The 72089-nt window shown below is 43.7% G+C and overlaps 1 protein-coding gene across 1 annotated transcript; it reads left to right on the top strand.

Annotated features, from left to right (window-relative positions):
• The first annotated feature begins 26950 nt into the window (after window positions 1-26950).
• TMEM64 (transmembrane protein 64) lies at window positions 26951-71812 on the top strand. The gene is given in 4 exon segments (XM_056522315.1): window positions 26951-27723; window positions 65463-65618; window positions 66502-66547; window positions 66550-71812. Coding segments are annotated over 4 exon segments (975 nt in total). The 5' UTR covers window positions 26951-27087; the 3' UTR covers window positions 66687-71812.
• The last annotated feature ends 277 nt before the right edge of the window (window positions 71813-72089 follow it).

Here is a 72089-nt window from a genome sequence, read left to right as displayed (position 1 = left end):
ATGCTTTTGATGGACTGTCTATCACTTCTTGTGAGCACCACCATATTGATACCTTTAATGAATGAGTAGAACTAGCTTTTAGTTGGGGATTTCCTTTAATTTTCGGGATAGACTGGATTTTGCATTGCTGAGTCGTTGTTTGTTTTCTACTTGATGTAATTTCATTTAGAAAGCAGGGCCCTCACTCCTCGTTTGAATAATCAATGTCAGGTGATGTCTAATTTTGTCCTTATTTTTACACTCAAAACGGTAAGGTGCTATTTGTTGGTGCTATATAAATAAATATTATTATTATTGCTATTATTGTAATGTGGATTGGGGTGTCCATTTCTGTGTCTATTTCAGATATAGAGGAAAAAAGAATCAAGTATGGTAAATTGTAAAGCCTTCCTGTGATTAAAAACAACTTTTGACATGTTTATTGTATTGGTTCTCATCGCTGCACTCATGAGTTATTGAACAGAGAAGCGGGCAGCATTGCGCTCCACTCCCCAACCATACATTTTTTTTTGCATATAAGTATATGCAGAGAAATGTATGGACGCTTGACCGGCCAGGTAGCGGAGCGCAATGCCGCTCGCTTCCTTGGCTAATAGCTCACATTTGCAGTAGGTCTCAGGAGTGACATCCGATTCAATCAACAACTCTGCCTATACCTATGGGGAAAGGGGGGGTAACTCTGCCTATATCTATGGGGAAGAGGGGGGGGGGGTAACTCTGCCTATACCTATGGGAAAGAGAGGGGGGGTAACTCTGCCTTTACCTATGGGAAAGAGGGGTGGGGGTAACTCTGCCTATACCTATGGGGAAGAGGTGGGTCAACTCTGCCTATACCTATGGGGAACGGGGGGGGGGGCTAACTCTGCCTATACCTATGGGGAAAGGGGGGGGGGTAACTCTGCCTATACCTATGGGGAAAAGGGGTTTTAAATGGGCACTGTCAGATACAAAAACTTTTGATACGTTGTAAAGCATGGTAAAACAATATTTCATACTGAAAAAGCCAGTCAAACAGCTGCCCCCCTGCCTGCTTGGACGCATACTAGTCCTGCTGTGTCCATTCATCATCTCCTATGTCATGGACACACTTCCATGATTGACAGCTGTGAGCGCAGGGCTCAGAGCTGGAGGAAAATCCTTACACTGCCAGTATGTGTCCCTCTACTGTCAGTGAGGTCAAGCTGGGAGTTGTAGTTTTGCTAATGCTAGGGGAGATGTAAGCAGACAGCATACTGAGGGAGGGGGCGGAGACCTGCACATTGAGGCCACGCCCCTCCATTTGAGAGGAATTCAGACTAGTGAGCTAAATTAAAAGTGTAATAAAAAATAAATAAAGGTGCTAGACACATAAAAATTTGATGTACATGGTCAGGATTAGGTACTGAGTGATATATAAAAAAAAAAAATTTTGTTGGATCTGACAGGTACGCTTTAACTCTGCCTATACCTATGGGGAATGGGGGGGACTCTACTGCCTATACCTAAGGAGAAACAGGGATTAACTCTGTTCCTATACCTATTGGGAAGGGGGTTAACTCTGCTGCTTATACCTATGGGGAAGGGGGGGTTAAGTCTGCTGCCTATACCTTTGGGGAAGGGGGTTAACTCTGCTGCCTATACCTACAGTTAAGGGGGTTAACTCTGTTGCCTATACATGCAGGGAAAGGGGGTTAACTCTGCTGCCTATACCTACGGGGAAGGGGGGGCTACCTAACTTTATACCTGGATGCCTAACTATTTACCTACATACCAGGCTATCTAACTACTTACATACCCAGCTACTTAACTATGTACATAACTGGCCTTCATACATGGCTGCCTAACTACCTAGCTAGCCCTTTACCTACCTGGCTTGTCACCTACCTACATATCTGGCTTCCTGATCTACCTACCTAGTTACCTATTTACCTGGCTACCTACCTGCCCTTTTACTGTGCAGGACACTAAGGAGGGCATTATTGCAGTTTGAGGGCATATAGATGGAAAGATTGTGTAGAGGAGGGGATTGCACTGAAAAATGCAGAGTCTGACATGTTTGTCCTGCCGATGTTAAGAGATCCACATGGCGGTCTTATCTGGACAGAGAAGAAAAGGAAAGAGTACACAGCTGATCAGAAAAAACGTAATTGTGAGTCACAAAATGTAACTGTAATCACTTATATGGTGTACAGATCCTGTATACAGCTGTTATCTACCACCGTATGGTCCTGTATATAATCACTTATATTGTATACAGATCCTTTATAGTATACTGGTCTGTGTATAGTGGTTTTATTCAGTACAGTATGGTGGTATTATCCAGTTATTGTGTGGTGGTATATATTTGCTCCTTGGATACCAGTATTATTGGTCATTGAAATTTACCTATGTTAAAGTGTTTCTTACATATATAAATTTTAGTTTATAGTGTGTGGGATTTGGGTGGAATAGGGGCGTGGCAGAAGATTGACGAGCTGCAGAGCCTAGCAGGGGCCCTTGCCTTTTTTTGGTCCGGAGGCCCCGAGTGTTTTCAGTCCGCCCCTGCTCCCATCCACTGCTGCACCACGACCGCAATGCTTTTCCGCCCGGCACCTGCATCTATGGAGTCAGAGCAGCAGGGGGAGGAGTGTTGCGGTGGCACGCAATGTGACGTCATGACGCTGACGCCGCCTTCACGGATCTTTTAAAGGAGTGGAAGGATCCATCACCAGTGGTCGGACTGAGGCATCATTAAAATGTAAGTAAATAATTCTATGTGAAGGGAGGGGGTGTAATTAAGGGGGGGGGCAGGGGGGGCGTGTAATTAAGGTGGGGGAGGGGGTGTAATTAAGGGGGGGTAGGAGAGGGTGTAATTAAGGGGGGAGGAGGGGGTGTAATTATGGAGGGGGAGGGGTGTAATTAAGGAGGGGGAGGGAGGGGTGTAATTGGGGGAAGGGAGGGGGTGTAATTGGAAGGGGGAGGGGGTGCAGGATTTGTTCATTTTATTGATGGGGATTTGGATTTGTTTCTATTTCATGCAGATGGAAAGTGAATTTTTTTATGGGGATGCAGGGTTTTATTTTATTAAGTGGGGGGTTAAGAGGATTTATTAAGGGGTGTTAAGGTGTTTTATTAAAGTGGGTTAATAGGTTTTATTAAGGGGGTGTGCATGGGTTTTACCGTATTTATCGGCGTATAACACGCATTTTTTAGGCTAAAATTTTTAGCCTAAAGTCTATCTTCGTGTTATACGCCGATAAGCCGCTGCAGTTCAATGATTTAAAGTGGGCGCTTTAAATCAATGAACTGCAGCTGCTTTTGCAGGTGCAGAGACCTGCCGTCGCTGCCGGCTTCTCTGCCCCTGCCTGTCCTGGGGTCTAGAGCCCTGCTGCCACCACTTCTCTCCTCCTGCTATCGGCGCCGCTGCCCCTTCTCTCCCCCTGGCTATCGGTGCCGCTGCCCCATTGCCGGCGCCGCAATGGGGCAGCGGCACCGATAGACAGGGGGAGAGAAGGGGCAGCGGCACCCATTGCCGGCGCCGCTGCCCCGTTGCCTCCCCCATCCCCGGTTGTATAATTGCCTGTTGCCTGGGTCGGGTCCGCGCTGCTTCTGGCCTCCGGTGTGGTATCCCCGGCGTCATTGCTATGCGCTATAATTATACAACCAGGGATGGGGGAGGCAACGGGGCAGCGGCGCCAGCAATGGGTGCCGCTGTCCCTTCTCTCACCCTGGCTAAAGGCGCCCCTGCCCCACCGATAGCCAGGGGGAGAGAAGGGGCAGCGGCGCCGATAGCAGGGGGAGAGAAGCGGCGGCAGCAGGGCTCTAGACCCCCGGAAAGGCAGGGGGAGAGAAGCGGGAAGCGACGGCCTCTCTCCCCCTGCCTTTCCTGGGGGCTTCTGCGGGGTCAGAAACAGTGTATCGGGGTATACACATGCACACACACGCACCCTCATTTTACCAAGGATATTTGGGTAAAAAACTTTTTTTTTACCCAAATATCCTTGGTAAAATGAGGGTGCGTGTTATAGGCCGGTGCGTGGTATACCCCAATAAATACGGTATTTTATAAGGGGGGGGGGGTGCTGGGTTTTATTTTATTAAGGGGGTGTGCTGGGTTTTATTTTATTAAGGGGGTGTGAAGGGGTTTCTTTTATTAAGGTAGGTGCAGGGGATTCCAATAAATGAAGGTGTTCAGGTGTTATTTTTTATTAAGGGGGTGTGCAGGTTTTTATGTGTAGGGATGTATGAGCTTTATGTGATGGCGGTGCAGGGTTTTTATATGAAGGGGAGGGGGTATAGATCTGATGTGTAGGGTAGGAGCAGGGATTTTATGTGTGGGGGTGCCAGAGCTGAGTTTTATAAAATAGGGTTCAGGGTTTTTGTATAAGGGGAAAGAAAGGGCATGGGTTTTCTAGAAGGGGGAAGACCAGGGATTTGTAGACAGGGGCAGGGCAGGAGTTTTCTAGAAGTTTTTCACCAGCCCCTTTCTACAAAACTCCTTCATTTGTGCAATAAATATTATTGAAAACATTGAAAAAAGTTTGTGTGTTTTTTCTTACTTTCTTGGTTGGGGGGGATGGGGGCAAACACAGGGTCCGCACTTGGTGTGGTGGTGGTGGGGGGGTTCTAAACAAAGGGTCTGCCCCGGGTGCCAAATGCTCTAGGTACGCCCCTGCCCCTAACTGTTACCATGGTCTTTCCGATGTTAGCAACATCAGTGTATCAGTCAGAATACAGGAAGTGAGGGGGAGGCTTTACAAGCCTGTGTGTGCTCCTTGTATGAGGATCTCCAACACAGAGAGCAGAGGAGAGCTGGCAGTGTGTGAGCTGCTGTGATTGGCTGAGAGGAGGCCACACCCCTCACACCTCTACAGCTCTCAGCAGCATCAAGTGAGAGAAGGAGAAGGATTCAGTGCAAAGCTCAGTCCATAGCATAGAGAAGAAGGAGCAAGTGTGACAGCATGTTCTACCTCATACAGCAACATGTACCCCAGTAGTAAGGAGAGGGGGTTGGTTACAGTGTGCCAGCCCAGTATTAAGGAGATTACATGAGGAGGACAGCTGACAGCTCAGTGACACATAGTGAGGGAGGAAGTTTAGTCATGTACAGTGAGGGCAGGAGAGGGACACGCCCCCTGCCTGTGAGAAGATGAAAATTCAGTGTGATCTGATATAAGCTGATTTTAAAAGAAATACAGCAGCTAGACACATAAAAGTATATGTACATGATCAGGATGAGGTAAGGAGTAACATATAACTTATTTTTTTTCTGTGCTATGATAGGGACGCTTTAACATTCATGATACTTTGTTCTTTTAGAACATAAGCTGCTACCAGAGATACATGACAGTATTCTATTCCTCTTTTCCAAATGAGAGCACACGCACACCTGGTCAAGCTGAGCATGCATGTGTATGGTGAGATGGGCTCAGAGAAATATTCTTCTAAGTTCTATGGTCACCTGTAGATGCATCATGGCTTTGGCCAACAAGAAACCCTACAATGAAATTGCAATTCAACAAAGAAATGATGGACTTAAATATTTAACCTAGAAGATTATATATGTTAACATGAATAAATTAGAGGAGGCCCGCCGACATGTCCATTGCATCATAAACCAGCTGACATGAGCCAAGGTGTCAGGATCAATACAACTTGAATACATCATCACCTAAAAGAGGATTTTAATGTGATATATTTCATTACAGAATTGCACAACTATATTATTAATGCATTAAAGACAAGTAGAAACCAAATCACAGTGCTTTTTCATTTATCTGGAAAAGGTCCAAATTCCCAGTTTTTGTCTCATCCCTTCTTTTCTGGAAGGAAAAAACATCCAAAATGGGGTGCTCGTAGTGTTTCAAGTTTTAGACCTGTAGACCATTACTGCACCACAAACCTCTGGAAGTTTTCTCTACAAACACAAAGTTGCTGTGCTAAGAAAAAGACCTATGTTAGCACCAGGCGAACCTGGGCAAGTGCTAGTGCCCACCAAGCTCGGGAGGCCCGTAGCGGTCTATATGTACATTCTCAATACTTCCAAGCTAAAAGTTAAGTAGATGAGAGCCCATTGTGTCCCATACAACTGGAATCAGCTTTGGTAAGCACATTTTCCCTTTAAATGATGCAAGGTATGGATAACTTCAGCTCAAAGTGTGCAATCTCCTGTGTCAACATAATCATTGGGGTCCTGCTGCCTAGGACAAGGTAGTGTGCACTGTGCAGTACTCTGTAGTTAAAGGGGTACTCTGGCGCTAAGACATCTTATGGGAGGGGGCATGACAGCTGGGGGCTTGCATTGAGGGGGCGGAACGTGATGTCAGACGGGGGCGGGGCCGTGACATCACAATGCTACGGCCCCCGTGATTGCCAGTAATCAGACCCGGAGCGAACATGCTCCAGGGACTGATTATAATGGGCTGCTGCGTGCAAGATCACGGGGGTCCCCATCACGGGGGTCCCCAGCATCAGGCATCTTATTCCCTATCCTTTGGATAGGGGATAAGATGTCTTAGTGCCGGAGTACCCCTTTAAGTGGGTGGATATGGCTCTTAGTTTTAGCCTTTAAAGTGCCTACCCCCCCCCCCTAAAGTTTCAATACCCAACAGTGCTCTTAGACAATTCCTATACAAAGAACTGCAGCACCATCCCATTTCATTGTATAAGATTCTGTGAGCTTCCTGTTCAACAAATGGCTGGAAACTAAGCAGAAAAATATGAATATAAAGCATTTACCAAGCAACATAACTTCTTCATTCTTAATATCATAGGAGTCATGACAAAATACCCCTTTGGGGTACATTCACATGTACAGGATCAGCTGCATGAGGCTGGAAGTCCACTTGTTTTTTTGGGGGAAAACGCCAATTCTGCCTCATGGCGTTTTTCTGGCCAAAAAACTCTGCGGCCAGATGTTAGCTGTAAATCAATGAAAAAACGCAAAATTCTTTTTCCACTTTGCGTTTTTAAGTTTGGCGTTTTTTTTTAAATCCTTTTGGCGGTTTTTCACTCTTTTTCAGCTCCTTGGCGGTTTTACAAAATCTCAGCATGTTGAGCCTATGGTGTTTTTCCCTGAAATCATGGTGTTTTTCTCCCATAGAAGTCTATGAGAGTAAAAAAATGCCAAGAAAAATGCCATGTGGGTTTTAACTTTGGCGTTTTTGCAGGCGGTTTTTATTCTTTTTTGGACTTTAGCGATCCAAAAAAGTGATGGAGATACCTTTTTTAATAAAATTTCGTAGGGTACCATTAACAAAAAAAAATTATAAAAAAGATACGGTTAGTGATAGAAAAAATTATATTTAACTAAGTTTATCTTTTTTATAACAAACTTTTTATAATTTTTTAAACAGGGATCAATTTATGTGGGCGGGCAGGGCACTAAAAATAAAGCCGACAATAATAAAAATGTAGTGTGTGTGTGTTTTTTTCCTTTTCATTCTTTATTTTTTTAGGTAGTAGTACTACTACTCCCAGCATGGAACACACTGTTCCATGATGGGAGTAGTAGTACCTGTACTAATTGACAGATCAAAAGAGGAAATGAGGAAAAAAAGTGGAGAGAGGACAGCGCCTCGTGTGATACCGTAAAACAGATGACCCCAGATGGAAACCCCGACAGGGTGTATTCTCACCTGGTGACCCTCTTGAGGGTTAGGCGTGTCTCCCCGTTTTAAGGGGTACTGATGATATCCGTGCTGCAGCCGAGGTGCCTGGACTGGTATCCTATGCAGGAACCCGTATAATACTGGAATGTGGAAGGAAAGAAGGAGGCCCTTAGGTCCAGCGCTGCTCGGTCCACAAAGGTTCAGTGGAAGACGTAGTAGAGGTTAATTAATAAATAAAACTAATAAAAAATTAATAAAAATTAATAAATAAAACTAATTTCCAAATGCATGCAAGCAATCTGCTTGCATGCATTTGGAAATTAGTTTTATTTATTAATTTTAAATAAACTACTTTTAACCTCTACTACGTCTTCCACTGAACCTTTGCGGACCGAGCAGCGCCGGACCTAAGGGCCTCCTTCTTTCCTTCCACATTCTAATTGACAGATCGCCCTGGGTCCGTTGCAATCCTTCTGTATAATGTATAGATGTGATCGGCCGCTCTTCTATGGTCCCCTGCATTGCCGTGTATACACACCTATTCATATTTCCTGCAGAGAGCTGTTATTGTACAGATGGTTCCAGGGGACCATAGAAGAGCATCTATACATTATACAGGTGGTGTCAGGAGTGACATCCGCTGTGATCTTTCCTTAACTGCAGGTTAACTGCAGGTACTACTACTCCCAACATGGAGCACACTCTGCTCCATGCTGGGAGCTGTAGTACCTGAATTAATAGACAGATCGCAACTGGTGTCAGAAGTTATACTCACTGCGATCTGTCTATTAATGCAGGTACTACAGCTTCCAGCATGGAGCAGAGTGTGCTCCATGTTGGTAGTAGTAGTACCTGCAGTTAAGGACAAATCACAGCGGGTGTCACTCCTGACACTCAATGCGATCGTCCTATCTATTGCAGAGATGCGGAGCGGCTTTCTCCTGCACTGCGCATCTCTGATCTGTACTCCGCTGGCCAGTGATATGAATAGAACATCACTGATTCATATTTCCCCCTGAGAGCTGTGATTGGCTGCAAACATGCGGTCAATCCCCACTCTGGGCGGAAAATATGAATGATGTTCTATTCACATTAATGGCCGGCCGGAGTACAGAGCAGAGATGTGAGCGCTGTATAGAGCCGCTCCACATCTCTGCTATATTATGGACGATCACATAGGGCGATATGTCTATTAGTACAGGTACTACTACTCCCATCATTTTCCCATCCCTACTGTATCCTTTTTTTTTTTTTTTTTTTGGTACCCAACTAATTTTGAAAAAAACGCCAAAGGAGCCAAATATGCAATTTCTACTCAAATGCAAGACGCCAGAAAAAACGTCAGACTCAGGAAATTGCACTGACGTTTTTTCTGGTGTTTTTTTCTGTGAAAAAAAAATGCAGGAAAAAAAACCAAGTGAAACCTAGCCTAATAGTGCTGCATATTTTGTGCATTTCATTTTGCTACCCATTAACTTCAATTGACAGCAAAATCAGCTGTTGAAAATATGCAGCAAACATATGCAGCAGATACTGTACATGTGAACAAAGAGTAAGGGCGTAACAGCATTTTTTGTTAACCCAAAAATACACACATTTTTAAACCAATGTATATTACAATTATACATATAATGGTATTATCTACATTATTCAAAAAGTTTTTGCTAATGACAGGAACACTTTAATTAGTTATTTTGACCAATTCTTGGTTCATTTCTATTCAATTGCTTTGTGGATCTCCTACCGGAAAAATTCAGTAATGAGATTTAGGCCGGGTCTCCACTGAGTAATTTTTCGCAAAAACGCTGTTAAAAACGCCCCATTTGCCGCATGGCGTTTTTTTTTGCGAAAAAACGCTGCGGCCAGATGTTAGCTGTAAGTCTATAGGAAACTGCAGAAACCCTTATCCACTTGGTGTTTTTGAGTTTGGCATTTTTTTAATCCTTTTGGCGTTTTTTTGTGATTTTGGTCAAAAACGCTGGATTTCAAAAACGTCTGCTCGCTGAGGGGCTGGCGTTTTTTTCGCAAAAACGTTGCGTTTTAGTCTATGGGAGTGAAAAAAACGCAAAGAAAAACGCTATGTGGGTTTTAACTTTGGCGTTTTTGCAGGCGGTTTTTAATCGTTTTTGGACTTTAGCGATCCAAAAAAGTGAGGGAGATACCTTTTTTATTTAAATTTCATAGGGTAACATAAAAAAAATTACAAAAAATATACATTAGTGTTAGAAAAAATTGTATCTAACGAAATGTATATTTTTTTTTAAAAAGAAATTTTATTTAATTTTGAAACAGTAAGCAATTTATGTGGGTGGGCAGGGCACTAAAATGTATCCGACAATTATAAAAATATAGTGTATGTGAGTGTCTTTAACTTTTTTATTCATTTTTAGGTAGTACTACTACTCCCAGCATGGACCACACTGTTCCATGATAGGAGTAGTAGTACTTTGACTCACTGTCAGATTGCCCCGGCTGTCACATTTGTCAGCCGCGGCGATCCTCCAGTATACTGTATAGGCTGGCCGCTCTCCTCTGGTCCCCTGTACTGCCGTATATTTACTAATATTCATATTTCCCGCTGAGATGTGATTGGCCAGAGGAAATATGAATATTAGGACATATACGGCAGGGACCTTAGAAGAGTGGCCGGCCGGATCTATACTTTAAACAGGATGTCTAGAGTGACATCAGCTGTGATCATTTCTACTACTACCCCCAACATGGAGCACACACTGCTCCATGATGGGAGCTGTAGTACCTGCATTAATTAAGGACCAAGGACGAACAGGTACGTCCTTGGGCCTGCTCCCGTGATATAACGCGGGGTTACACGGTAACCCCGCATCATATCACGGCGGGCCCGGCGTCATAGTGAAGCCGGGACCTGCCGCTAATAGCGCGCAGCGCCGCGCGCTATTAACCCTTTAGCCGCGCGCTCAGTGCTGAGCCACGCGGCTAAAAGTGAAAGTAAAAACTGCCAGTTAACTCAGTGGGCTGTTCGGGATAGCTGCAGCAAAATCGCAGCATCCCGAACAGCTTACAGGACAGCGGGAGGGCCCCTACCTGCCTCCTCGCTGTTCAATCGCCGAATGACTGCTCAGTGCCTGAGATCCAGGCATGAGCAGTCAAGCAGCAGAATCATCGATCACTGGTTTCCTATGAGAAACCAGTGATCAATGTAAAAGATCAGTGTGTGCAGTGTTATAGGTCCCTATGGGACCTATAACACTGCAAAAAAAGTAAAAAAAAAGTGAATAAAGATCGTTTAACCCCTCCCCTATTAAAAGTTTGAATCACCCCCCTTTTCCCATAAAAAAAAAACACAGTGTAAATAAAAATAAAAATAAACATATATGGTATCACCGCGTGCGGAAATGTCCGAATTATGAAAATATATCGTTAATTAAACCGCTCGGTCAATGGCGTACGCGCAAAAAAATTCCAAAGCCCGAAATAGTGCATTTTTGGTCACTTTTTATATCATTTAAAAACGATCAATAAGTCCTATCAATGCAAAAATGGTACCGTTAAAAACTTAAGATCACGGCGCAAAAAATGAGCCTTCATACCGCCCCGTACACGGAAAAATAATAGGGGTCAGAAGATGACAATTTTAAACATATTAATTTTCCTGCATGTAGTTATGATTTTTTCCAGAAGTATGACAAAATCAAACCGATACAAGTAGGGTATCATTTTAATCGTATAGACCTACAGAATAAAGATAAGGTGTCATTTTTACCGAAAAATGTACAACGTAGAAATGGAAGCCCCCAAAAGTTACAAAACAGCGTTTTTTTTCCAATTTTGTCGCACAATGATTTCTTTTCCATTTCACTGTAGATTTTTGGGCAAAATGACTGATGTCATTACAAAGTAGAATTGGTGGTGCAAAAAATAAGCAATCATATGGAGTTTTAGGGGCAAAATTGAAAGAGTTATGATTTTTTAAAGGCAAGGAGCAAAAAATGAAAATGCAAAAACGGAAAAAAACCTGGTCCTTAAGGGGTTAATAGATCGCAACAAGCATCACCTCTGACACCTGTTGCGATCTGTAAAAGTACTACAGATCCCATCATGGAGCACAGTGTGCTCCATGTTGGGAGTAGTAATAAAAATGATCACAGCTGATGTCACTCTAGACATCCGCTGCAATCATCCTGTTTAAAGTATAGATCCGGCCGGACGCTCTTCTAAGGTCCCTGCCGTATATGTCCTAATATTCATATTTCCCAGACATTTGTGATTGGCTAGAACCCTCTGGCCAATCACATCTCAGCGGGAAATATGAATATTAGTAAATATACGGCAGTACAGGGGACCAGAGGAGAGCGGCCAGCCTATACAGTACACAGGAAAATCGCCGTGGCTGACAAATGTGACAGCCGGGTGATCTGACAGTGAGTCAAAGTACTACTACTCCTATAATGGAACAGTGTGTTCCATGATAGGAGTAGTAGTACTACCTAAAAAAAATTAAAATAAAGGTTAAAAAGTAAAAAAAAACACAAATACACTTTATTAAACACATTATTAAAAACATACTTTTTTTTTTTACATCCCTACAGCAACCTTTTTTTTGGTACCCAACAAAGGGTACCAAAAAACACCAAAGTGCAAAAAAAAGCTATTTCCACATAAAGCCTCAAACGCAAGAAAAAACGCCAGAAAAAAAGCCAAGAACGCAGGGCAGTTTTTCTGGAGTTTTTTCTGGCGTTTTTTTGGACAAAAAAAAACACTGCAAAAAACTCAGTGGAGACCCAGCCTTAGAGCAGTTTACATGTGTTTTTATGTGGAGGTGATGCGGTTCTGAACTCCAACATAACAAGGCCTGGAGGAAGATTCAACATCAATGATTGCTTTTCTAGTATAAGTAATAATTATCGACTGTAGTGATGCAAATTTTTTAGACATAGTCAGCGGTGGCAGAAAGACTTACTGGTAGTTTTTATTTGTTGTTTTTTTTTATTACTAATAATATTATTCTGAATTCAGAAGTATTGTTAGAATTTCTTAAAGGGGTATTCCAGTAAAACATTTTTTTTTCCATATCAACTGGCTCCAGAAAGTTAAACAGATTTGTAAATTATTCATGTAGAAGAAGAATGAAGCAGTCGGCAACTCACCCCCCCCCCCCCCCCCGCTTATGCCATCTTTTTGTCTTCTCCCTGGGCAACCCAGATTGTGAGTATGTGCAATAAAGAACTTTGCTGAACCGAGGATTGGTGAGTTGCCGACTGCTTCATTCTTCTTCTACATGAATTGTTTGGATTTATCTATTCATCAGTCTGAGCACCACATACACCTCACTGCTATACCCGCTATTGTGCTATATAGTCCAGAGGATCAGAAGTAAGCTGTGCCGAATTGCTCTGTCTTTCTTGTGAGATTTGTAAATTACTTCTATTAAACAATATTAATCCTTCCAGTACTTATCAGCTGCTGAAGTTGAGTTGTTCTTTTTTTGTCTGACCACAGTGCTTTCAGCTGACACCACTGTCTACCTCAGGAACTGTCTAGAGTACAAGCAAATCCCCATAGCAATCCTCTCCTGCTCTGGACAGTTCCTGAGACAGACAGAGGTGTCAGCAGAGAGCATTGTTGCCAGATAGAAAAGAACAACTCAACTTTAGCAGCTGATAAGTACTGGCAGGATTAAGATTTTTTAATAGAAGTCATTTACAAATATGTTTAACTTTCTGGAGCCAGTTGATATGAAACAAAAAAATTTAGGACCTTAAGGACCAGGCCATTTTACACCTTAGGACTAGAGCATTTTTTGCACATCTGACCACTATCACTTTAAGCATTAATAACTCTGGGATGCTTTTACTTATCATTCTGATTCCGAGATTGTTTTTTCGTGACATATTCTACTTTAAGGCTAGGTTTCCACTTGTTTTTTTTTCTGGCAGTTTTTGGAAAACTGCCACTGCAGTTTTTGAGCCAAAACCAGAAGTGTATTCAAAAGGAATAGGACATATAAAGGAAGGACTTATACTTCTCCTCCCTTATGGATCCACTTCTGACTTTGGCTCAAAAACTGCAGTGGAAGATATCCAAAAACTGCCAGAAAAAAAAAAACAAGTGGAAACCTAGCCTAACATAGTGGTAAAATTTTGTGGTAACTTGCATCCTTTCTTGGTGAAAACTCCCAAAATTTGATGACATTTTTCTAACTTTGAAGCTCTCTGCTTGTAAGGAAAATGGATATTCCAAAATATTTTTTTTAATTCACATATACAATATGTCTACTTTATGATTACATCATAAAATTGACGAATTTTTACTTTTGGAAGACACCAGAGGGCTTCAAAGTTCAGCAGCAATTTTCCAATTTTTCACAAAATTTTGAAACTCGCTTTTTTTCAGGGACCAGTTCAGGTTTGAAGTGTATTTGAAGGGTCTTCATATTAGAAATATCCCACAAATGACCCCATTATAAAAACTGCACCCCCCAAAGTATTCAAAATGACATTCAGTCAGCGTTTTAACCCTTTAGGTGTTTCACAGGAATAGCAGCAAAGTGAAGGAGAAAATTCACAATCTTCATTTTTTACACTCGCATGTTCTTGTAGACCCAATTTCTAATTTTTACAAGGGGTAAAAGGAGAACATTTATACTTATATTTGTAGCACAATTTCTCTCAAGTAAGCACATATCTCATATGTCTATGTAAAGTGTTCGGCGGGCACAGTAGAGGGCTCAGAAGGGAAGGAGCGACAAGGGGATTTTGGAGAGTACGTTTTTGTGAAATGGTTTTTGGGGGGCATGTTGCATTTAGGAAGCCCCTATGGTGCCAGAACAGCAAAAAACAAATGGCATACCATTTTGGAAACTAGACCCCTTGAGGAACGTAACAAGGAATTAAGTGAGCCTTAATACCCCACAGGGGTTTTGCATATGTAAAAAAAAAAAAAAAAAATTCACTAAAATGTGTGTTTGCCCCCAAATTTCACATTTTTGCAAGGGTTAATAGCAGAAAAGACCCCCCAAAATGTGTAACCCCATCTCTTCTGAGTATGGAGGTACCACATAAGTTGACCTGAAGTGCACTACGGGCGAACTACAATGCTCAGAAGAGAAGGAGTAATATTTGTTTTTTTGAGAGCAAATTTTGCTTGGGGGGGCATGTCAAATTTAGGAAGCCCCTATGGTGCCAGGACAGCAAAAAAAACACATGGCATACCATTTTGGAAACTAGACCCATTGAAGAACGTAACAAGGAATTAAGTGAGTCTTAATACCCCACAGGGGTTTCACGACTTTTGCATATGTAAAAAAAAAAAATAGTTTTCACTAAAATGTGTTTCCCCCCCAAATTTCACATTTTGCAAGGGTTAATAGCAGAAAAGACCCCCCCAAAATTTGTAACCCCATCTCTTCTGAGTACGGCGATACCCCATATGTGGCTCTAAACTGTTGCCTTGAAATACGACAGGCCTCCAAAGAGAGAGCGCCACGTGCATTTGAGGCCCAAATTAGGGATTTGCATAGGGGTGGACATAGGGGTATTCTACGCCAGTGATTCCCAAACAGGGTGCCTCCAGCTGTTGCAAAACTCCCAGCATGCCTGGACAGTCAACAGCTTTCCGACAATACTGGGAGTTGTTGTTTTGCAACATCTGGAGGCTCCGTTTTGGAAACAGTGGCGTACCAGACGTTTTTCATTTTTGGGGAGGGGAGGGGGGCTGTGTAGGGGTATGTGTATATGTAGTGTTTTTTACTTTTTATTTTATGTTAGTGTAGTGTAGTGTTTTTAGGGTACAGTCACACGGACGGGGGATCACAGCGAGTTTCCCGTTGGAGTTTGAGCTGCCGCGCAAAATTTGCTGCAACTCAAACTTGCAGCAGGATGCTATAACTGTAACCCCTGCCCATGTGAATGTACCCTGTACATTCAAGGGGGGCGGGGGGGGGAGGCAAACCTCCAGCTGTTACATAACTACAACTTCCAGCATGCCCAGACAGCCGAAGGACATATTGGGAGTAGTAGTTATGCAACAGCTGGAGGAGAACAGTTTGCGGACCACTGTGTAGTGGTGTCCAGACTGTAGTCCTGAAGGGCCAGATGTTACAGAACTACAACTCCCAGCATGCCTGGACAGTCTTGGCAAGCTGGGAGTTGTAGTTTTGCAACATCTGGAAGGGCACAGTGGTCCCAAAACTGTGGACCTCCAGATGTTGCAAAACTGCAACTCCCAGCATGCTCAGACGCCAAGGGCTGTCTGGGCATGCTGGGAGTTGTAGTATACAGGGTCCCATTACAGCAATGCATGTCGCTTTACGGCGACGTGCATTGCTGTTAAGGGCCCGACCGCGGCTGAAGAGGAACTCACCTGTCACCGCCGCCTTCATCACCGGGATCGGGGTCTTCAGAGACGAGGTAAGTACCTGGGCCAGGCCCCAGCACACCCCGGTACCCCGCCACGTCCTCCGGTCTTCCTCCAGCACTCTCCGGGCTTCCAGGGGCCGGGGAGAGCGGGAGGAAGTAACTGCCCCCCCCCCCCTGCGATTGTTCGGCTAGTTCTAACCGATGGATTGCAGGGGATAGGAGGAGGTGGCAGGCTTGCCACCTCGCTCCTAGCCTCCAGCATGGTCCTGGCTGCTTGTGACAGCCAGCGATCATGCTAATATACCGGGCGGTCGGGTCCCAGAGAGCCGATCAGCCCGGTTTCGCCGCAAATCGCTGACATGGCCCCCCTCGGCGTTTGCCCTGGATCCCTGCTGAAGGATTTCAGCAGGGATCCGCTTCCGATCTCCGCCGGGTGCGCGGCAGAGATCGGAAAAATACCAGGACGTCCGGGGATGTCCTTGGTCCTTAACCCCTTAAGGACCAAGGGCGTACAGGTACGCCCTTGGTCCTGCTCTCCTGATATAACGCGGGGTTACACAGCAACCCCGCGTCATATCACGGCGGGCCAGGCGCCATAGTGAAGCCGGGACCCGCTTCTAATAGCGTGCAGCGCCGATCGCGGCGCCGCGCGCTATTAACCCTTTAGCCGCACGCTCAGAGCTGAGCCACGCGGCTAAAAGTGAAAGTGAAAGTTGCCGGCTAGCTCAGTCGGGCTGTTCGGGATAGCCGCGGCTAATCGCGGCATCCCGAACAGCTGACAGGACAGCGGGAGGGCCCCTACCTGCCTCCTCGCTGTCCGATTGCCGAATGACTGCTCAGTGCCTGAGATCCAGGCCTGAGCAGTCATGCGGCAGAATCGTTGATCACTGGTTTCTTATGAGAAACCAGTGATCAATGATGAAGATCAGTGTGTGCAGTGTTATAGGTCCCTATGGGAGCTATAACACTGCAAAAAAAAAGTGAAAAAAAAAGTGAATAAAGATCATTTAACTCCTCCCCTATTAAAAGTTTGAATCACCCCCCTTTTCCAATAAAAAAAAAAACACAGTGTAAATAAAAATAAAAATAAACATATATGGTATCACCGCGTGCGGAAATGTCCGAATTATAAAAATATATCATTAATTAAACCGCTCGGTCAATGGCGTGCGCGCAAAAAAATTCCAAAGTCCAAAATAGTGCATTTTTGGTCACTTTTTATATCATTTAAAAATGAATAATAAGTCCTATCAATAAGTCCTATCAATGCAGAAATGGTACCGTTAAAAACTTCAGATCACGGCGCAAAAAATGAGCGCTCATACCGCCCCATACACGGAAAAATAAAAAAGTTATAGGGGTCAGAAGATGACAATTTTAAACGTATTAATTTTCCTGCATGTAGTTATGATTTTTTCCAGAAGTCCGACAAAATCAAACCTATATAAGTAGGGTATCATTTTAATCATATGGACCTACAGAATAAAGGTAAGGTGTCATTTTTACCGAAAAATGTACTACGTAGAAACGGAAGCCCCCAAAAGTTACAAAATGGCGTTTTTTTTTCAATTTTGTCGCACAATGATTTTTTTTCCGTTTCACCGTCGATTTTTGGGCAAAATGACTGACGTCATTACACAGTAGAATTGGTGGCGCAAAAAATAAGCCATCATATGGATATTTAGGTGCAAAATTGAAAGAGTTATGATTTGTTAAAGGCAAGGAGCAAAAAACGAAAATGCAAAAACGGAAAAACCCCCGGTCCTTAAGGGGTTAAAGCCCAGGGTGTGGGGACGTCCCCGGACGTCCTGTGTCCTTAAGGGGTTAATTGTTCAAGGTTTCCAGGTCACAGTTTCCATCTCTGATGAGACAAAGCTTCACTGCACACACTCCTTCCTCCATATAAAAGGATAAACTCTATTGGACATTTCCAAGCTAAACACTGAAGCAGGGCTATCAATGGTCTATAAATGTGTTCCTCAAGACCACCCAACAGGTCATATTTTTTGGATTTTCTTAGTCTTTCACAGGTGATAATTATGGTCAGTGAATCAGGCATCACCACAGTTATCTCACCTGTGAAAAAATAAGGAAATCCTGAAAATATGACCTGTTCTATACATTTTTAGACAGTATTCAAAAATTATTACTTTACTTAAAAATACTTTTGAGATGTTACACAAGGATGTCAAAAGGTTTGATCGATTTGTTGCTGAGACCCCCACCTATTTCTAGATATAGATGGGAGGAATGTTTGGCTGTGCGGTTCATCCACAGCCACTTTCCTTGCCTACTTGTGTATACACCCTAGACAGTGGATCCCCCACTGGACAGCAGTCCCTGCCCTATATAGGTTGCAGGAGCATCACAAGTCAAAACAATAAACAGACCTGTATGGAGGTAAGGGAAACAAGTCAGGACACGAAGGGTAAACAGCCAAGAACAAACAAACTGTGAATCAAGGTTATATATAATGGCAGGTCTGCAAAGTCGTAACAAACAGGTATCAGGAAGATATATCGGCAGGTATATAGAGTACTGGCTAACAGGTTCAGAACTATAGCAATATGGCAGGAAGATATACTGTCAGGTTTACCAAGAACCAAGGTGAGTGAACAGGTAACTGAAGTCAGGACACTATACAGATGAAAAATATAGTGTTCATGATCAAACAGCTGATAAGTACTCGTAGGATTAAGATTTTTTATTAGAAGCAATTTACAAATCTGTTTAACTTTCTGGAGCCAGTTGATATGAAAAAAAAAAACTCACCAGGCTAGAGGCAAAGCAAGAGAAGCAATCCATCAGGACCTATAATGAGGTGAAGTACAAAACACAAACAGGTCACAATACAAATCAGGATAGAGGTATAGACACAAACTAGACTGGATAAAACAGACCATAAGTACAGACAGATCACAAGACAGACAGGACAAGGTTACAAAATAGATAAACGGGTCATAACTGCAAAGCCATGGCAAACTCAAACTAACAAGTCAGAACTGAAACATACAAAAATAAAGCAAATCAAAAGCAAAGTTAGAAGGCTGAGGAGGAATCTAAATACCCAGCCTTAGCCGCTGATTGGCCCGGGCCTGTAATTCCTAACTGCACAGAGTGCAACATGCAAAGCCTGGTCAGGTGCCATAGTTATATTGCCACTTCAATTTTTGAGCCAAAGCCAGAAGTGGATTCAGCAGGAAGAAAAAGTCCTTTCTCTACATTTCCCATTCCTTTTAAATACACATCTGGCTTTGGTTCATAAACTGCTCCATGTGACACCAGTTTAATGGGGTCTACTACCTGCTGGATCAACTTCTGGCTTTGGTTAAAAAACTGTAGTTTGAGTTTTCCAACAAAACTGCTTTGTGTCAGCCCAGCCTAAAAGAGAGGAATTACATAACAAACTTTCTATTACTTAGATTATAGGTCCACAGCCACTCCAGCAGCTGCTGTGGTTATATGCCTGTATACCCACATGACTGCTGCAGCTAATATGTGCCCTCGGCGGGTATAAGGCTGAGGCCAGTGATTGGCTGCAGTGGTAACATGAGTATACGGCATGTCATTGTCACAGTCATGTAAACACAGACCTGTGGGGAGGACTGGAGTGGTGGCACTGGAGATGAGAGGGAGAAGCGGATGTTTGGTTATGTTATGAAATTTCTCTCCTTTAACCACTTTCAGACTACTGAGAAGCCAAAAACATTTAGTCCACAAGTGACTCTGCAAGGACGTTCCTGAATGTCCTTGCGAAGTGTCAAGTGACAAATAAATTGTGCAGTAACAGGAAAGTGTAACAGCTGAACTCCTCAGAGAGGAGGAAGAGATGGTTTATTACGATCCCTACTTTCCCAGTTGCTGTAAAGGTTTCTATAAGGCTTCCCTCTTCATATCCTAGCAATCATGGGATCGTCTGGATGTTGGGTAGCTGCAGGAGCTGCTGGGTTCCAGATCAGGCTGTATCCCCCCCTCTAACTAGTTTCTACTTGTTTTTATTTTGATATTTTTTTTTGTGGCCCAAAAAAATGCCAGAAAAAACACACAGCATTTTCCTGTGTTTGGCATTTTTTTTCTTGCGTTTTTTCTGAAGTTTTTTGCCTTTGAGTGAAAATTGCATTTTTGTACCCTTTGACGTTTTTTCTAAATTTGTTGGGTACCCAAAAAAAAGGAAGAAAAAAAAAAGGATGCAGTAGTAATGGAAAGAATTTATTTAACGAAATTTATATTTTTTTATATCAAATTTTTTATAAATTTTTAAGCAGGGATCAATTTATGTGGGAGGGCAGGGCACTAAAAATGTAGCCGACAATAATAAAAATGTAGTGTGTATGTGTTTTTCAGGTAGTCCTACTACTCCCAGCATGGAACACACTGTTCCATGATGGGAGTAGTAGTTCCTGTACTAATAGCAGAGCAGAGATGCGAGCGCAGGAGAAAGCTGCTCCGCATCTCAGGGATGAAGGACGATCGCAGCGGGTGTCAGGAGTGATCTGTCCTTAACTGCAAGTACTACTGCTTCCAGCATGGAGCAGAGTGTGCTCCATGTTAGGAGCAGTAGTACCTGCAGTAAGGACAGATCACAGCGGATGTCACTCCTGACACCCGTTGCGATCCTCCTGTATAATGTGTAGATGCGGCCGGCCACTCTTCTATGGTCCCCTGCACTGACGTATATATACACCTATTCATATTTCCCACAGAGAGTTGTGATTGGCTGGAACCATCTGGCCAATCACAGCTCTCTGCAGGAAATATGAATAGGTGTATATATATGGCAGTGCAGGGGACCATAGAAGAGTTGCCGGCCACATCTATACTTTATACAGGAGGATCGCAACAGGTGTCAGAAGTACAGGTACTACTACTCCCATCATGGAACAGTGTGTTCCATGCTGGGAGTAGTAGTACTACCTAAAAAATAAAAATAAATAAAAAGGGAAAAACACACACACACTACATTTTTATTATTGTCGGCTAAATTTGTAGTTCTCTGCCTGCCCACATAAATTGATTCCTGTTTTAAAAAAATTATAAAAATGTCGTTATTAAAAAAGATACATTTCATTAGACACAATTTTTTCCATCACTACTGTATCCTTTTTATTTTTTAATGGTACCCTACGAAATGTTATTAAAAAAGGTATCTCCATCACTTTTTTGGATCGCTAAAGTCCAAAAAAGAAAAAAAACTGCCTGCAAAAACGCCAAAGTTAAAACCCACATGTCGTTTTCCTTGGCGTTTTTTTTACTCCCATAGACTTCTATGGGAGAAAAACGCTATGATTTAAGGGAAAAGAAGGCCATAGGCTCAACATGCTGCGACTTTGCAAAACTGCCAAGGAGCTGAAAAATGCCAAAAAAAGAGTGAAAAAACGCCAAAAGGATAAAAACTGAAAAAAAGAATTTTGCAATTTCTCATTGATTAACTAACAACTGGCCGCAGCTTTTTTCAATAAAAAATACGCCATGGGAGACGTTTTGGCATTTTTTTGGGGGGGGAAACACACACACACAATAAAAAAAAGTAGAAACTTAGCCTTAGCCCCAGTAAAAATGGGAAGAAGTAAAAAAAAAAAAAATAATAATAATAGTTATATATATAACATAGAGTGATGTTAAAATGCCCTCCAAATGTCTCCTATTATCTAATGGAGGGCACAACATGTAAAATGAAAATATACATATGTAAAGTGAAAAAAATAAATTATATATACCGGTATATATATATATATATATATATATATATATATATATATTGTATTTATTTTTTTAATTATTTTTTTTCAGTTTGTATGTTGTTTTTATTTTTCAACGTGCAAATATTATTTTATTAATTATTTTTTTCACTTTACATATGTATATTTTTATTTTACATAAAAACCGCATATATACGGTATATATATATATATATATATATATATATATATATATATATATATTTAGTAAGAAATTTGCTCTGTGTCAAATTGTGTTAAAATTGCATTCAGAAATGTGGAAGTAACATTTAAATAGGGCTTCTCCTGTTTTTATTTTCCAGTAAAAAACAGCAACAGCACTAATCGAAAAGGAAATGTATATAAAATGAAGCTAAGTACCAGCAAAATGTCCACTGGGGTACATGCACCTCCCTTGGTAAGGCTCTAGACACGGCAGATATTGTGGTTGTTTCTTTATTTTACTTGTATTTTCTTGTTCACTTTAGTTTTTTGTTTGGTGTATAATAATCGTTGCACTGCGCAGTACTTTTTCTTATTTGACGTAACAAGTTGCCTTTGTGTTTTGGAGATAAAATCACAGTAAATAGGGTAATTGAAACCAATGGGGACTTTCTAAATAGCATGTAACAGATTCTACCTTTAGATGTGTGGTATACAGGGAATAATGTACTTGCAGACTACTGGGTTAAGGATTCTCGGCTGGCTGGTGTTCAGTTTGCGACGACAGGAATATGGTTTAAACAGGTGTGTGAGGTAATGTTGGTGGTAGTAGTCCTGCAGACAAAATTCACTTACCACAACTCCAGTTGATGGAGTCATCAGTATCCAAGCGCCGATGGTTATCATCAGTGTCAATTTTTGATCAAAACTTTTCCCCATCCACCACACGGAGATGGCCTCTTGTCGGATGGGACCTTAACATGCTTAATCCACTCACCTGTGCTGGGCATATGGCCTCTGACTGGGTGACATGCAGGATCCACTATCAATTTATCCCCTTAAGGACCAAGCATTTTTCTGTTTTTGCACTTTTTTTCCTCCTTACCTTTTAAAAATCATAACCCTTTCAATTTTGCACCTAAAAATCCATGTGAGGGCTTATTTTTTGCACCACCCATTCTACTTTGTAATGACATCAGTCATTTTACCGAAAAATCTAAGGCGAAACGGAAATAAATAAGTAATTGTGCGACAAAACTGAAGAAAAAACACAATTTTTTACATTTTGGGGGCTTTCGTTTCTACGCCGTACATTTTTCGGTAAAAATGACACTTTATCTTTATTCTGTAGGTCCATACCATTAAAGGAGTAGTCCAGTGGTGATTCAGTGGTGAGCAACTTATCCCCTATCCTAAGGATAGGGGATAAGTTGCAGATCGCGGGGGGTCCGACCGCTGGGGCCCCCTGCGATCTCCTGTACGGAGCCCCGACAGCCCGCGGGAAGGGGGCGTGTCGACCTCCGCACGAGGCGGCGGCCGACACGCCCCCTCAATACAACTCTATGGCAGAGCCGAAGCGCTGCCTTCGGCAATCTCCGGCTCTGCCGTAGAGATGTATTGAGGGGGCGTGTCGGCCGCCGCCTCGTGCGGGGGTCGACACCCGCTATCTCGGCGGAGAGCCGGGGCCCCGTACAGAGAGATCGCAGGGGGCCCCAGCGGTCGGACCCCCCGCGATCTCAAACTTATCCCCTATCCTTAGGATAGGGGATAAGTTTTTCACCACTGGACTACCCCTTTAAGCTAAGAGCATAGACGTCCATGGTCGTTATCGGGTTAAAAACCTCCTGTGAAACAGGGAGAGGAGCATGGCTAGAGAGGGTGCCACTCCCCCTAACTTGCAAAGCAAAAACAGAAATAAGAAAAATAACCAGCACAACTACCTAATACACGGGTGCACGCTGCTGTGGCAAATACAAAGTATACAAAAAAGAAGGTTGTAGCAGCACTTTTGGCCAAAAAATGTAGGCTCTTAGTGCACTTTTTGATCAAAACATGTCCCCTATCCACCACGTGGAGGTGGCCTCTTGTTGGATGGGACCCTAACATGCTTAATCCACTCACCTCTGCTGGGTATATGGCCTCTGACTGGGTGACATGCTGGATCCACTATCAATTTAGAAAACCTGCTGTGAAACAGGGAGGGGTGCACGGCTAGATGGCATTTTTTGACCAAGAGTGCTGCTGCAACCTTCTTTTTTATATACTTTGTATCTGCCACAGCAGCGTGCACCTGCGTATTAGGTAGTTGTGCTAGCAATTTTTCTTTTTTGTATCATCAGTGTCACCCACACTACAAGCCTGTAACGACAGGTTAGTGCACGTGACACTGATGACAGATTTCCTTTAACCTTTCTAATATAGTTCATGCGAAAATATATCTGATTTTTAATAGAAATCATGAGTTATAAAAAAAACACCACATACCATCCAGAACATAGTCCTGTCTGTCTACAGCAGCATATTTGACCAGGCTTAAGCACAGGCAGGGACAAAGTCCAGTAAGTGAGGGTGGGACTAGCACTCCTCTGTGCTCACTTCTGACCTATTAGCCTGCAGCATGAAAACAGAGAGGAGGGGGTTACAGAGCAGCCTGCAGTGATTGGATGAAGAGACCCAGCACTCATGGAGGAAAATGAGTCATGTACAGCGAGGACACGCCCCCTCCAAAGCACAGGATGACAAAGCAAGTGAGCAACAGATAAAAGATATTTGAGAAGAAATATAGGTGCTAGACACATCAAAATTATATGTACATGATCAGGATTAGGTACTTTTTGTGGGATATGACAGTACACTTTAAGTTTACTGAATGAATTGCGGGATCAGAGTTGATAGTTCAGGTTATGGAGACAAGGTTACACTGGTGCAATTGATGGGACTTGTAGTGGTTGTGGAGACAATCTGGGTTGACTTGACTCAAAACTTTACACTGACTGCTGACACTTGACAGGAGATGACAGGAAATGACTGACACATGCTGGATTCTTAACAGATGGAGTTCCTTTTGTCATGCATACCGCCAAGGTCTTCACGGTGGCAATCCGTTAAAACTGGAAAGGTCTCTCTCCCTCACTTATGTTTTATCAGGTGTAAGCCTGGACGTCACTTACTGAAGAGCATCAGGCAGTCGGACACCAGACACACGTCCGAAGGACATGGGGAAGGATGTGGCCCTGAGGATTCCCACACCCTTATCCAATAGGCTATAAGGCCCATCAGACATATGCTATTGTCACGAAAGAGCCCTTAGACGATGACTTGACTTCACCTTGGTGTAAGAAGTTCAGCTACTCTGGAACAGGTGGAAAACAATTGAGGCCTACTGCCATGAGGTATGAGGGATCTCTCTTCACCTCTGGCAAAAAACAGACTAAACTGACAGGCTGGACCCCTCTCTGTCCCAGTGGACTAGGTGGTGGCAGTGCTGGCTGGCTTTGAGGACTGTTGCTGTGGCTACTTACTAGTTCTTACAGAGAAAAACAATGAACTCCTACAGAGCAGTAGCAATAAACTGGAAAACACAAATTAAGATATTTTACCTTAAAACACATAAAAACTCATCATTAGGATCAGTAACAGGCACCTTAGGGGAGTAACAACCACCCAAACAGAGTTTAGGTAGTAAATGTGTTTTGCGCTGGGACACCACAAATGGCAGCAAAGTAGCAAAGCATATGTAAGGTTTTTATAGCATTATGCATGGAACTCTCAGAACTGAAATAATGACACAATGCAATGACACTTCAACTATCCGACTAAATACTTCAATGGATTTGTACCAGGATACTGCACTTGGACACTCCACGTTATAGTCTGCGATAGCTGGCAATAAGTAGGGCACTGTAAATAGGGTGCTTCCACTGTGTGCCCCCAATGTGTGACACCCTCCCTGCACTTCAGGGTAAGTGCTTGCGACTAAAGGGCATCTTTTTCATCTAAGAAATACATAGAGCAGTTCAAAGTTTTTTCCAGCTCACCCCTTGACCACCAGTTGCCGCTTCACAGATCAAGCCCGGACAATGCTGGCAGACAATTAGTGGAAAAGACAGAGATATCTCTTTATTTTCCACTAAGAAATACATAGGAGAGATTTATCAAGATGTCTTAGGCCCTGTTTACACTACAGAAAATTCACCCCAAATTTCCACAAGGAAATTCTGTACGGATTCCGTTTGCAGCGGCCTCCCATTGTCAGTCATTGACCTTCTGACGAGGAATTTGATAGCAGAACATGTTCAATCTTTTACGGCGTTATCCGCCATAGAAGTCCCGTCCCGGGAATGGGATAAAGCCTAAGTTCCGATTCAGGAGGATGCTGCTTTAGCCGGAATCCACTTGGAATTTCCTCATGGAAATTCTGTGCAGAATTTCCGTAGTGTAAACCCCACTTAGGGCTCGTTCACATGGGTGGATTTGCTAGCCAACTTGCAATGTGTTTCCCGCTTCGAGATTGAAATGGGGTGAGGGGGGGGGGGATTGTGCTCTCTTTTTAGCAGCGTAACTTCCCTTGCGGAAAATCCACCACAGACCCCAGTGAAGTCAACAGGATTTGCGGGGTATTTTCTCGAGCAAATATTCCGTTGCTGAAAATCTGCCACGGATAGCCCTCACCCATTCAGACTCACTATGGGAAACACGTTGCAAGTTCGCTAGCAAATCCGCCTGTCTGAACCGGCCCTTATAGTAGGCTTCTCTTGTCCTATTGCCGATACTGACCAATCACAGCTCAGCTTTTATTTTACCGAAGTAACATGAGAAGTGAAAGCTGAGTTGTGATTGGTTGCTACGGGCAACAAAGAGAATCTCACTATAAGACATAAATAGCCTTTATGGCTGAGAGAAGACATCTGTCCATCTAGTTCTGCCTATTATTCAATACATTTGGAATGTTATTGGAAGCACCTAGAACAGTGTCTTCCAAAGTGTGCCTCCGGCTGTTGCAAAACTACAACTCCCAGCATGCCCGGACAGCCAACGGCTGTCCGGGCATGCTGGGAGTTGTAGTTTTTGCAACAGCTGGAGACACACTGTGAGGAAAACACTGACGTAGAGAACAGCTAACTTTTAAAGAACAGGAATGTTTGTACGCATGCGCCGAGCAAGCTGCGCTCATGTCTATGCCGTGACGTCACGTCCATCACTATAACACATCTCTTTGCCTGTGCACATCTGTATCTACATGATGGGCGGGGCATACGAATGGGCGTGGCCACTGACTCCGCCTTTCAAAATCTCTGGTTTACTCACAGCGCTGAGACACAGATTTATCCTTCTTGCACCGCCCACCAGCCAATCAGGAGAGGCGGTGGGCGGGGCTTGTCGTGACGTCGCCACAGTCGCAGAGCAGTGGAAGCCGCGACATCTGTGTTGTTGTCAGTGTGTGCGCGGCGCTATGTACCGGAGCCGGGCACCGGGGAGCCGGGCTCAGCCGATGGTCACCCCCGGGCGGCACTGAGCGGCAGGATGTCGGGCTCGGCTCTGCAGTTCCTCGCCTCTCATGGGCGCCAGACCCTGGGCCGCTGGATGCACGGCCGGGAGGACTCGCTGCTGCCTTGCTCCGACTTGGGAGAAGACGAGCGGCCGCTGATGCACAGCTCTCCCCCGCCGCATGAGGGCGCCTCTGGGGTGGACCCGTGGAGCTGTCCGGGGGGCGCGTGCTGGTGCCGGAGCCTGGTGCTGCTGTGCGCGGTGAGCGCGGTGTGTTGCGCCTCGGTGGCGCTGGCCCGGCACTACCTGAAGGACCTGCTGGTGTGGGTGGAGAGCCTGGACAGTGTGGTCGGGGTGCTGCTCTTTATCGTGGGCTTCATCCTGGTGTCCCTGCCCTGTGTCTGGGGGTACATCGTCCTGAACGTGGCGGCCGGGTACCTGTACGGCCTGGTGCTGGGGATCGGGCTGGTCATAGTCGGGGTGCTCATCGGGACCTTCATCGCCCACCTGCTCTGCAAGAAACTGCTCACCCACTGGGTGCTGGCGAAGATCGAGAGCAGCCAGAGACTGGGAGCTGTCATCCGGGTGGTGGAGGGGGGCAGCGGGCTCAAGGTGGTAGCCCTGGCCCGGCTCACCCCCATCCCCTTCGGCCTCCAGAATGCTGTGTTCTCGGTAAGTGCTATGAACTGTTCAGTGATTGTGGGACTACAACTCCCAGCAATGACCAGTGCAATGAACTATTCTTATGGTTGTGGAGCTACTACTCCCAGCAGTGCTATGTCTGTTCCCTAGGTCAGTGTTTCACAACCGGGGTGCCTCCAGCTGTGGCCAAACTACAACTCCCAGCATGCCCGGACAGCCAAAGGCTGTCCGGGCATGCTGGGAGTTGTAGTTTGTCCACAGCTGGAGGCACCTTGGTTGGGAAACACTGACCTAGGTGATGTCTACATGGAGCTGTCACCGTGGTCTCCAGCTGGTGGCTCTGCAGCTGTTACACTAATAGTGGAATGCTGGGAACTGTAGTTCCACAACAGCTGAGCCTACATGGGGTTGTCAATCTCTAAAAGAATTGATCACCAACCTGTGGCTCTCCAGCTGTTATGGCACAACCCCCAGCGGTGGTCCGTGCTATGAACTATTGCTATGGTTGTGGAACTACAACCCCCAGCAGTGGTCCGTGCTATGAACTATTGCTATGGTTGTGGAACTACAACTCCCAGCAGTGGTCCCTGCTATGAACTATTCCTATGGTTGTGGAACTACAACTCCCAGCAGTGGTCCGTGCTATGAACTATTGCTATGGTTGTGGAACTACAACTCCCAGCAGTGGTCCGTGCTATGAACTATTGCTATGGTTGTGGAACTACAACTCCCAGCAGTGGTCCCTGCTATGAACTATTCCTATGGTTGTGGAACTACAACTCCCAGCAGTGGTCCGTGCTATGAACTATTGCTATGGTTGTGGAACTACAACCCCCAGCAGTGGTCCGTGCTATGAACTATTGCTATGGTTGTGGAACTACAACCCCCAGCAGTGGTCTGTGCTATGAACTATTGCTATGGTTGTGGAACTACAACTCCCAGCAGTGGTCCGTGCTATTAACTATTGCTATGGTTGTGGAACTACAACCCCCAGCAGTGGTCTGTGCTATGAACTATTGCTATGGTTGTGGAACTACAACTCCCAGCAGTGGTCCCTGCTATGAACTATTGCTATGGTTGTGGAACTACAACCCCCAGCAGTGGTCCATACTTTGAACTATTCCTATCGTTGTGGAACTACTACTACCAGCAGTGGTTTGTGTTATGACATCTCCCTGGGGCAGTGTTTCCAAACCAGGGTACCTCCAGCTGTTGCAAAACTACAACTCCCAGCATGCCGGGAGTTGTAGTTTCGCAACAGCTGGAGGCACCCTGGTTGGGAAACACTGCCCTGTGGGATTGGGTGATGTCTACCTGGAGAGATCATTGTGGTCTCCAGCTGGTGGCTCTGCATCGGTTTGCCAGACTATTGGCTTCTTGCTGGGAGTTGTAGTTCCACAACATCTTGAGACTCGTTTTTTTCCCCCCATCTTCAAAAGCAGTGCTCTCCATCATGTAGCTCTCCAGCTGTTGCGACACTACAACTCCCAGCACACCCGGATAGTGCTCTTTAGCTGTTGCAGAACTACAACCCCAAGCAGTGCTATCACTTCTCCCAAGGTGACCTTTGCGTTTAGATGTCATGGGGGAGAATTATCAAATCCTGTCCAGAGGAAAAGTTACTGAGTTGCCCATAGCAACCAATCAGATCGCTGCCTTCATTTTTGAAAAGGCCTCTGAAAAATGAAAGAAGCGATCTGATTGGTTGCTATGGGCAACTCAGCCACTTTTCCTCTGGACAAGTTTTGATAAATCTCTGCAGCTGTTGTCAGACTGTTGGCTGCATGCTGGTAATTGTAGTTCCTCGACAGTTAAAGGGGTATACCAGGAAAAAACTTTTTATTGTACTGTATTTATTTATTTCTTTTTATATATCAACTGGCTCCAGAAAGTTAGACAGATTTGTAAATCCCTTCTATTAAAAAAAATCTTAATCCTTCCAATAATTATCAGCTGCTAAAGTTGAGTTGTTCTTTTGTGTCTGGCAACAGTGCTCTCTGCTGACATCTCTGCTTGTCTCAGTAACTGCGCAGAGTAGAAGAGGTTTGCTGTGGGGATTTGCTTCTACTCTGGACAGTTCCCGAGACACGTGTCATCAGAGAGCACTTAGACAGAAAAGAACAACTCAACTTCAGCAGCTCATAAGTACTGAAAGGATTAAGATTTTTTTTAATAGAATTAATTTACAAATCTGTTTCACTTTCTGGAGCCAGTTGAGATATATATATATATATATATATATATATATATATATATATATATATATCTCTCTATTTCTTTTTTTTTTTTCCCCTGGATAACCCCTTTAAGGACTCCAAAAGCAGTGATCACCAGCCTGTAGTAACACTAAATCTCCCAGCACACTGTCCAGGCATGATGGAATTTGTAGTTTCCCAACAGCTGAGCACTAAATGGGGACTCGGAGGGGTTTTCCTGACTCCAAAAGCTGCTGCCACAGTACTATAACTCCCAGCAGTGCTGTGACTGCTCCCAGGTGTCGTTTACATGGAGCTGTCATTGTGGTCTCCAGCCGATGGCTCTGCAGCTTTTGACAGGCTATTAGCAGCATGTTGGGAATTGTAGTTTTACAACAGCTCAGGGGTTTTCCCATCTCCAAAAAATGTGATCAACAACCAGTAGATCAGTGTTTTCCAACCAGGGTGCCTCCAGCTGTTGCAAAACTACAACTCCCAGCATGCCCGGACAGCCGAAGGCTGTCCGGTCATGCTGGGAGTTGTGGTTTTGCAACAGCTGGAAGCACCCTGGTTGGGAAACACTGCAGTAGATCTTCAGCTGTAGTGACACTACAACTCCCAGCACACCCAGACAGTGCTCTCCAGCTGTTGTGACACTACAACTCTGAGCATGCCCGGACAGTGCTTCCAAGATGTAGCTCTCCTGCTGTTGCGACATTACAACTCACCGTTTCAATAGCTGCAGAGCCACAGGTTGGCGATCGTAGCTGATCGTGGGGGAGGGGGTGACTATGGGACCTGATGAGGACTAGAGATGAGCGAACTTGCAGTAAATTCGATTCGTCACAAACTTCTCGGCTCGGCAGTTAATGACTTTTCCTGCATAAATTAGTTCAGCCTTCAGGTGCTCCCGTGGGCTGGAAAAGGTGGATACAGTCCTAGGAAAGAGTCTCCTAGGACTGTATCCACCTTTTCCAGCCCACCGGAGCACCTGAAAGCTGAACTAATTTATGCAGGAAAAGTTATCAACTGCCGAGCCGAGAAGTTCGTGATGAATCGAATTTACTGTAAGTTGGCTCATCTCTAATGAGGACAGTCATCCCTGGAGTGATCTGAGCAGCAGCAGGATCGGCCTCCGCTCCATTCACTCTCTATGGGACTTCTGTATATTGCCTAGCGCCAAATCCCATCCATAGCGAGCGAGCCACAGCTCTGTTAAATGGGGACAACTGACCTCTGTATTAGTGATTAGAGGGGGTGCTGGAGGTCGGACCACCAATCAGTTATCTCCTGTCCTGTGCGTAGGGAAGAACTTTTCATCTTTGGTAGAGACCAGAAAGAAGTGTAAAAGTGCGAGTCCCGGAGATCTCGGTTTACAGGGGGGTAAATTGTCTCTATCATGAGCTCCGTGGTCAGTTTGTGTCCTCATATCTCTGTAGGCTTTTTATGCGTATAAATTACCAAAATATCAAATGTAGACTACATGGGGGGAGGGGAGTTTTGGAAAAACCCAAAGAAAAAACACCCATTAGTGTAATACTAAAGTAGTCCATCTCAAAACAAAGCAAAAAGTGAGGTGAACTCCATGTATGCAAGCAACCAAAAGCAAAATAAATAGGTGTCACTTGAAAATAATGTGTAAAATAGTAATTTTTATTGGGGGGGAATAAAAAAAAAATAAAAAAAAATAAAAAAAATAAAATAAAAAAAAAATAATAAAAAAAAAAAAAAAAAAAAAAATATATATATATATATATATATATATATATATATATATATATATATATATATATATATATATATATATATATATATATATATAGCGACAGCCTCTCTGTCTCTCTCTCGTCATTGGAACCTGCACAGTATAAAATAGCTAAAGATATGATGATATAACCGCCATAGTAAAATTGCACTCAGGAAGTCCCAACTCTCTGTTATACATAGTGTATCAATGGGAACACGAACGACACTTAGTAACGTGCCGTGTGCATAAAGTACTCAAGGCAAGTGCACCAAGTAAATACAAACAAGTGCAAAATACAGCTATAAGACATCATACCAACCTAACAGACAAGTGCACAGATTAAATGGCAGGTGCCAGAATGGCGCCACTTTAACCCCTTGGGGACGGAGCCCATTATGACCCTAAGGACGGGAGCATTTTGTTCAAATCTGACCTCTTTGCACAGATTAAATGGCAGGTGCCATTTATTAAGGGGTTTAGTAATTTTTTTTCTGACTATTTTTGGCGCAAAATTGTCGCAATTGCGCCTACCCTATTTTTCGTGCGACTTTCTCTAGCAAGAGCTAGAAAGTCTAATTTTTTTTCCCGCTTGATTTACGCTAGTTTGCATTTTTGACTTGCAGTGGTCAGGTATTTATTAACTGCGACAGTCGCAGCTGCGCAATAAACAGTCGCAACGGCTGTAAAAATTTATTAAATTTTCTCCAGCTCCAACATGGAGCAGGAAAAGCTACTGCCGCCCAGGCTCCGACATACTTTCTCCCCGCTACCCTCACTGCGCTACCGGGACACTACAGTGATTTCCACCCCCTCTCACCTGCCAGCGCCACACAACTCCCATCCGTCTGCTATCTGTTGCAAGACTACAAGTCCCAGCATGCCCTTACAGTGAGGACACGCAGGCTGGTTTGTGGTCTGTAAACTGTAGTCCTCCAGCTGTTGCAAAACTAAACAGCTGAAGGGGACCGGCGAAGACGTTCACCTACCCTTCCGAGGCTCCAGCGACGATCGCTGACGGAGATTGTCGGGCGGCACTGTCGCGCGGCAGTGTCTTGCGGCAATGTCGTGCGGTGCTGGATCCTACAGAAGCCGGTAAGTTGCCCAAGCCCTAAAACAGTGCTTCCCAATCAGGGTGCCTCCAGATGTTGCAAGACTACAACTCCCAGCATGCCTGGACAGCCTTTGGCTGTCCAGGCATCCTGGGAGTTGTAGTTTTGCAACATCTGGAGGCACCCTGGTTGGGAAACACTGGCCTAAAACAGTGTTTCCCAACCAGGGTGCCTCCAGATATTGCAAAACTACAACTCCCAGGTTGGGAAACACTGTGCCCGGCCTCCGCCCCACCTTACTGTAAGGGCATGCTGGGAGTTGTAGTCCTGCAGCTGGGGGCAGGGGACAAGCTTGTCACTTGCCCACACATCTCCTGCACCACACAACTACAACTCCCAGAATGTCCTTACTGTAAGGGCATGCTGGCAGTTGTAGTCGTGCAGGCGGGAGATGTGTGAGCAGGTGATTATAAATGTACTAACCCATTTTTTTTTTCTTCTCATTTCAGATCCGTGTATCCTGTGGACTCCTTCGGATTCGGTGGACTACTTCGATGACCAGAGTTTTTCTTTGTTTGATTTTAATAAAATGGTTAACGAGGGCTTGTGGGGGAGTGTTTTTTTGTAATAAAATTTTTTTAAAACTTGTTGTTTTTTTTCCTTACTTTACTTGACAGGCTAAATAGTGGAAGCTGTCTTATAGACGGAGTCCATTACTAAGTTGGGCTTAGCGTTAGCCACAAAAACAGCTAGCGCTAACCCCCAATTATTACCCCGGTACCCAACGCCACAGGGGTGCCGGGAAGAGCCGGTACCAACAGGCCCGGAGCGTCAAAAATGGCGCTCCTGGGCCTAGGTGGTAACAGGCTGGCATTATTTAGGCTGGGGAGGGTCAGTAACAATGGTCCTCGCCCACCTTGGTAACGTCAGGCTGTTACTGTTTGGTTGGTATTTGGCTGAGAATAAAAATAGGGGGGGGACCCTATGCGTTTTTTTTTTTAAATAAATAATTATTGAAAAAAAAAATGCATAGGGTCCCCCCTATTTTTATTCTCAGCCAAATACCAACCAAACAGTAACAGCCTGACGTTAGCAGGGTGGGCGAGGACCATTGTTACTGGCCCTCCCCAGCCTAAATAACGCCAGCCTGTTACCGCCTAGACCTTGGAGCGCCATCCCTGTGGCATTGGGTACCGGGGTAATAATTGGGGGTTAGTGCTAGCTGTTTTTGTGGCTAACGCTAAGCCCGGCTTAGTAATGGACTCCGTCTGTAAGACAGCTTCCACTACTAAGCCTGTCCAGTAAAGTAAAAAAAAAAAAAAACACAACAGGTTTAAAAAAAAAAAATATTATTACAAAAAAACACTCCCCCACAAGCCCTCTTTAACCATTTTATTAACATAAAGCAAAGAAAAACGCTGGTCATCGAAGTAGTCCACAGAATCCGAAGGAGTCCACAGGATACATGGATCTGTAGAAGAAGTAAAAAAAAACAAAAAAAAACTAAGAGTAAGTACATTTAGGGAGAAAAAACAGTGTTAAAAAAATAAACACACACACACTAAACGCCGTTTACCACTATTCTGAGCCATGACAACAATTTAGTTATTGAATTATTTAGATGTGGTGAAAAAGCTAAAAAAAAAAACTCCAAAAACAAAAGATCCAGAAGGAAACCTAGCAGCCAAACCTATTCAGACAGCAGGAAAGAGGAACAGACTATTTTTTTCTACTACATTTCCCACTTTTGCCTATGTGTGCCAAATTTATTAACGCCGCGCAACAGGCCGGACGAAGCGCACAACAGTGCGTGAAACAAACCGGTTGTAGCCTCTGAGCGCTCCTGAAGTCCACAAGACACCGACCCGCGATCCCCTCTAGCCGGGAACATTGATGCCATTGTTGCTGTGAGTGAATGCTACATTCTTCTATTGTTAGATTTGTAAATTACTTCTGTTTAAAAATCTTTACCCTTCCAGTACTTTTTAGCAGCAGTATGCTACAGAGGAAATTATTTTCTTTTTGAATTTCTTTTTGGTCTTGTCCACAGTGCTCTCTTCTGACACCTCTGTCCGTTTCAGGAACTGTCCAGAGCAGGGTAGGTTTGCTATGGGGATTTTCTCCTTTGGACAGTTCCTGATACGGCCATCAGGTGTCAGCAGAGAGAACTGTGCACAAGACAAAAAAGAAATTCAAAAAGAAAAGCATTTCCTCTGTAGCATACAACTGCTAATAAGTACTGGAAGGGTAAATAATTTTTTTTAAAAGAAGTAACTTACAAATCTGATTAACTTTCTGGCACCAGTTGAATTAAAAAAAAATAAAAATAAAAAAAAGTTGTCGTATGTTGAGGGACCACTGTATTTGTAAATAACTTCTATTAAAAAAATCTTAATCCTTCCAGTACTTATTAGCTGCTGAATGCTACAGAGGAAATTCTTTTCTTTTTGGAACACTGATGATATCACGAGCACAGTGCTCTCTGCTGACATCTCTGTCCATTTTAGCAACCATGCATAGCAGATGTATGGTAAGGGCAGCATGGTGGCTCAGTGGTTAGCACTGCTGCCTTACAGTGCTGGGGACTTGGGTTCAAATCCCTCTAAGGACAACAATAAATAAAGCATTATTATTATAATAACGTCAGCAGAGAGAACTGTGCTCGTGATGTCATCAGAGAGCATTCCAAAAAGAAAAGAATTTCCTCTGTAGTATTCAGCAGCTAATAAGTACAGGAAGGATTAAGATTTTTTAATAGAAGTAATTTACAAATATGTTTAACTTTCTGCCACCAGTTGATTTAAAAGAAAAAAGGTTTTCACCGGAGTACCCCTTTAATGGGGTAGCAAAATCATCTGCAGAAAATATGCAGCAGATCCTGTACGTGTGAACGTACCCTTAGGGGGTATTTCCACACACCTGATTCACTGCGGATTTGATGTTGCAGCTTGCGGATGCAGGATTTTAAAAGGCAATTCCTTTATTGATACGCCAAAATTTGCAAAAAATGCAATTGCGTATCTGAAACGTCTAATCTGTAACGAATACGGTGTGTGTGTGAATACGTCCTTAGGGTAGGGTCACACATGCTGTATTTTGCTGGTTATACAGGAATCCTCCAGTTATACAGAGCTCTGCAGGCGTCTTCGTCATGCGGCCTTTGTTGCGGCATCTTGACTGCGGTGATGTGTACGGCGCGGAGGAGACAACTACACCGCATTCATTCCTGGTGTCTGGATGAGCCCCAGGGCACAACAACCGTGAAGGCAAATGTTTGCACACGATCACTTTAGCAGCTGGGGATTTTTCTTTCTTTTCATGTATTTTTGAACAACTTCCTAAAAGAATCTCATCAGCGTTTATATTTAGATCCCTAGCTAGCTTTTCCTGTGTAGTGCATTTCACAAGCAATGCGAAACTGGCTGCTATGGACATCATACACTTTGTTACAATAGCACAGTGTTTGCAAACCAGGGTCCCTCCAGTTGTTGGAAAACTACAACACCCAGCATGCTCGGACAGCCAAAGACTCGCATTGGTTGTAAAATGCACTGTACTGTATTCTCTTTGTAGCCACTTTCTTCTCCAGCCTTACTGCTGCTGAAACGTAGCTGTACTTTGCACTTTCTGATGGAATAAACACATCCAATTTTTTGCACTTTACCTTTGTGTGCTGTGGGACTCGTTTTTGCATGGAGGATTTTTGAACAAAATCCACAGAACCTGCGAGCACCACCTCTACCTTGCCTGGCTGTGCTGCTTTTGTATTTTTCCACTTACTTCTCCAGCTACTTGTCCTGAATGGAGGTAAATAGTGAGAGTTCCCCTCAGACTACTGGCGCTTACCCTCAGACTACTGGCGCTTACCCTCAGACTACTGGCGCTTACCCTCAGACTACTGGCGCTTACCCTCAGACTACTGGCGCTTACCCTCAGACTTCTGGCGCTTACCCTCAGACTTCTGGCGCTTACCCTCAGACTTCTGGCGCTTACCCTCAGACTTCTGGCGCTTACCCTCAGACTTCTGGCGCTTACCCTCAGACTTCTGGCGCTTACCCTCAGACTACTGGCGCTTCCCCTCAGACTACTGGCGTTTCCCCTCAGACTACTGGCGTTTCCCCTCAGACTACTGGCGTTTCCCCTCAGACTACTGGCGTTTCCCCTCAGACTACTGGCGTTTCCCCTCAGACTACTGGCGTTTCCCCTCAGACTACTGGCGTTTCCCCTCAGACTACTGGCGTTTCCCCTCAGACTACTGGCGTTTCCCCTCAGACTACTGGCGTTTCCCCTCAGACTACTGGCGTTTCCCCTCAGACTACTGGCGTTTCCCCTCAGACTACTGGCCTTTCCCCCTCAGACTACTGGCGTTTCCCCTCAGACTACTGGAGTTTCCCCTCAGACTACTGGCGTTTCCCCTCAGACTACTGGCATTTCCCCTCAGACTACGGTAGACTTCAGGAACCAATGCAAACACTTGGAGAGCTAGTTCTTGTCTCATTTTTTAATAGCTAGATAATAGAACTTTCTATCAAAGTTTAGAGCTACATAAAGATCTGACCTGGTCACAGGTGGAGCAGCCAAAGAATGCCATGTCGCACTCCAGAGATTGTGCAGCATTGCCCTAATGTAATTGAATGGGTCGATCCAGAATGGATTCCATAGACTACAATTTTTAGACCGCCTGACCTGAGCTGGAAGCCTAAAACAGACCAATAAGTTCCTTGTCTGGTTCCTAGGATCTCTCCAGCCCTGTATAAGTTGCATTTATAAAGAGGTTGGGTTGTCGCCCTGTTTTCCAATAATTATCTAACAAATGCTTAATGTCAAGGTGTTCCCCTGATTTAATGTAAATAACACTTCAAACTTAACTAAACTTTCAGTGAGGTGTACAGACTTGGTTAAATGTTCACTGGGTCTGTACCCAGCATGCTCTGCTTTCTAAGAACTGAGGTAAAAAAGACACCGAGCCCAGCCAAGCTCTTCTGCCCCTTCGTTTTAGTGATTGGTGGGGGTCTTAGCACCTGGGCCCCCCACTGATCCAAGATTATCACGTCAGAAGTTTGCTCAAAGTTTATGCTTTAGGCACTTTTTTATAAAGGAAATATTGTTTAACTTCCTCATATTTGGAAGTTGCGTGTTTGCTACACTGTATCAGTCTGTAGTCCACACTGTTTATGCTCCAGTCATTCCCAACCAAGGTACCTCCAGCTGTTGCTAAACTATAACTCCCAGCATGCCCGGACAGCCAAAGGCTGTCCGGGCATACTGGGAGTTGTAGTTTTGCAACAGCTGGAGGCACCCTGGTTGGGTAACTCTGACCTAAAACCACAGCTCTCCCTAGTGTCACATTTCTGAGACGTTTCTCCTCTTTCCTAGTGAACCCTGCTCTTCCCCATAGAGTCCATGTAGCGTAAGTGCCGATCAAAGGTTAGAAGGTGTTTGTTAGGTGATTAGAGCTTTGACATAAATGTAACTGGTGTCATGATATATTTCCGTAGCGTGTGTTGTTTGACATGCAGCAGTGTTACATGTGTATGGATACCTTTAAAGAAGCACGTCGGGAATTTATTTATTTTTTGCTTATATAGTACACCATAGGCTATTAAATAATGTAGATGTTTTTGAGTATGCCTTGTTCCTGTTTTAGCCATACTGATTTAGTTGTCTTAACACAGTAATTGATCTTATCAGGCTGCTGGTCCAGGGGCTTAAAGGGGTACTCCGGCGCTAAGATGCCGGATGGGGACCCCCGTGATCTTGCACCCTATTAGAATCAGCCCCCGGAGCACATTCGCTCCGGGTCTGATTACTGGCGATCACGGGGGCCGTAGCATTGTGACGTCACGGCCCGCCCCCTTGTGACATCACGCCCCGCCCCCTCAATGCAAGCCTATGTGAGGGGGCGTGACAGCTGTGGTTAAACACTGATTTTTAGTAAGTCAGTCTGGTGATCACATGATCAAGTTACAGTAATGAAAAGCATAGATGCAGCAGTGCTGGAATTAAACAGATGGTGCTGTAGGACTCATGATGGTGAGAGTCTGATATGGGCAATAAATCCCTAAAAAAATTAAAAAAAAACTTTCTTTCACCCTTCCCCGCCATTTGACATAAAGTTATGTCATAAGCAGGAATACGTTAACACAAAATTGCATTTATTTGCGTTAACAGTCTATGAAGCAAGCGCGGGATCTGTGCTCTCTTTGAGAGTGCGTTCACACGGAGTAATTCAAGAGGAATTTACTCCAGTAATTCCTCTTGAATTCTCCGCTACAAATTAATGCACATCTCCTCTGCCCATTGACTTTAATGTTATTTCTGCTGGCCTTTTCACACTGCGGAAATTCTGCTAGCAGAATTCCGACGCTGAATTCCGTTCCGCTTGAAGAAAGAACATGTTCATTCTTCAAGCTTAATCCGCTAGCAGAAATCAATTGAAGTCAATGGTAAAAAAAAATTCCGCCCGACATCGTTTTCGCATGGAATTTGCGCGGAAATGGCTGAAAAACCCTTCACTTCTTTCTCCTCCATGTCTGCGCGCAGTTCCGCATGCAAATTTCCTGTGAATTTCGCGCGAAAATAAAAAAAAATTGCCGCCCGTAAATTTTTCGCGGTGAATTACTCTTCATTTACTCCGTGTGAATGCACCCTGACAGTAAAAAATGAGCCAGGACTCGCCACTCATTTATTTCAGTAATGCAACTTAAAAGGTGAAACTAATATATATGAGAGAGACTCATTACAGGCAAAGCAAGATAATTCAAGCCGTGATTTGTCATAATTGTGATGATTATGGCTTACAGCTGATGAAACCCCAAAGCCCCCCCTCCCCTCCCAATTATTATGATTTGGGGAGCCATGTCATCTGCTGGTGTTGGTCCACTGTGCTTCATTAAGTCCAGGGTCAATGCATCCGTCTACCAGGAGATATTTCCTTTTAAGTTGCATTAATGAATCACACGATATTCTCATTTTCGAGTTTCCCCTGTGTAGTGTAGATTAGTATTATTAGCTTACATAGTGTTGCCATAGGTAGAATATGTAGTCGATTTGTACGCTGAAAAAACACATTGTATTGCAGTATAGCAGTAATGTGGATGACTAATTAAGAAATCAGCTAAGAAATGGAATTGAACCATAATTTTTAAGGAGAACTCCAGCCAAAATGAACTTATCCTTTATCCCCCTCCCTCGCAATCTCCAGAATGGGACACAGACTCTCTCAGTGAGGAGTGTGTGTGTCGCACAAGCTCCATTTTATTTTTATGGGAGCGCCGATGATGCCTGAGTGCTGTACTCGGGTCTCTTTGGCGCTCCCATAGAAATTAATGTAGCGTATGCCGTCTACCGGTACACAACATGCCCTCCTCACTGAGAGCTGGGTCCCTTTCCGGGGATCACTGGGGCCCCCCCACAGTTAGCTACCTATCCTATGGATTGGGGATAACTTAAAGAAAATCTGCAATCAGTGTCGCCTGCAATAACCTGTCGGTACAGACAGGTAGTGCAGGTGACACTGATGACAATGGTACTTACCTTGTCCTGTTCCGTGCTGTCGTTCTCCGGTAATCCTCTTCAGTATCTTCAACTCCAGGCTTGACTTGGAGCATGGGCGGAGCTTAGAGACATCGCTGCTGCTATTTGCTAGCAGCGGGACCCAGCAGAACAGCAGCGATGACATCTCTAAGCTCCGCCCATGCTCAAAGTCGGGCCCGGAGCTGAAGATACAGAAGAGGATTACCGGAGAACGACAGCACGGAAAAGGACAAGATAAGTATCATTGTCAGGTTAGAGCAGGGGACACTGATGACAGATTTCCTTAAATTTTGGCTGGAATTCTCCTTTTTAAGTCTGCAACGTTTCGTTCTATGGGTCAACTTATAGTGAATTTACTCCGACTTCAGTGGGAAAGTCAAATTCTGCACTAAATCCACAGCAGAATCTGCAACTGAAAAGTTTCGAAATTTTAAAAACCAATAAAATTGAGAAAATCTCCACCCAAACATGCACAATTTGATGTATCTCCACCGCTGTGGATTTAACTGCATGAAATCTTCATCCCTTGTGCAGGCGTAAGGTGGGATTATGTCTATAGGAATCCACCAGTGTTATAAATGGCTCATGGAAGCGGCCTCCTGTTACAGACAGGACATAAGAGCTTCAGGTTACACCTCTGCAGTAAGTATAGAATGTATGAGACAATATTGTGATTCAATGCCATGACACAGTAAAGTACATGGAAGTTTCTAGTAGCATGCATAAATATAGCACAATGCCTCAATGCCTAAATCATCCGGAGCACACCTGTTATCACTTTTCATTCTGCCCCAACCAAGGGTCATTGGGGCGGTCCCTGGTGGCCTATGGCAGCCATGATTGATAGATAATCTTTCTGTTTGGGTATAGGAAGAAGTCTATCAATGAAGGCGGTGGAGGTAGGGCAGGGAGACGCTGCCAGGGACAGTCCCTTTTGACTTGCAGTGTTTCTTCATAGCAATGGTCCACAAACTCCAGAGGTTGCAAAACTACAACTCCCAGCATTCTCGGACAGCCATTAGCAAATAGTCAAAGTGGCAAATTAGAAGATGAGAATGATGCTAGATTTTACATTTGCTCACTATAGGTAAGTCGGCTCTCTGGTTATGCTGGGAGTTGTAGTTTTGCAACAGTTGGGGAGCCACAAGTTGAGGAACTCTGCTTCTAAAGCAGTGTTTTTCCAAACAGTGTGCCCACAGCTGTTGCAAAACTACAACTCCCAGCATGCCCAGACAGTTATTTTGCAACAGCTGGAGGCACACTTTCAGAAAACACTGGACACCATATGCACTGATAAGGAGCAATCGATCTACCGTTTTTGCTAGTGTGAAACTGCCATATTACCAGTAAAATCGTTCCGCCATTGGCCACAGCACAATATTGGGGTTTCGTCTTCATGCTCTTATAAAATGAAACAGTGGAAAATCCACAAACATTTCCCTAAATAATGTGAATAGGCTTTTAAAGACCCCCTACACTTGCATCATGATACTGTAGACAATCCCAGATAAATCTAGGCTGGGTTCACCTGTGTCTGGCTTAGTGGACCCAGCCTAAACTCGCACCAATTGGCGCCCATGCGGCATGTGTTCCCTTTCCGTCCTTTTTTTTTTCTTTTTTAATAGCGCTGAAAGGAAACGCAGCTGAACGACCCACATATGTGAGGGAGGGGGGGGGGGGGGGGGCTTAAAACGAGCTTGTTTTGAAGGACATCAGTCTCCAGACAGGTAGCTTCCATCTATGAGATACAGTAGCATACCAGGTTACACCCAGAATCCGTGTGCCACATTAGTTTCCGATCGGCAGTAATTTGCATTGAGCGCAGGACATCTGCTGCCACAGGCGCCATCGCATACTCCCCAGATACAGAAGGAGTCTGCTTTGCATTACATGACCATTATGACCTTACATTTATTTGCTTTCCTGTTATATATTTTTGGGCCTCCTTTGTATGCGAGAGCAGTTCTAGTAAAGGATGCAGTGCAGACATATTGACTTTACTCTTGCTTTATACATTAGTATTGTTAATGTGATTTAGCGCTGTTTATTAGCCATTGTTCCCAGTTGTACACGTTTTTTCCTCCTTCTCTTTTATCTCTAACGAAAAGCGTGCTGACCTTTCCGCTATCTGTGCAGCGATACAGCTCTGGATGATATGTGGTTTCTCTGATATTAGATGACATGCGCTCTCTTGAACATGAAAGCATACATATATCTTTTCCTTTTTTATTCTCATCAGGTGCTGCTGTAAATCGGATGTAATAAAGGGGAATGTAGATTAGAAAAACGTGTTCTTCAAGTTTGTCCATGGACTGTTTGACAGTGAATTACAAGTTTGCGAGAATAAATAGGTCCACACACAATAGTGAATAGATATAGTTTACTTAAAGGGGTACTCTGCTCCTAGACATCTTTTCCCCTATCCAAAGTGCAGCGCCTGAGGCTCGTGACGTCGCCGCTTCGCCCCCTCAATGCAAGTCTATAGACTTGCATTGAGGGGGCGTGGCCGTGATGTTACGAGCAGGATGTGACTGTGACGTCACGAGCCTCAGCCCCGCATCGCCAGTCATCTGGCACGGAGTGAAGCTCGCTCCGTGCACCGGATGTCTGGGGCGCCGCAGCCGTGATCAGGGGGTCCCCAGCGGCGGGACCCCGCAATCAGACATCTTATCCCCTATCCTTTGGATAGGGGAAAAGATGTCTAGGGGTAAAGTAGCAACAAGAAGAGCAAGGAAAAGCAAAGCAAAAAGTGCAACAGGATACAAAGAAGTAAATAATACCCAGTTATGCTTATCTATAACATCAAGGAGACATGATTTCTAGTATCTCTGAGGTCTGACACTACCGGCAGGTTGTCCGCTGAAGATAGCAGCCATTACCTTAGGCATGACGTGGGCCAAAGCCGGCATCAAGCTCTCACACCTAACTTATGATATGTCAGGAAGGGTCTGACAAAATCCTAGGAGCCAGGACAAAATTCTCAGTCAACATGGTGACCTGGCGCCTGGGATTTGTCGAGCCCTGTCTTACACCTCTCTGTTCTGGAGATGCCCTCTTGTTGGATATCAAACTCAGCCTGGATATGAGAGTAGTTTTAGGTAATGTACGTCTGCACAGTTTCATCACTATTTTTCAAAGGCCCCACTAGACAGACTGGTGTCTAATGTTTTACTAATCTTGTTTTTGTTTACTTCTTTGTATCTTGTTGCTCTTTTTGCTTTGTCTTAGGCTTTTACTTGTTGCTCTTCTTGTTGCTTTGTAGTTGGCATTGGCTCTAAAGTAGGGATCGACCGATATCGATTTTTTTTTGTTAATTTTTTTAGGACAGATACCGATAATCTGTGACCTTTCAGGCCGATAGCCGATAACATATACCGATATTCCGGTATAAGTTATCCGCTATTTAAACCCGGCCCTGCCAGAGACCGCCGCCGCCTCCTGATTCTCTCCCCCTGCCTGTCCTGGGGTTCTCCCTAGTCCAACCACCACTGCTGCTGCCCCATTGTCTCCCCCATCCCCGGTTTTGTAATTACCTGTTTCCGTGGTCCGCGCTACTTCCGGCTCTGGCGGCGCCCTGAGCTGTCACTGTGTGCACTGACGGAGCTAGAAGTAGTGCGGACCCAGGGAACAGGTAATTATAAAACCGGGTCTGGGGGAGGCAATGGGGCAGCGGCGGTGGTGGTCTCTGGGCGGCGGGGGGGGGGGGGGGTTTGGCGTTAATCGCCGATACCGATAATGTCCAAAATTGTGAATATCTGCCAATAATATCGTCCAAACCGATAATCGGTCGATCCCTACTCTAAAGTAAACTATATTTATTAAGTTTTACTTACTGTGCCTAGACCTATTTATTCTTGTGACCTTAGAATCCACCGTAAAATATATTACAATAATATACACGTAAATGTGGCTGAGCTGCAATACCAAACACAGCCTGTGAACAAGAGTCATGCTGCTTTAGGAAGGAAGAAGTTCTGTTATCTTAACTTTATAATATCCCTTTAGGACAGGGTCACACGTAGCACTTGATGATCGTCCCTAGATTCAGCCTCCCGCTGTGCCCGTGCGTCCTGTGTTGTCACACAGGAATCCTTTGGATAAGGGATAAGTGTTTTAAAGGGGTACTCAGCCCCTAGACATCCTCTTACCCCCTCGTGTCACGCCCCGCCCCCCTCAATGCAAGCCTAAAGTAGGTGGCTCTGTGCATTTCCTAGTGGCTATGCTGGGCTACTGCAGCTCACTTCCCATTGAGGTGAGTGGTTGACTTCTGCAGTGTTTGCAGGATATAGTAATGAAAGATGCAGCTGAGTGATTAAATGTAAAGAAGAACTCCTCTTCTTTTATACAATATTTCTTCCTCGCCTGTCCTATAAAATAGCTTCATTTATGGCACCACTCCACATTAAGACTTTCCTTTTATCTTTGAAAGCATAAGCTGTAATCTTCTTACCACTATGAGGTGACTTACACTGAAGTCAAGTTCCATTAGCTCTGTAATCCGAGCAATCCTGGCTTTACTAGATATCAGGATAGCCATGTAATTACGTTTCTCCTGAACTTTTATCTTTGCAGTTATGCTAGTATTGTGCTCGGCCTTCAGGTTATGCTGCAATATAACAAAAAAAATTGATTCCTTGCAGTGATATCCCCGTTCTTTGCTTTTCTCCGGACTGTCTGAGGTTTAGCTGCCGTACTGTGGATTAATGAAGTTCTCCTCCTGAGAACCATTCATTGAAGTATTGTGTGAACAAGTTTCTTGCTCTTTGCCTATGTTCACACGGAGGAGTGTCTGCATGGAATTCCGCAGGAATATTCTGCATCGAAATGTCCACGCATGATTTCAGTGGGATTCTGCTGCACTGTGCACTCGGGGGCATTCCCGATTTTGGCATCCGCAGGAAGAATATACACTTGTCTATTCTTTCTGTGCATTCCGCTAAGAAATGCATTGCTGTCTGCAAAACGGCACATTACCGATTGGCCCTATCGCTTGCCAGATCGTACAATTTTGCAGAATGTCTGCCCTTGTTTTCTGGGCATTTTACGGCATGTGAACCCAGCCTTAAAGCCCATACACGCTGTTGTATTCCCCATTAGTCTTGTATGGCGCCAAAAAATAAAAATAAAACGTCCAACAAAATGTAATGCATCCAAAGACGTGTTAGTCAGCCTTACGACCCCCCCCCATTGCATGCTGCCTCAAGACTTTACCAATAAAAAGCAGGTGACCCTCTTCAGAGTGTTGTCTACATCAATATTGTACCACTTTCCCACCCAGTGTTTTCTCAAGCAACAACTATAGCAGGACAGCTTTACGCATTTCAGTCACTATTTGGTCCTCATCTTGGAGTTCTTTTTGGTTACAGAAAACAAAAGTGCAGATCTTTCTATTACAGATATTCTGATTGCAAAATTTGTCGATCACGATAACTTTCATTATGTCTTACTAATTGCTGCCATTATTACCCCATACGTGCATGTGGCGGGCGCTTGGAATTGCTCCCGTGCGCAGGTCCGGTGCAAGGATTTTTGTCTACACTAGGTGCATTTTGGTGCCCCCCCCCATATAGTGTGTGCATCACCGCTCACCAGGGGCGCACAAAGGATTTTCACATAAAATAATGCCTCCACACCAGGACGACATAGTACTACTGCAGTGACTAATACCACCATACTGTTGTTAAATAAAAAACACTACACAGGGAACATTATCACTACTATACAAGGGACAAATAATTGCACCACACCATGACCATTACCATCATATAATGAAGAGATATTACCATACTGATGCTAAATAAAAACACTATTGACAGACTAAAATCCCCCATACAGTGATCATATAGTAGTCAACCCGGCTTTACACAGGCTCTACAGACCATAGAACTGATAACATAAAGTTACATCTGGTGATTTCTCTGATCGGAGTCTCTTTTCTTTTTTCTTCTCCATTTGGCCCAGACCGTCATAACGATTTCTTCCATCATCAACTCGTCTCCAAGATCTGCACTCTTTAAGCACCTGCAGTGCTCCATACAGTAATAATAACCCTCCTGGTGTCTCATACAGTAGAGTGGGTAGATAAGCAGATTGGGGGAAGAGTAGGTAGGTCCCCCATTAAGTAAATCACTTCACATGCCCCAAGTAGGTGGGTGCCACCTGTAGGTAGGTCCCTGTGTAGATACCTGTAGGTATTAACTCTGTAGGCAGTAGCAGCCTCCTATAAGTAGGGGTTACTGCCTGTAAATAGGTCCCAATGTAGATGGTAGCCCTTTTATAATGATGCAGTCCTCAGTATATAGTTTTAGCCCATATATATATATATATATATATATATATGTATGTGTGTGTGTGTGTGTGTGTGTGTGTAAACCCCCCCATTTATAGTAGTAGCAGCCCCCATTTAGGTTGAAGCAGCACCAGCCCACCTACGCAGTAATAGTAGAAGAATCCCCCTTTAGGAAGTAGTAGCAGCCCACTTTTAGGTAGGTAGTAGTAGCAGAAGTAGCAGCAGCGCCTTTTAGGTACACACAGACATCTATCATATATACACACATCATACAAACAAACATCACACATACATAGACACATAATACATATACCGTACTCATTATACATACACACATGCATACACACATCATACATAAATGCATAATACATACACACACATTATACATACATCTGTCTAGCTTACACACATCTATGGCTTCTCTCACTCTGCAGCTACGTCCCATCAAGAATGGCCGACAAACGCAAAGGGGGAGGAGTTTGTCTTTACATAAAGTCCAGTCTGAAGGCCGCACTGTGGGAGGATATATAGGAGGGAAACGATAATGTGGAATCATTATGGGTAGAATTATATGGAGATAAAAATTAAAAAATTCTGATAGGTGTTTGCTATAAGCCACCAAATATAATGGAAGAGCCAGAAGATCAATTACTGAGGCAAATAAACAAGGCAGCAAATCAGAATAAGGTGATAATAATGGGGGACTTTAACTGATATAAATTGGGAGACTGTGTTCTGTGAATTTGATAAATGAAACAGGTTTCTGACTATAGCTAAAGACAATTATCTGTCCCAAATGGGGGCCCGACCATAGGGGGCGCTCTACTAGACTTAATATTAACCAAAAGGCCTGACAGAGTAACTAATGTGCAAGTAGAAGGACTCCTAGGAAATATTGATCATAATATAATACATTATAACTTGTTCTTCAATAAGGGAATGTCTCAAGGGGCCACAAAAACAATGAACTTTAGGAAGGCAAAGTCCGATCAACTCAGAGAAGCCCTTAAAGGAAAATGGTCACATGTTCAGTCCCGCACTAACCACAAGTACTGACGGATAGTGTGGGGGACGCCGATTCACATGATCCCTACCTTGCCCGGATCTGTCCAGCCGTTCGCCCGCAATCTTAGTTTTTTCTATATATGCAAATGTGGCAGTAAGTGGCACGAGCGGGGTTTTCAGGAGCCTAGTTGCACTGTGGCGGTCACATGTTCACTCCCGCTCTTCCTCTCCCCGCCGCTCCTAACTGGTCTTCACTGCGCATGTGCTGTTTCCTGACATGCGCAGTGAAGACCAGTAAGGAGCGGCAGGGAGAGGGAGAGCCGGAGGGAGGTGGGATGAATATTCATAAGTCTCCTGAAAACCCTGCCCCGTGCTAGTTACAGCCACATTTGCATGTATAGAAAAACTAAGATTGCAGGCGAACGGCTGGACGGAACTGGGCAAGATAGGGATCAAATGAATCGGCGTCCCACGCACTATCCATCAGTAACTGTGGTTAGTGCGGGAGTGAACATGTGACTGTTATCCTTTTTAACTATAAATTGGGAGAATGTCCTGAAAAACAAGAATACTGACACTAAATGGGAGACTTTTAAAAATATCTTAAATTCTCACTGTAAGATGTATATACCATATGGGAATAAAAGGGTCAGGAATAGAAGAAAACCAATGTGGATGACTAAAAATGTTTAGGGGTCAATAAATTACAAAAATAAAGCATTTAAACTACTAAAACAGGATGGCAGTGAGGAAGCATTAAAACGCTATAGAGAAAAAAAGAGTATGTAAAAAACAGTTAAAAGCCCCAAAAGTAGAGACAGAGTCTCATTGCCAAAGAGAGTAAAACTAACTCCAAAATGTTCTTTAACTATATAAATAACAAAAAGGTTAAAAATGAAAGTGTTGGCTCCTTAAAAAAATAACGGGGGAAGAAATTGTAGAAGGGGATCAGGAAAAAGCAAATAAATTCTTCTCCACTGTATTCATAGAGGAAAATGAAATGCCAGATGAAATACACCGAGATAAGGTAAACTCCCCACTACAGGTCCCCTGTCTAATCCAGGAAGAAGTACAGTGCCGCCTACAAAAAATCAAAATAGACAAATCACCAGGTCCAGGTGGCATTCACCCCTGTGTTCTAAAGGAATTAAGTAATGTGATAGACAGACCCCTATTTTATATTCGGGGACTCTCTAGTAACAGGGACTGTTCCCCAGGACTGGCGCATGGAAAATGTGATGTCAATATTTAAAAAGGGGTCAGAAAGCGACCCCGCAAATTTTAGGCATGTTAGTTTAACCTCCGTTGTATGTAAATTGTTTGAGGGTTTTCTAAGAGATTTTGGAATATCTTGATAAAAATAAATGTATGACTCAATATCAGCATGGATTTATGAGAGATCGGTCCTGTCAAACTTACCTGATCAGCTTTTATGAAGAGGTGAGCTCCAGACTGGACCAGGGGCAATCGCTGGATGTCGTATATCTTGAATTTTACAAAGTATTTGGTACGGTGCCACATAAAAGGTTGGTGCATAAAAAGAGAAGGATTGGTCTGGGGGAAAATGTGTGCAAGGGGGTAAGTAACTGGCTCAGTGATAGGAAACAGAGGGTGGTTATTAATGGTACTTATTCTGATTGGGTGACTGTTACTAGTGGGGTACCACAGGGGTCAGTCTTGGCGTCGCATTATCGGCATATCGGCAAGGTAATTGCTGATACCGATAATGTCAAAAATCGTGAATATCGGCCGATAACATCGGCCAAACCGATAATCAGTCGATCCCTACTTTTAATTATATCACTATCGCATATCAAAATTGCAGTATTTACCTACATAATGACATTTTCCCAAATTAATGCAGCCCTGGCATTTAGATCAGCATTTGTCAACCAGGCTGCCTCCAGCTGTAGCAAAACTACAACTCCCAGCATGCCCGGTAAGCCGGCACTAGCCGTGGCTATTGCTTCTTGCTATTCCCTGGCTGCACCTTTCCTGGTCCCTCTTTATAAAGGAAAGAATACATTCTTATCCTTTTCAGTATAAAAACCTGTAAGAAGACTTAGAAGCAGGAGCCTGATAAGACGTCTACAGACGACAAGACTGATAAAATTGTATATTTTATGAGCCGGTGTCTAGCGATGAGTAAAAGATCCGGGACAATCTTCTCGGTGTCAGTCACCTCGGCTCATTTCTGGTTGAAATGTAATTGTATGCAGTAGGACAGGACTGAATATCAAATTAGAACAAGGTGTATCCATTTATTACCGTGTAAACCTAGACCTGCTGGAGTAGCTGTGTGCTCAGTATATAGATCCACCTTCAATTAAGTCAGCCAAACCTGTTCTACCACACTGGATAGTAAGGAAATTGAACAGTAACTTGCAGGATTTCGTTCTTGCATTGGATACAGTCATGGCCATGGATAAATGTTGGCACCCCTGAAATTTTTCTTTCTCACAGAAAAGGATTGCAGTAACACATGTTTTGCTATACACATGTTTATTCCCTTTGTGTGTTTTGGAACTAAACCAAAAAAGGGAGGAAAAAAAGCAAATTGGACATAATGTCACACCAAACTCCAAAAATGGGCTGGACAAAATTATTGGCACCCTTAACTTAATATTTGGTAGCACACCCTTTTAAAAAAAATAACTGAAATCAGTCGCTTCCTATAACCATCAATAAGCTTCTTACACCTCTCAGCCGGAATGTTGGACCACTCTGGTCTCTCTTATTGGAAGGGCGCCTTTTCCCAACCCCATTTTTAAGATCTCTCCACAGGTGTTCAATGGGATTTTGATCTGGACTTACTGCTGGCTACTTCAGAATTCTCCAGCACTTTGTTGCCATCATTTCTGGGTGCTTTTTGACATATGTTTGGGGTCATTGTCCTGCTGGAAGACCCAAGATCTCGGACGCAAACCCAGCTTTCTAACACTGGGCTGTACAGTGTGACCCAAATTCCATTGGTAATCCTCAGATTTCATGATGCCTTGTACACTTTCAAGGCACCCAGTGCCAGAGGCAGCAAAACAACTCCAAAACATAATTGAACCTCAACCATATTTCACTGTAGGTACTTTGCTCTTTTCTTTGTAGGCCTCATTCCGTTTTCAGTAAACAGTAGAATGATGTGCTTTACCAAAAAGCTCTATCTTGGTCTCATCTGTCCACAAGACATTTTCCCAGAAGGATTTTGACTTACTCAAGTTCATTTTGGCAAAATGTAGTCTTGCATTTTTATGTCTCTGTGTCAGCAGTGGGGTCCTCCAGGGTCTCCTGCCATAGCATTTAATTTAAATGTCGACGGATAGTTCGTGCTGACGCTGATGCTGGACAGCTTGAATATCTTTGGAACTTGTTTGGGGCTGCTTATCCACCATCCGTACTATCCTTCGTTGACACCTTTCATAAATTTTTCTCTTCCGTCCATGCCCAGATTGAGATTGTTGATATTTTTCCATAATTTTGGTTCTCAAGTCCTCAGACAGTTCTCTTCTCCACTTTCTGTTTCCCATGCTTAGTGTGGCACACACAGACACACAATGCAAAGACTAAGTAAACTTATCTCTTCTTCTTAATCTGCTTTCAAGTGTGCTTTTTATATTGCTCACCCCTATTACTTGCCCTAGGTGAGTTTTTAAAGGAGCATCACATGCTTGTAAAAAAATCTTATTTTTCCAGAATTTTGAAAGGGTGCCAATAATTTTGTCCAGCCCATTTTTGCAGTTTGGTGTGACATTATGTCATATTTGCTTTTTAAAATTTTTTTATTTTTTTTTGATTTAGTACCAATACACACAAAGGGAATAAACATGTATATAGCAAAACATGTGTTACTGCAATCCTTTTCTGTGAGAAATCATTTTCTTGATAAATTTCAGGGGTGCCAACATTTACGGCCATGACTGTATTCTTTGAGCTACCAAATGACATAAATAATAATAATAATTTTTGCTAGAAGTAAAAACTAATATTTCCCTATAGCCCGCGACGGCACCCATAGAGAGACTGCCCCCTCATCCGCGGGACAGGAAACAGGAACTTGCATATAAGGATGACACAGGCTGCAGTTTCCCAGTTCTGTTACTGTCCTGCGGAGGAACGGGACTGTTCTCCATTTACTGAATTTTGCATATAGGGATTTATGAACTGTGGGGGTCCTGGTCTATGTCGGACTTAGAGGAGACCTCTGGCAGTAGAAGTCCTCTTTCGAGAGACTGCTACGGAGCCTGGTGCAGCCTCTCCTCACCTGTGCATGGCACACGTCTCCGGGTCCCTCTCACTTCTTTCGGCAGACGGATCTCCATGCGGGCTCTGTCCTCTTCCGGGGAGGGGGTGGAGCTTGCATAGGCTCGCGTGGCGTGTGGCAGTGCGTCATCACGTGACCGGAAGAAGGATGGGGGCACTCTCTGAAATGCCCAAAGAGGGGAGGTCAAGTGACTTCCGGCTGGGAAGGGTGGTAAATCCTGCTGGGGATTTACACAGGAGAGGTGCCCAGTAGGGCTGGATGGTATGACCAAATATGTGTATCACAGTATTTTCGTAACTTATGGTGGTTCCACGGTATATAACGGTATCCTCCCCCCCCCCAAAATGTATTATCAGCCCAGCGCTGCGCTGTCCCCATCGAAGTAAATACTCGCATATCACCCGCAAGCACTGCCCTCCTCGTTCTCCTGTTTGTTGCGGGCCGCCGGCGCTGACACTCTATACTGTATGCTGTATCCCTATGCCCGGGCTGCAAAAGGTTAACTAAAGAAACTTTTAACGCACATTCCTTCACTGGCCTTACGCTCTTCCTGGGGACAGCCGCAGTGATGTTCCATCTTGGCCGGTGATAGGCTGAGCCCACTGTCATGTAAGAAGCCATATGTGTAACAGCGCTCGCGGGTCACATATGATTAGTTTCCTGATGTGGGGACAGCGCAGCGCTGGGCTGATTCATTCATTCCCGAGGGGGAGGGGCCAAAACTGGTATTGCTTTATGGGGAAAAATTCATATCGTGCAGGACAAAAATTTCGGTATTCGGTATGAACCGGTATACCACCTAGCCCTAGTGCCCAGCCAATCCCAGGACCACTCCAGACCTTGAAGGAGAAGGACTTTGCTCCAGTCCAAGGACAAATGGAACGGACATCCCGCACTGAGAACATGGAACACGTGGTGGTAGCCGAGCCGTTACCTTATGGTGGAGGAAGGGGACGCTGTCCCACATGGTTTATTTTATTTTCTAATGGTGGATCTATTAACTGTTTTAGGCTAAGGAACCCCTTAAAACGATTATGTAAGAGTAAGGAATGTGTACTATGTAGAAAGCTGGATTCTGCATATATGAGTTTGCATTGTGAATCCTGTGTGAAGATGATTTTGGAGGCTGTCTCCAGCTTTTACCAAAAGCATGCAAGAAGTAGTTAGTCAAGAGAATAGGGCATGTATGTCAACAAGGGCATGCATGTCATCTGTACAGCCGAGTGCGAGTGCCAAAGTTGCTTCTGATCACCCGCCCTTGCCTGTTAATTTGGATGAGGCAGATTGTTTTGACATGGATTCTAAAGTTTTGGATACTGAGAATGCGCATGAATTGGTCCGAGTGGTTAGAGCGACTATGAAGCTAGAGGATAAAGTCGAGCCTATGTCTGTACAGGACCGTATGTTTGAGGGTCTTACAACCAAAAAGAGAATTGCTTTTCCAGTTCATGAATCTTCACGGATCTTCTATCATAAAGTATGAATGGCAGAAACCAGATGAAAAGTTTGCGGTGATGCTAGGAATTATAAAAAGAAAATATCCTTTTCAAGAAGAGGATTCTATAAGGATTGGGACAGATCCCCTAAAAATCGATCTACCTGTAGCTAAAATGGCTAAAAAAGCAGCTCTACCATTTGAGAATGCTGGTTCTCTGAAGGAACCAATGGATAGGAGGGCGGATGGCTTCCTGAGAAAAACCTGGGAGACAGCCGTGATTACTGCCACATCAGTAGCCAGATCTCAGGGTCTGGATTGATCAACTGGGGGATCAAATCAGAGATGGTACCCCAAGAGAACAGCTACTACAATCAATCCCTACCTTAGTGGCAGCAGCAGACTTTATTTCAGATGCACCCGCAGATACCTTAAAGCTGTCTGCTAGAGCCTCGGCTTGTTCTAACTCAACCAGAAGAGCCATATGGTTAAAGGAATGGGAAGGAGATCTTACCTCCAAATCAAAATTATGTGCTATACCTTGCGAGGGTTCTTTTCTCTTTGGTAAAGAGTTGGATCAAGTTTTAGAAAAGGCCTCTGATAGAAAGAAAAGTTTCCCTTCTGTTCCTTCCTTTCCCTTCCAGAATAAAATGCCCTTTCAGGGAGGGGGGGACTTTCGTAGGGGTTCATTTAGGAACAAAGATTGGAGAGGCCAGAAAAGAGGTAGAGGCTTCATCTTCACCACCCCCAAGAATGCCAAAAAGCACGGTCAACAATGACTGGAGGTCCCCAGTGGGAGGCAGGTTGTCCCATTTTCTACCCCAATGGGAGAAGATTTCTACAAGCCACTGGGTATTATCAACAATAAAGCATGGTTTAAAACATTTTTCATGTCTCCCGACTTCCAGGTTTGTTTGGTTGAAAGAGCAGATTCTGAGCCAGTGGGACAGGGCCCCTGATTCATTAGACAATCAGATAGCCCTCTCAGACCAAGTGAAAAGATCCCTTCTCTGGTGGCTAGACCAAAAGAACATGGAAAAAGGTATCCCCTGGCTAAAGGCGAACAAGTTTATCCTGACCACGGATGCAAGCCGTGGGGGTGGGGGCTCACGGGGCGTCCCTAGTCCTACAGGGTTAGTGGAGTCGAGTGGTGTCCAGAGAGTCTCAGAATCTGAGGGAGTTGAAGGCTGTCCTGTTCGCCATTTTTCAATCTCTTCCCCTGGTTGCAGGAAAGGATCTGAATATATTGTCAGACAATTCAACGGTGGTAGCTTACCTGGATCATCAAGGGGGGAACTAGGTCCCCTCCTCTCATGAGAACCTGTCACCATATCTTCAGATTGGTGGAGATTCATCAGAGTTCCTTATTTGCTCTCCATCTAAAGGGATCCCAAAACTGCATTGTTGACTATATGAGCAGACATTGCCAGAATTAGGGGGAAAGGGATTTAGACCAGTCCAGTGTTTACCCAGATTTGTCAGCGTTGGGGTACTCCTCGTATAGACTTGTTCGCATCCAGGGTGAACAGAAAACTATAGAGGTTCTATTCCCTGTCCCCAAGAGACCATCCCTTGGGGGTAGAAGCCTTTTCCCAGTGTTGGTGCAGGGGACTCCTTTATACCTTCCCTCAAGTCAGGTTGCTCCCGAGGGTCTTGAGAAAGATCAGAGAAGACAGGGCTAGAGTAATAGTCATTGCCCCATTCTGTTCCCGGAGGGTTTGGTTCACATGGTTGAGAAAAATGTCCATTACATCCCCTTGGATCCTCCCAGAAACCCCAAACCTTTTACGTTAGGGACCAGTATTACATGCTGAAACCTCCAGTCTTCTTCTGACGGCATGGCTGTTGAAAGTGGGATCCTAGAGTTTAGGGGTCTTTCAGACCGTGTAATCACTACTCTACTAGCAAGTAGGAAGAAGGTAACCTCTCAAATTTACTTAAGAACTTGGAAAGCCTATGGTAGATTTGTACAAGACCCAATTGATGTGCTTGGGTCCCCTGATATCTAAAAAATTGTAGATTTCCTGCAGGCGGGTCTAGATAAACATCTCAGACCTAGCACTTTATGCGTTCAAGTATCTGCCTTTAGAGCCCTCTTTGATTTATAAATTAGAGATGCTAAACTTCTCGGCTCGGCAGTTGATGGCTTTTCCTGCATAAATTAGTTCAGCTTTCAGGTGCTCCCGTGGGCTGGAAAAGGTGGATACAGTCCTAGGAGACTCTTTCCTAGGACTGTATCCACCTTTTCCAGCCCACCGGAGAACCTGAAAGCTGAACTAATTTATGCAGGAAAAGTCATCAACTGCCGAGCCGAGAAGATCGTGATGAATCGAATTTACTGTAAGTTCGCTCATCTCTAGTTATTGCCACAACTGCTTCTTCAGTTCCAGGGAGCAAACAAAGCAGCTGCAAAGCGGGTAGAGCAGCTGCCCCAAGTACTGTGGCTAGATGGATAAAGTCTGTACAATTAGCTTACCCTTTGACAGGGTTAGTCCCCCCCGTCAGGGTTTACAGCTCACTCTACCAGATCAGTGTCTACATCCTGGGTAGAAAGGGCCTCAGCCTCCATACAACAAATTTACAGAGAGGCCACTTGGAGTTTGCCTCATCCCTTTTTACAGGCACTGTAGATTAAATCTGATGAGAGATGAAGATCCAGGCCGTAGTCCCCCCTAAATAGTCTATTCTCTTCTATTCTGTTCTCTCTATGGGTGCCATCGTGGGAGATAGGGAAAACATAAATTACTCTTACCGGTAATTATTTTTCCTTGAGCCCACGACGACACCCACTAATACCCTCCCATGTTGATAAAAAAAAAAAAGTGCTTGAAAAAATAAATACTTGATACTTGCTTAAGAACTGGGGAATAGCTGCCTGTGTCATCTTTATATGCAAGTTGTTCCTGTTTCCTGTCCAGCGGATGGATGCCGTCGTGGGCTCAACAAAAAATTACCGGTAAGAGTAATTTATGTTTTTGCATTGCCATAAGTATTCACACCCCTTAGTTCAAGCCCCTTTGGGAGATATTACAGCCTCCAGTCTTCTTGGGGATGAGGCCTCCAGGTTTACAGGCCATTCTTCTCTGCAGATCCTTTCAAGCTCTGTCAGGTTGGATCTCTACAGAGATGTTCCATTGGGTTCATGTCAGGGCTCTCGGCCACTCAAGGGCATTCAGAGTTCTCCCTAAGCCACTCCTGTGCTGCCTTGGCTGTGTGCGTAGGGTCATTGGCCCAGATTTATCAAACTGTGTGATAGAAAAAGTGAAGTGATTTTTCCGCAGCAACCAATCATAGCTCAGCTATCGAGCTATCGAGCTCTGATAAAGTGAAAGCTGAGCTGTGATCGGATGTTATGGGAAAATCACTCCACTTTTTCTCTCACAGTTTGATAAATCTGGACCATTGTCTTGGAATGTTAGCATTTGTACCAGCCTGAGGTCCAGAACACTCTTTGATCTGGTTTTTATTAAGAATATCTCTTTACCGTATTCAGCTTTATCTCAACCCTGACCAGTCTGTTGGGGCACCAGCTCTAGGAAGTAGAAGTCTTGGTTGTTCCAAACATGGAAACATTCAGAACAATTTTTTGTACCGTTTCTCCAGATCTGTGCCTTCACTCAATCCTGTCTCAGAGCTCCACAGGCATCTCTTTCCAGCTCTTTTCTTGGTTTTTGCTCTGATATGCATGTCAGCTGTGAGACCTTAGACAGGGCTATGTCTTTACAAACCACGTCCAATAAGGTTAAGTTCACAGTGACGTTGACTTCTGTTTCTTTTTTTTTTACCTTGAGCAGAACGGACCCTGAAACGGGTCGGAACACAGAGAACAATACCAGGTCTTGATGGACCCCATTAACTTGAATGGGGTCTGTCGGTGATCTGGTAGTTTAGTGGAGAACACAAAAATAGTGCATGCACTATATATTTTCTCTGCTAAATTCCCGTCGTTCTGGTGGAATTGCCGATGGAATTCCAAATGCCTGATTTTACCACAGGTGACTCAGAGATGATCAAGAGAAATGGGAGACCCCAGAGCTAAATCTTAAGTGTCATAGCAAAGAGTCTGAATACCTATGTCCATGCAAAAGGTTCTTTGCACAATAGATTCACCTGCTGCCTAATCCAGCTCGGTTCTTTGTTGCCATTCAGCTGTCTCCTGACAGCGGCCACCACGTGTTTATGTGCTCTAGTAATTGCATTGTAAATAATTGACTATGTGAAAATGGAAAATTGTCGCTGTTGGTAATGTAAGTGATGAACTCTGGCACAGGAGGGATCATAGATCTGTATAGACGATTCTCTGCATACTGTAGACCAATGGTCTCCATCCTGTAGCTCTCCTTTTCATGTCTACAACTTCAAAACATATTCCTTTGGGAGGCTGTAGTTGCTGGTAGTTGGTTTGGTCAAGTGGGATGTCCAATCACTGAATAGGACCGCCCACATGACTTCTTAGCCCAGAATGAGCAGACATTTACACGAATAAATTACAAGTTATCCTGGAACTTTTCCTACAGAACTATGGGGGAGATTTAGCATTGCTTTAAAAAAAAAAAATGTTGTCTATGTTTTGGCGCAGTTCAGACGCAAGCAGCATATTTAGCGACTTTTCTGCGTATTTTGATATAGACAGTTTCACTCTTCTTTTCCTACCCGTAGAACTTTTTCTGTTTGACCATGCAGTGGTCACGTATTTATAATTTGCGACTTTTGTCAAAAGACGCTATTTTGTGCGCTAAGGTACTTTTTTAGGCGCAAAGCTTCACCACCTACCAGTAGGCGTGAGAATCACTTCTACCCTCGGCAATTCAACCTTTAACCTCTTGTGGACAACTGCGTCCCACTCCCCTTCTATGACACGCGCTCAAGAGCTGAGCGCGGGTCATAACTGGGTGTTCCTGGCAGCTATCTGCCACCAGGACCCATCTCTAATGCCAGACATCACCAATCACGGTGATGCCCGGCTTTAACCACTTAGACATCGCAATAAAATTTGATTGTAGCATCTAAAATGCAAGTAAAAATGTCCTGCCAGCTCTGTGAAATTCTGTAAAAAAAAAAAAAAAACAAAACAAACATAACCTTCCAAATTCAGGACCCGGGAAAGTGTCTACTTCCCTCCCTCACAAGCGTCTAAAGATTCATCATCCTGCTGCACCTTCTTGATAAATAACATGCACGCTGTCAAACCCACCACCCAAATAGACGTGGGAAAATAGCTCTACCGTAGACATTCTTTGATAAATCTGGGCCTATATATTTTACTACTACTACTGCTCTATAACATGATGCCTGCAGGACTTCTTTCTAACTATGATAGGTTCCCTTTACGGATTGGAGAATACACATGTGGATAGCCCAGCGACTCTCACAGCCAGCTGCTTACCCAGCTAGAGATACTGCCATAATACATGAGTGATAGCTGTGGCTCAGATAAAGATGATGAGTGACTCTGGGCATACACAACACTTTCTCTGCGGGTGGTGTGAAACAGCAGATGCCAGTCAGTGAGCTACTGTCCTTGGCACCTTCATTCCGGTCTCGATTGCCAGGCGCTGGTAGTTTACATTGATAGTCATCGAGCTTTGTAAATACCATGTTTATATGTTCACATAGGAAATTACAAAACCAGTCACTTATTTACTCGTTTTTGGATTACATAATCTCATGCCCACAGTGTCCTAGTACGTGGCTATGATTCACACCAGTCCATTGACGCCATGTGCTAAGGAAGTGTATATATTGTTTCCTTTATACAGTCCAAGCAAGGTGAGCAGCTCTTCAAGTCACAGAAGGTGGGTGGTGGTTTCCAGGTAAGGAGCTTAAAAGGGTACGTCGCCCCTAGACATCTTATTCCCAATCAGAAGGAGCTATAATAATCTAATGTTAATTATCCTCTACAGCGAACAGCGTAAACATAAAAAAAAATACAATACAATATTTCTGCTTTTTTGTCACATGAAGTTGCAAAAATAGTCACATGTGCAAACGTGGTACTAAAACTACAGATCGTGGTGCAAAAAATGAGCCCTCACACATCCCTGTAAACGGAAAAATAAGAAAGTTAGAGGTGGTCAAGATAGGGCAATTTTAAACGTACTGATTTTGTAAAAAAATATTTTTTTAAAGTAGTACAATAATAGAAATGTTAGTAACCATGGGTATCCTTTTTTAATCGTACTGACCCAGAGAATAAAGAAAAAATGTAATTTTTACCTTAAAGTGAACAGCGTGAAAGGTCGTGACGTTACACGGGGGCGGAGTCGTGACATCACAATGCTCCGACCCGTGGTCGTCATGCTGCACACTCGGAGCTTCCAGCGCTGCGGAGAGCTCGCAAAGGTGGCTGCTGATTGACAGATTATGGGGGTCCCCAGTGGCGGGACCCCCGCGATCAGACATCTTATCCCCTAGATCAAAATCCTTTAAGGTCAAAATGGGCTTTGTCCTTAAAGGGTTAAGGAAATAGGACCAACGCGTGTACTGTACTCTACCCGTGAAGCAATTCCAGTATACATTTAGCCATATAACCCTGCGCTGTACAATGTTTTTCAGTGTTCAGCCATGTGACTAAGCGCCATATCTGTTTTTGTCCTTTACTATGGCCACATTGACACTACTTGGTGCTTAGGTGATGTTCTTTATAGCATCGAAAATGCTAGAAAAAAAAGCTTTGCAAACTGTATATACTGTATAATGGCTGCATGAATGGCATCATTGTGACACAAGGCACCTTGTCCTCTAACCTATATTAAGTTTAAGTCTCCATTCCTTGCACAATTTCCTTTTGCCCTACAATCCAAATGTTTAAAAAAAAAAAAAAAATAATACATAGACTAACACAGTCATAGAAGAAAAGACGGCACTCACCACATGGGATGAACGGTGATTTATTCGTGAACCGGCAGGACCAGGTGAGCAATAGCTATTTCGTGCGCAAGCGCACTTCATCAGGCCACCCCCCACTGCCCTCAGATCCGGTAAAATATACCTGAAGGTGACGTCAGTGGGCGTATGTTTTACAACCGTACACCCTTGAAAAGTGCAAAAATAGTGAAAAGGTACAAAAAAGGTTAAAAACATACAAACAACACAATGTAACAATTTAAAATCCAGTGACAATTTTGCCAGCGAGGAATTTAGATGAATACGCTCAAGTCCAACTTGTCATTTAGGCACGTGTGCAGGATCCAACCTGCTTCCTTTTGCAGCAGAATTTTTCTCCTATCTTCCCCAGCAACGGACTTAAATAAAGTCTGTTGCTGGGGGAGATAGGAGAAAAACTCTGCTGCAAAAGGAAGCCTTCGGCTGTCCGGGCATGCTGGGAGTTGTAATTTTGCAACAGCTGGAGACATACTGGTTGGATAAACACAGACATATGGTAAAACCAGTTGTTGGCTGCAAAAAAAAATTTCAGTCAGCAAAGGTATTCTACTAGTGCCAAGTTTTTGTGTACATGTTAAACAATAGAGCACGTTTGCTTTTATTAAAGTGGAATCCGGCTCAAACATCTGCTGTGGAAATTCGGGTTCCGGTCTCCGTGTCAATTCTAACTGCGGAATCTGTTTGGAAATGCACTGCCGTCTATGGAGATGGTGCACTTTCAAGCAGTCTGATTTGCATAAAGAATTCATATTTGACGCAGATTACAGTGTGGATTGTGGGCAAATCTTTTAAATGAACAGAATTGAAAACGCCACCTTTTGTGAGGTTTTTTTACGCACTTCACATTACGGTAAAACTTTTTTTTCCTTCTTAATTCTGCAGATCAATATGATTAAAACGATATCCCTGTTTACATTCTTTTCTATTATTGTACTGCTTCATTTAAATTTTTTAACAAAACAACTGTTTAACCCCTTAAGGACCTGGCGTTTTTCGGTTTTTGCTCTTTCGTTTATTTCCTCCTTACCTTTGAAAAAATCATAACTCTTAAAAATTTTGCACCGATCGGTGATGTCCTGTATTAGCGACAGACTCCCTTGATGTTAAGAGTGTGAAAAATATATTCAAAATTTTTATTTATTTTTTTAAAATATTTTTTAGGTCCCCATAGGGGACTTTTATAAGCAATCTTTGTATTTCTATTATTGTTCGGTGCTACGCAATGCACCGGCCAAGGCAGGTCACCTCTGCGGCTATGGATGGATTTGCCATGCAAGCGTTTCTTTAATTTTGGGACTGAGAACAGGAAGTGCTGACACTAGGGAACAGTGCCGGCCAGAGATCGGCAGCAGACGAGTACAGGTTTCTTTGTTTTTCCCTCCCTCTCTGAACACTCTTAAATGTAGACATTTCTCAGGAATTCATTGTATACATTGGGAGCTTTTATTGGAACATAAACCAAAAATTAGGTGACGCCTAACTCTAAATGATCCTGTAGTAATGGTTCAGAGTACTGGCCCGGCTCCAGCACTTCACAGGACAATATGCCACAATATCTTCTGGCTCCCAGCACTAGTTTATTAGTTTTTTTTTAGTTTTAAGTCCATAATTATGACTAGTAATAAGTTCTATTTGCTTTGAGTGTTTTTCCTCTCATTATTTTGCTGACTGTGTGATCAGTGGCGCCTCATAGACTTCTGGCACATTGGCCCAGATTCATCATTGTGCTTGAAACCAAAATGCTCTGGTCCAAAAAGTCCAGAGAAGATATACTCGGCACAACCTGTTGCTATGCAAAAGGACTGAGCAGAGAGATTTTTGGTATGCAGTGAACGGCTCCCTGGAAGCTGGATGGGTCTGTACAGGTGCCAACACGTGGAAAACTGAAGAAGGCTGTACATCTGACAATGGAAGAACGGAGCACTCACCCAGACTTGCTTGTGATAGCTTCTTTAAAGGGGTTCTCCACCATAAGGGGATTTTAGTACGTACCTGGCAGACAGTAATGGACATGCTTAGGAAGGATCTGTGCTTGTCTTGGGACTAAATGGCTATGTCATGAGATTACCATAACACTGTGGCTAACTTTTTGTGAACTTGTATTTCCTGTTTGACATATGTTTTTTTTTTTTTTTTTTTTTTTTTTACTACAAATCCCACAATGCCATTTTCCTCCCTCTCACACATCAGCCACCCCACCCATTGAAACAAAAGACCTGTGGTTTTCAATCAGGGTGCCTACAGCTGTTGCATTAGTTGTAGATTGATCTCACTCCCACCAAGCGATCGCTTCACCCATTGTAGTAGACATGCTCCCTTTCATCAGCTGACTAGTGAGTCAGGTCTCTGCCGCATTGCAAGCTGGGAAAAATCTGAGACAACAGTCATTTTGTATGCTGATAAAAATAAATAGTGGGGTGAAAATCACAGAAGAATTGTGAGAAAACCGTCACACACAGGTACAGACACTATATTATGAACTACACTAACTTCACAGCCCCTGTAGCATAGTCAAATAAAAAAAATTCCTGGAATGCCCCTTTTAATATTTGTGAGAACATGCGGTATACAGCGAGCAGGGAGGCAGGGGTGAAGACAGAGGGATATAGACTGGCGACGGGCCGTTATCATGCCTCTGCGCGATAACGGCCTGTCGCCAGTCGATACCCCGGCGTCTTCACCACCTGCCTCCCTGCTCGCTGTATCCCACATGTTCTCACAAATATTTAAAGAAGCTACCACTAGTAAGTCTGGGTGAGTGCTCCATTCTTCCATTGCCCAAAATGCCCATAGTAACCAATCACAGCTCAGTTTTCATATATGAATGAGCTCTGGTAAAGTGAAAGCTGAGCTGTGATTGGTTGTTATGGGCAGTACCAGACAGTTTTGGTTTCAGGCCGATTGATATTTTTTTGGGTATTGTGTTTGTTTTCTCTTTAAAGGGGTTCTCTGGTGCTTAGACATCTTATCCCCTATCCAAAGGATAGTGGATAAGATGCCTGATCGCGGGAGTCCCGCCGCTGGGGACCCCCGGGATCTTGCATGTGGCACCCTGTTTGTAATCAGTCCTGGAGCGTGTTCGCTCCGGGTCGGATTACTGTCCATCACGGGGCCGGTGGCGTGTGACGTCACGCCTCCGCCCCTGTGTGACCTCATGCTCCGCCCCTCAATGCAAGTCTATGGGAGGGGGCATGACGGCTATCACGCCCCCTCCCGTAGGCTTGCATTGAGGGGCGGAGCGTGACGTCACACGGGGGCGCAGGCATGACGTCGCACGCGGTCGGCCCTGTGGTCGCCGCTAATCAGACCCGGAGCGAACACTCTCCGGGGACTGATTACAAACGGGGTGCCACATGCAAGATCCCGGGGGTCCCCAGCGGCGGGACTCCCGCGATCAGGCATCTTATCCCCTATCCTTTGGATAAGGGATAAGATGTCTTAGCACCGGAGAAGCCCTTTAGTTCCATTGCTTCTGCTGCAGACCGCTGGCTGGAAGCTCAGGCTACAGACGCTCGTGGTGCCAGCATCTCATTACATCAGGATCCAGTAGTCATCACAACGGGGCTGCAGAGATGTCACCCTGGAGGGCTGCAGTGCCTACTGCTTAAAGTGGCAACAAATAAATAGCATTTTCACACAGTACCTGGAAAAACAAACAAACTGTTTTGTAACTTTTATCACATTTTTTTCAATTTGATAATTGTTCCTAAATATTCTATTATATAACGGTATATTAGAATAAGAGCGCAAAAACATTTTAAAAGGGAAATACATGATTAACCAGAGTACTTGCCCTTTAACACTTTACTAACCACAATACATCCTTTTGTCCTCGGGGCAGGATTAGCCTGGCACTAGTCATGACAGCAGGGAATCCTTGAATGCGTGTAGTTTAACCCCTTGGTTACCATAGTCAATTTGTGATTGCGGCATCAGTTATTTCTGAGCATCTTTTACCCCATTGGTGCCTGGACGACACAGTTGCTGGGATGCAGATGGGTTACCATGACAGCAGAGGGCCTAATGAAGGGCCCAGTTAAGCCTTATATTTGTACCTACTTGGCCTTGCCTTCAGCAGGGCGTGAAGGGTCGCCTTACAGCCTCATGTTAACAGGACAATGCACTGCACTAGAATAGAAGTGCATTAATATAATACGAGCAAATGGGTGATAGCATGTCAAAGTCCTCTTGTCCCCTTTCGATTCTACTAAAAGAAAGTTTCACGAAATAAAATTTTACTATAGATTCAAAAGTCAAATTTTTTCCCCTTGCAAATAAGTAGATAAATATATATTTAAATTTTTTTTTTTTTTTTGGGGGGGGGGGGGGGGGGGGGACTGGCGATATCTGTGACAACCTGTAACCTGTACCCCAAAATGGTTACTCTGAAAAGAACTACGTGATCCGCAAAAAAAAACAAGCCATCTTATGAGTATGTCGACAGAAAAAAAAATAAAATTTTATGGCTTAAAGGGGTTCTCCGGTGCTTAGACATCTTATCCTCTATCCAAAGGATAGGGGATAAGATGCCTGATCGCGGGAGTCCTGCCGCTGGGGACCCCGTTTGTAATCAGTCCCCGGAGCGTGTTCGCTACGGGTCTGAGTATGTCGATCTTGAGGACGGCGGCGTGTGACGTCACGCCTCCGCCCCCTTGTGACCTCATGCTCCGCCCCTCAATGCAAGCCTACGGGAGGGGGCGTGACAGCTATCAGGCCCCCTCCCGTAGGCTTGCATTGAGGGGCGGAGCGTGACGTCACACGGAGGCGTGACGTCACGCCGTCGGCCCTGTGGTCGCCAGTAATCAGACCCGGAGCGAACACACTCCGGGGACTAATTACAAACGGGGTGTGGCGTGCAAGATCCCGGGGGTCCCCAGCAGCGGGACTCCCGCGATCAGGCATCTTATCCCCTATCCTTTGGACAGGGGATAAGATGTCTAAGCACCGGAGTACCCCTTTAATAAAATGGCTAGACAACCATCCAGCACTGAAAGACTTTTCAATTTGTAAAACTACCTCACTCTCCCTTTTTTTTTTTTTTTTTTTAATGGATTCAACTTTTCTGGATATTTTACAATACACAGGATTTATGAAAGACAGACAAAAAAATGTACGCCAACTAGGGACTGATGTATGTTTCCACCATAACTTAATGCTGCCAGCAGACTTTGTAGTATATTCGGTGTGTGGGGGCAGCTACACTCACTTTGCGGGTGTGGCACAGATCGGCCAAAAGTCAAACAATTTTATACAAACCAAGTTCCTTTTATGTTGTGGCGGCGGTATAATTCTTTCTTTATTAAAAGAAAACTGTAACTTAATATACTTTTTTGTTTTTTATTAATGTGTTTTTTATATTTTTTCCCTCCCTAGATCACAGATCTCTCTTTACCGAACTACCTTGCAGCCTCTTCAGTCGGCCTGTTCCCAACCCAATTGTTAAATTCCTACTTGGGAACAACATTACGTACAATGGAGGATGTCATTGCTGAACAAAGCGTTAGTGGATACTTTATATTCAGCTTCCAGGTACTGTTCACCCTTTCTATTGAGCGCAGACTTTATTTATGGTGCTGTGCATTACGGAGTTGACCACAGTTTCTCTCTATAATGTCTGATTAATTTGATAAGTAAAAACCAGAAGTAATGCGTTTTACAGGAAACCACAGGGTCAGGGCCGCTGTGTTATTGAAGCCTAAGAGCATTGTCCAGGGTGCTGTGAACTACACGTTATCAAAGGAGGTGTCCCTAAATATAAATGTTTTCATATATGGCTGTAGGTGTTATAAAAATAAAGTCCAATGGCTCCTGGTCCTGCTTATCACTGCCTCTTCCTGGTTCCTGTTCATCCTTTTGGGAACTGCCCTGCTTGGCCAATCACTGGCCACATTGTGACCTGTCTCAGTTAACAATTGGCTGAGTGGGAAGTTCTTGCAGGAATGTTGATTTACTGGCACCAGAAAGCAGCTGGAATATCTTGGACCTACGCAATCTCCAGAATTGGGCCCCTAATTCCCCCCCCCCCCCACCCCCACTGCATGGCGTTTGATGTCGGCACACCATCACTGCATTCTTTATAGGAGTGACTGAGATAGACGAGTACAGCACCCATGTATCTCTGGCGCTCCCAAGAAGATTCAGGTCCCAGTTTTGGAGATCGCATGGTCCCAGAGGTCAACCCCCCTCCCCCCCCCCCCCCCTACACACACACAATCAGACACTTATCCCTTATCCTGTGGTTAATGTGCTCCCAAATTTGAAAATCACTGCTATAGATCTACGACCTAAGGTTCACTGAGCATCAGGAAGACAACACAATTGCATATTTTATTTATTTATTTTTATTTCATTCATTCATTCATTTATTTATTTAAATAACCTTATTTTTATATTTCCCCCCTTTTATCCACAGATTTTAATAAGCATAGCTCTTATGTTCTATGTTGTCCACCGGGCCCAAGTGAGCTGAATGCAGCTATCATGGCTTGTGAAATGGAGCTGAAGACCTCTCTGAAGGGCAGTCAACTTAACGGCGGCAGCTCCATTTTCTGCAGCAAAAGAACCTTGTTCTCTATGGGTGGGATTAACATTGTATGATCTCTGCTCAAGCCGTGCAGCCTTTTGTTATTGCCAAGATTCCAGTGACTTTTCCCCTTCATTAAAGAAAGACTTGAGCTCCTCCGGAACTTTCCAAATGAACCTTAAGTGGTTTTCCTTTTGAAAGGATGCCCACCAGGATCTCCATGTTGGCAGCATTCCTGGATCTTCACATTCTGTGTGTGCCATGGCATATACAATGCACCTTTCCTGCACAGCTCTTAAGAACAATTGTCATGGCATATTTATTTATTAATGCACATAGCTATTTCATACGAAATGAAGAAAAATTGTACAAAATGCAGAAGTATGTCTGTGATTTTTCATGTTTTGTTTTGCATTTAAAGTACTGTTAGAGGATCGGGGCACCAAAAAAAAAATTATAATACAGGTTGAGTTTTAGAAAACTTCTACAAAAATCTGTATGCAAGTCCCAGTCAAGATAAAAGGAAGTTCTATCTCAACTTTCGTTCCATTTCATCTAAACTGAAAAATAGAACAACTCTGCACACTGCTTGCATAGATATCGTTTTGTGTCTACCTATCTAATACAGACTTGTGTCTCCATGGTAACAGACTGCAAACAATCACTTTGTAGTCTGACCATGAAAGTATAATTCCATCCAACTTTTTTCTAACATTTTTGGTAATTTAGCAAGCTATAAGAGGACAGATGAGAAGACTACACTAAGTTTGTAGTCTGTTACCACGACAACACATTGGTTTGCATTAGAGTTGACACAAAACAATAGATTTTTTTTTTATATAAAGATGATTTGCAAAGTTGCTTTAATTGTTGGTTTAGATACATTGGGACAATACCAAAATAGTTTTACAGTTGTGTTTTTGGGGCAGAGGTTTCTCTTGCGTAGAAGTTGACTTCTTGCCGTGCAATGGAATTGACCACATTATAGACACATAAACCTATAAAGTCTGTATGGCTCCAAATATAAATAGACACGTAGCTGCGTATGATGTTGGGAACGTTTACATACATATTGATGAATGTTGTAGGTAGCTATTTCATATAAATTTCTGTATTAGGCTTATTAGTTCTTTTAACAACTGCCTAAAATAGTGTTTAACCATAGGATCATTTTTAGGAAAGGGAAACAATTCAGAATCCCCATTACAAAGTGCCCTTAAACCAGTTGTGTTAACAGTTTGAGTTCCTTAGACACAACTGGAGTTTTGGTTTGTTGCGGGTAAAAGCCATGTTTATGTCAAGGGCTAGATTTACAGATAGTTGTTGTTTACCTGAACAGGTTAAATTAAGGGGTCATGCACACTGCCGAGTATTTGAAAGAAATCTCTGAGGCTCTGTACTATGGAGCCATAGATATTCCATATGCCACCAAGTGGCAAGCTACCATAGAAGCAATCTATCTGAAGTGTTGGAACATTCCAAATTTTTTTCTCCCATGGGGAGGTACACAATGACCCATGCACTTCTACCAGTGCAGTTATACAGTGATGTGCATGAGTACTACATGGTCACTTGTGCGGTGCCTCTGTACAGTACCCTATAAGGGTCGTGTCACACATACAGTGGGACAAAAAAGTATTTAGTCAGCCACCAATTGTGCAAGTTCTCCCACATAGGTACACCTCAAATATAAGCGACATAATGAGAAAAAAAAATCCATAAAGTACATTGTCTGATTTTTAAAGAATTTATTTGCAAATTGTGTGGAAAAGAGGTATTTGGTCAATAACAGCAAAAGTTAATCTCAATACTTTGTTGTATACCCTTTATTGGCAATGACAGAGGTCAAACGTTTTCTGTAAGTCTTCACAAAGTTTTCACACACTGGTATTTTGCTGTTGCTGGTATTTTGGCCCATTACTCCATGCAGATCTCCTCCTAGAGCAGTGATGTTTTGGGGCTGTCGCTTGGCAACACAGCGACAAAACCTCCAAAGGTTTTCTATGGGGTTGAGATTTGGAGACTGGCTAGGCCACTCCAGGACCTTTTAAAATGCTTCTTATGAAGCCATTCCTTCATTGCCCAGGAGGTGTGTTTGGGTCATTGTCATGCTGAAAGACCCAGCCACGTTCATCTTCAATGCCCATGGAAGGAGGTTTTCACTTAAAATCTCACACTACATGGCCCCATTGATTCTTTCCTTTACATGGATCAGTCTTCCTGTCCCTTAGCAGAAAAAACAGCCCCAAAGCATGATGATTCCACCCCCATGCTTCACAGTAGGTATGGTGTTCTTTGGATGCAACTCAGCATTCTTTCTCCTCCAAACAAGATGAGTTGAGTTTTTACCAAAAAGTTCTACTTTGGTTTCATCTGACCATATGACATTCTCCCAATCCTCTTCTGGATCATCCAAATGCTTTCTAGCAAACTTCAGACAGGCCCGGGCATGTACTGGCTTAAGCAGGGGGATACGTCTTGCACTGCATGATTTGAGTCCCTGGCGGCATAGTGTTACTGATGGTAGCCTTTGTTACTTTGGTCCCAGCTCTTTGCAGGTCATTTACTAGGTACCCCCTTGTGGTTATGGGATTTTTGCTCACCGTTGTGATCATTTTGACACCACGGGGTGAGATCTTGCGTGGAGCCCCAGATTGTGGGAGATTATCAGTGGTCTTCTATGTCTTCCTTTTTCTTAGAATTGCTCCCACAGTGGATTTATTCACACCAAGCTACTTGCCTATTGCAGATTCAGTCTTCCAAGCCTGGTGCAGGGCTATAATTTTGTTTCTGGTGTCCTTCGACAGCTCTTTGGTCTTGGTCATAGTGGAGTTTGGAGTGTGACTGATTGAGGTTGTGGACAGGTGTCTTTTATACTGATAACAAGTTCAAACAGGTGCCATTAATACAGGTAACAAGTGGAGGACAGAGGAGACTCTTAAAGAAGAAGTTACAGGTCTGTGAGAGCCAGAAATCTTGCTTGTTTGTAGGTGACCAAATACTTATTTTCCACCATAATTTGCAAATAAATTCTTTAAAAATCAGACAATGTGATTTTATGGATTTTTTTTTCTCATTATGTCTCTCATAGTTGAGGTATACCTATGATGAAAATTACAGGCCTCTCTCATATTTTTAAGTTGGAGAACTTGCACAATTGGTGGCTGACTAAATACTTTTTAGCCCCACTGTAGCTGCCAAACTTATAAGCTCTCCTTTTTTATTTCGCAGAAAGTATCAAGGAACTGAGCTGCTTAAAATTATTTTCAACTGATGCCAGAAAGTATACAGATTTGTAAATTACGTTTTTTTAAAAACCTTAAGCCTTCCTGTAATTATAAGCTGCTGTATGCTCCAGAGAAGCTTTGATCACAGTTCTCACTGCTGCCACCTCTGTCAATTTCAGGAACTGTCCAGAGTAGGAGCAAATATCCATAGAAAACTTCTGCTCCAGACAGTCCCTGACATAGACAGAGGTGGCAGCAGAGAGCACTGTGGTCAGACTGGAAAGAATTTCACAATTTCTGGAGCATGCAGCAGCTAATAAGTAATGGAAGGATTAAGATTTTTTAATAAAAGTAATTTACAAATCTGTATAACCTTTTAGCACCAGTTGTTTTGAAAGTGTTTATTTTCCTCCGGAGTTCCCCTTGAAATTTCACAGCCTGGCACATTTCCTGCCCGCCCCCAGCCTGTCCTCTACTGACATGCAGAGCCATGTATTTCAATCAAATTAATAAATCCCCTCTTTTTTCCTGCATATTTTTATTGAACTTGGGGGGAAAAAAACAGTAGAAGAAAAAATTAGAAGAGGAAAAATAAAACTGAAAAAAAAAAAAGTGAGGATGAGAACTATTATTATATTATTATTATAATCTCTCCTAGAAGCAAGTAAATTGTACCTCCACAATACACCTTCTGACAGGAGTTGTTTGTCAGATTCATCAAAAATCCTATAGAAACTCATTGCATGAACATAGACACACAGTGAGGTCCTGTAAACTTCTATGGAGGTTGTGTGGCGCATGATGCCTTAGCGTGGTAGGGCAGTGCATACATGAATGTGGTAAATAGCAGATTTTGACTTAAAGGGGTACTCTGGCGCTAAGACATCTTATGCCCCATCCAAAGGATCGGGGTTAAGATGCCTGATCGCGGGGGTCCCGCCGCTGGGGACCCCCGTGATCTTCCATGCCGCACCCAGTTAGAATCAGCCCCTGGAGAGTGCTCTCTCGGGGTCTGAAACCCTGGCGATCACTCGGATGGAGCATAGTGACCCAGCGGCGGGACCCCTGCGATCAGGCATCTTATCCCCTATCCTTTGGATGGGGGATAAGATGTCTTGGAGCCGGAGAACCCCTTTCAAATTTTGGGCAGAGTTGTGGGTTGTCTTGATGAGACCGTTTTTACTGCCTGTTCATTTTTGGACACACTTAAACTTTAGGTATTTCTGGCCCTTTTGACTCTTTTTAGACTTTCATTGTGTAGGACTTGCGGATACATCCGACCAAAATGCAGCTTCCGTACTATATGGTACATGGCAATATGTATTGTACAAGTCATATTGTTGTTATATTTTTGTAGATGTAGTTGTAATGGCATTACTTACATAGGGTACATTGACAATACATGTATAGAAATTTATGGAGATGGCAAGGTCTCCAGATCTTAAATGCTGGACTGTGCAGCATGTACTATTGAGTGGCCTTCAAATTTCTATGCGTATTTATTTTTATTTCCACTTGTAATATAAGCTTTAAAACAATATAAATATAGCCATTGCTTGGAATTTTTTTTTTGTGTTTCATGTTTGCATTTGCTGCCTACACACAGTGAACGTAGTCACTTGAACCAACGCGTTGACGATATATTTTTTTTTATATATTCTACCTAAGTTTGGCTCCGCCCATAAAATGGCTGCCTCCCTTGTGTGTAGAGCAGAAAAGCATTTAGACTTGTACATTGTTGTACTTTATGTTCCATTTGCTTTGCACATTTAATTCTATTTGGAAGGTAAGACGTGATAAATTTGTATTCCGAGATGGTAAATCCAACCCCCTTTTTCACTCAGGACTTTTGAAATGTGAATTTTCATCTGAGTTATTACAGTTCAGCTATCGGATATATTAAAGTATAATTTAACAGATGTGTTGGGTGTATCTGTGAAAAACTGAACAAAGAAAATAAAATCTTCCTTGAATTTTTCAATGCTAATATTGTGTATTCATTGAGGTCTGGTGTAACAATTTATTTGTGGAAAAAGAAGAAAATTTCATATAGAATCTACAAGAATTTTTTTGCTTTGAGTTTTTATCATATGATTAAATATCATGGGCCTCATCTGCTTTTTTTATTTATTATTATTTTTTTTTACTTCACTTTTTCCTCATATGCGTGAATGTGTTTGTTTATACGTCATAAAAATGTTGCAGTTTTCATGTAAAGATATTCACCTTAAGGCCAATTTTCGTTTTTGT

The sequence above is a fragment of the Hyla sarda genome, chromosome 5, assembly GCF_029499605.1.
Source record: "Hyla sarda isolate aHylSar1 chromosome 5, aHylSar1.hap1, whole genome shotgun sequence".
Taxonomy (NCBI): Eukaryota; Metazoa; Chordata; class Amphibia; order Anura; family Hylidae; genus Hyla; species Hyla sarda.
Note: the sequence above shows the minus strand (reverse complement) of the source record. Positions and strands in the feature narration are given on the sequence as shown.